Source organism: Ornithorhynchus anatinus, chromosome 21 (genome assembly GCF_004115215.2).
Source record: "Ornithorhynchus anatinus isolate Pmale09 chromosome 21, mOrnAna1.pri.v4, whole genome shotgun sequence".
NCBI lineage: Eukaryota > Metazoa > Chordata > Mammalia > Monotremata > Ornithorhynchidae > Ornithorhynchus > Ornithorhynchus anatinus.
In genome coordinates, this window is record NC_041748.1 from 1003330 (window position 1) to 1064277 (window position 60948).

A 60948-nucleotide genomic window follows, 5' to 3' on the forward strand; every position below is an offset into this window, starting at 1 on the left:
GACGGGGCCTGGTGGACCGGGGGGCCTACGGAGACCAGGGTGGCTGGGGCGACGGAGGCGGGTGGACCCAAAATCTTACACTACGACTAGACTAGGCTACGCGAGACCGTAAGCCCGTTGTGGACGGGGACTGTGTCTATCGGCTCTGTTGTAGCGCTGTATTGGACTCTCCCAAGTGCTCAGTACAGAGCTCCGCGCACGGTAAACACTCAACAAATGCCACCGACGGATTAATTAAGACTCTTCAAGGCGTTCTGCCACGGGGCGGGGGGGTGGGACCTGGGTGAAGGTTACAGACCCAGGAGGGGTGCTGTACCCCAAATTTCAGCCTCCACCCTCAAAGCAAAGGGGCTCCCATCGGAGCAAGTCTCCAACCCACAAAAGGCAACGTTTTTTCCCCGCAGGGGATGTTCTCGGGGTCAAGAGTATCAGAAAGCACGAGAGTTTGGATGAGATCACGAGTGAGCAGTTGATATGAGATGAGGAGAAGGAAGTTTTAGGTGGTGTCTGGGGGTCCGTGAGGGGCTCTGGAAGAAGAGTCAGGGATGGAGAGGGGAGAGTCGGGGTGTTGGATGGTTTGTAGGGGGTCCCTGGGGTGCGTCAGGGGTCTGTGCTGGGTCACTGGGGAGACTCAGAGGCGGAGAGGGGGTAGTCGGGGTGTCGGACGGTCCGTTCCAGGTCACCGAAGGGAGAGTCGGGGGTGGAGAGGGGAAAATCGGAGGTGTCGGATGATCTCCATGCGGGTCGCCGGGGAGAGGCAGGGATGAAGATGGAGAGTTGTGGGTGTTGGATGTCAATGTGGGTCCCGGGAGGAAGAGTCAGGGATGGAGAGAGGGGAAAGTCGGGGGGGGGGGAGAGGGGAGAGCGGGGGTGTTAGTACAGAGCTCTGTACAAAGTAAGCACTCAATAAATACCACTGATCGATTCCCTATGGAACGTAAGCTTGGATTTTTTTTTTTGTATTTGTTTAGCACTTCCTATGTGCCAAGCACTGTTCTAAGCGCTGGAGGGGGACACACAAGGTCATCAGGTTGTCCCACGAGGGGTTCACAGTCTTCACCCCCATTTTCAGATGAAGGAACTGAGGTGCACAGAAGTGAAGTGACTTGCCCAAAGTCACACAGCTGACAAGCGGCGGAGCGGGGATTAGAACCCCCAACCTCTGACTCCTAAGCCCGGGCTCTTGCCACTGAGCCGCGCTGCTGCTGCTTGTTGCGGGCAAGGAGTGCGTCTACCAACGCTCTTATATCGGAATCTCCCAAGTGCTTAGTACAGTGCTTGGCACAAACTAAGCTCTCAATAAATGTCAGTGATTGATTCCCTCTAGACGATAAACTCGTTGTGGGCAAGGAATGTGTCTAGGCCCACTCTGGTACACTGTACCTACCAAGTGGTTAGTACAGTGCTCAGCACGCAGTGAACGCTCAATAAATATGACCGATTAATCGACTGGCAGCCACTCCTCTCTTTTAGAGGCCAATAAGTTGTATTCTCCCCACAGCTCACTCACCCCTCACCCCCTTCAGAGAACAAAAACTTGTCCAACGTTCTCCCTAAACCCGCCCCGTTATATTTTCCCAGGTGACTTACAATTGTCGAGACTTTCAGGGAGAATCCGTGTCCACAAAGATGGATTTTGTTTTTCCATTTGCGGGAACTTCCCTGCCGCCCGATGTCATCGCCGGCCCCTCGTCTGGACGGGAACTGACAGATGCCGTTTTCTGGGTGGTCCAGACACTCGTAATTCTCCCCAAATCCTGGCTCAGACCAAGCACGGTGGGTTTTCGGGATCCGGGATCGGCTGGGACTGGCCCTGGAAGATTAGGATTCAGGGCAGGGTGAGGATAGGAATAACAACAACAACAATGAGAAGGAGAAGCACCGCGGCCTAGCGGAAAGAGCTTGGGTCCGGGAATCAGAGGACCTGGGTGCTAATTCCGGGGCTGCCAACCGCTCGCTGTGTGATCTTGGGCCAGTCGCTTCAGTTCTCTGTGCCTCGGTTTCGTCAAACGTAAAATGAGGATTCGATACCTGTTCTCCCTCCTACTTTAATGTTGGTATTGGTTAAGCACTTAGTATGTGTAGAGCACTGTTCCAAGCGCTGGGGGACATACAGGGTCATCAGGTTGTCCCACATGAGGCTCACAGTCTCAATCCCCATTTTACAGATGAGGTCACGGAGGCCCAGAGAAGTGAAGTGTCTCGCCCACAGTCACACAGCTGACAAGGGGCAGAGCCGGGATTTGAACCCATGACCTCTGACTCCCAAGCCCGGGCTCTTACCACTGAGCCACGCTGCTTCTCTACCGTGAGCCCCACGAAGGGCCAGGACTGTGTGTGACCTGATTAGCTTGTACCTACCCCAGTGCTTAGAACAGTGTTCGACACATAGTAAGCCCTTAATATTGACGCCTGTTTGCTCGTTTTGATGTCTGTCTCTCCCCACCCCCTAGACTGTGAGCCCTCTGTGGGGATCAGGGATCGTCTCTCTCTATTGCCGACTTATTCATTCCAAGCGCTTAGTACAGTGCTCTGCACATAGTGAGGGCTCAATAAATACTATGGAGTGAATGAATATTGCCAAATTGTACTTTCCAAGCGCTCGGTACAGAGCTCTGCCCTCAGTAAGCGCTCACTAAGTACGATTGCATGAATGAATGAATATAAACACCAAACGGACACATTCCCTGCCCACAGGCAGCTTACACCACGAGGCCCACCTAGGTCGGGGACTGTTTTCGACCCTTGAATCTACCCCGGCACTTAGGACGGTGCCTGGCACGTAGTAAACGTTGGAAAAAAATACCATAAAGATACAGATAACCGCGCTCCGCCCACCCCCTCGGAAAACCCAACACAGAGGCGACGTGCGGAAGAGAGGGTGGATGGGAAGGGAGGGCTTAGTCGGAGAAGGCCGCTGGGCAGAGATGGGGTTGGGATAAAACTCTTCCTGACACGGGCCCATGTGCCTCAGTGGTGGTTCTTGCCCCGTGGACGGGTCAGTTGATATTTTTAGCCGTCCTCCGCGTTCCGAGATGACACTGCTGACGGGGATATTCCATCTCTGTGCGGGCAAGGGCTGTTGAAATCTTGTCCCTTCTACCGTGTACCCTTGAAAATCCAGCAGGGTCCCTATCACCTCCCTAAATAGGGCCGTTGGGATATATCCAGGGGCTGTGCCTCCCGGTGCCGTCGTCTCCTCGGGGCGAGAGGGCAGCTTCGACGCCCACCTCGTACCCTGGGTCGCGAGATCCCGACGGCCTTCTCTCCGGCCCCTCTCCGCCGTCCTCAGCACTTTCGTCCGGATCGGTTTTCGGACTCCGCTATTTAAGGGCTTACTCCTCCGCCCACCCACCTCTCCGCCTTCTTGCTCCTCCAGCCTGGAAATCGTTTGGTGACTTCCCTCTTTAGCTCCTTGAAGGCCGGGATCTTGTCTTTTACCTCTTGTGGACTCTCCCGAGGGCTTCGCAAAGTGCTCTGCACACAGAAAGGCGCTCGATCAGTACCGGCGATTGACAGATCGTTAGCTCCACGAGGGCAGTGATCTGGCCGTGGGTTCTAATCCCGGCTCCTCCACGTCTGCTGTGCGATCTCGGGCAAGTCACGTCACTTCTCTGGGCCTCGGTTTCCTCATCTGTAAAATGGGGATCGGGACCGTGAGCCCCAAGTGGGACGGGGGCTGTTTCCGACCCGATTCGCTGTATCCGCCGCAGTGCTGAAAACAGTGCCTGGCACATAGTGAGCATCTAACAAATACGGTAAAAGTTAAATTAAATTAAATCATCTTTTACCTCTATTGGACTCTCCCAAGGGCTCAGCACAGCGGCCTGCACGTGGGAGGCGCTCAAAAATACGACTAGGTGATCAATATCAGAATGGCAGCATGGGCTAGAGGAAAGAGCCCGGGTTCGGGAGTCAGAAGACCTGGGTTCTTATCTCGGTCTGCTGTGTCATCTTGGACAAGTCACCGCACTTCTCTGTGCCTCCGTTTTCTCAACTTTAAAACGAGGATGAAGACTGTGAGCCCCACGTGGGACACGGTCGTGTGTCCAACCTGATTAGCTGGTGTCTACCCCAGTGCGCAGTAAAATGTACTAGACCTTACGCTCGTCTCTAGACTGTAAACTCGCCGTGGGCGGGGATGGTGTCAGTTTATTACAGCGTACTCTCCCAAGCGCTTAATAGAGTGCGCTGCACCCAGTAAGTGCTCAATAAATACGACTGAGCGAATGTCTGAATGGATGAATGCCTGGCACCTAGGAAGCGCTTAACAAATCCTATTAAAAAAACAAAAACCCCCAAATCGATAGATGGATAGACTGTAGATGGATAGACTGTAGGATCCTTGAGGGCAGGAGTCTCGTCTTTGTCTTATTTTTTCTCAACCAGTTGTGCTCTTCTCCCTTCCTACCTCTGCTCCACATCACCCACCCGCCTTGAGCCCGCCATCTCTGCCCACGCGGCTCTGCCGATCGGCTCGGCTCACTCTTCCTCTCCCGCTCCACGTCTCCCGGCCGGAATACAGGACGGCGAAACCTGGGGACTCGCAGGCCCGGCCGGATCGCCTCTCGGTGGGCCGGAGGGGTGGGAGCCGGCAGAGGGGTCAGTGTCGGGGATGTGCCTTGGCAGCAGTGGGCCCGGAGGCGGCCCCCTGCCCAGCTCGGTGCCAACTGCCTGACGGGAAAGCGTCAAGGGACTGGCAGAGCTGAGCTGGGCGCAGATTCTCATCTACGACCCGTTTCCTGCCTTGCGAACGGCTTTGCCGTTCTAGACCGTCAGCTCGTTGAGGGCAGGGAATGTGTCCGTTAGACTGCACTCCCCCAGGCACTCAGTAAAGCGGTCTGCACTTGCTAAGCGCCCGAGAGACACCACTGACCGCCTGCCTGACTGACCTGAGCCCCCCCAGGCACGGAAGAAACCCATCCAGAGGACCCCCCCGCGGGTCAAAAGCCGCCGGAGACGTTCTTTTCCCCAAATCTCCCTTGTCCTTCTACACTTTACCTTTGTTCTCGTCTTTGTGACGAGTCATAATTGCCCCTTCTCTACTTACTCCGAGTAAACCCGGCGGTTTTCAAGGATAGAATCCAGTGCCCTTTCAGAACGGATTTCCGGAATATTAGCGGTGATGGGACACTTCCTTGAAGTCATCGTCATCATCATCATCATCACGGTATTTGTTAAGCGCTCACTATGTGCCGAGCGCTGTTCTAAGCTCTGGGGGAGATACTAGGTATCAGGTCGTCCCGCGTGGGGCTCACAGTCTTCATCCCCATTTTACAGATGGAGTAACTGAGGCCCAGAGAAGCGAAGTGACTTGCCCAAAGGCACACAGCAGACAAGTGGCGGAGCCGGGATTAGAACCCACGACCTCGGACTCCCAAGCCCGGGCTCTGTCCACTGAGCCGCGCTGCTTCTCTACTCTTCTCAACTCCGGTACTATTTTGTGGAGCAAAGGGCTCTTTAAAAAATAGGATTTGGGAAGTGTTTTCTATCTGCCAGGCATCATACTAAGCTCTGAGGCAGATACAACTCGATCAGGTTAGTCCAAATCCCACGTGGGGCTCTCGGGCTTAACCCCTATTTTACAGATGAGGGAACTGAGGCACAGAGAAGTAAAGTGACTCCCCCAAGGTCACACAGCCAAGTGGGGGAGCCGGCATTAGAACCCATGACCTTCTGACTCCCAGGCCCGGGCTCCGTCCACCAGGCCCGGCCGCAGACTGGCTAGTTCAGGGTCTCCTGTCCGAAGTGTCAAACTTCCCGAGTGGAGCTGGTGAGCCGGGGGGGAGCTTACCCTGTCCTCTTCCAGGCGCTTAGTACAGCGCTCCGCACACGGTAAGGGCTCGATAAATACGACTGGCTGACCGACTGGACAGGGAGAAGGGAGGCGAGCAGAGGCCCTGAAGGCCCGGCCACAGTTAGCGTCGACCTCCTGGGCGAATCGCCCCCCTCCTCCGCTCGGGATCCTCCCGCGTGGGCCGGGAGCCAGGCATCCCGGCCTCTGAGCCCGGGTTTTAAATTGCCGGAGAAAAGGCCTCAAGAACTAAAAACGGGTTAGGGGTGGAAAGGAGTCATGTAAGGAGGAAAACAAGTTTTAAAATACCGAGTGACGCGGCCCCATTCGCGGGAGGGATTTAACGGGGCCTCATCCCGACCCTCCGATCCTTCCCGGGGAAGGCTCCTTCTGTGGGCTGAAGGTCATCGCGTGACGAGGTCGGGAACAGCTCCAGAAGACGGGGCTTGTCTTTCATCACAAGGGTAACTGTCTCCTCACAGGGCTTTTGCGCCCGGCACCTCGGACACCGGAACCGGGCCGGGGGAAAGAAGGGCATTTCTCCCGCCGCCTCCCGACTTCGCTCTTGGGGGTGACTCCCCGATTCGCTCATGGTGAGGTGGCGGGCCTCCCCGTGGGGACGTTTCATCCAGAAAGAGTTAGGGATCAGCGGGGACTTGGGGAACCTACGGTTCCGCGTCTCTGTCACCGGCGCAAACCTCCCGTTTCCCAGGATCCCGGCACCCCCTTCGCCCACGGGGAAACCTGGGTGGGGAGGGGGGGCTGGAGGCCGTTCGTTGGGGCTCAGATTGGGAGGACGCCTGCAGACCCGTCCCCTAAAAAGCCTCCTGACACAAAGTTCGCACCCCAGGAGTTGGTTAGAAGGAAGAGAGCCTGCCGCTTCAACAGGAGAATGAAAAGCGGCTTCATCAGGAGAATCGAGGCCCTGCCGGCCCGTGGCCACATAGGCCGGTGACGGAAACCGGAGCAGGCTGCGAGAGCCGACTGGTCAAAGTGGGGGCCTGGGGCAGGCCCCCGGCTGGGGGGGGGCTAGGGAGGGTCCCGCCCCAGAACACCGGTGTGACGAGGCCAGGGTGGACGCGGGAGTCGTTGCGGTTTAGGTCGAGACCGTAAGCTCCTCTCTAGACTGTAAGCTCACTGTGGGCAGGGGACCTGTCCCGGTCATTTTGGACTCTCTCAGGGGCTTAGGACAACGCTCTGCACACAGTAAACGCTCAGTCGATACCACGGATCGATTGATTGATTTAGGGCCGGGTTCCTGCGGGGAAAGGCCTCGGAAAGTCGTCCGAGCCGGCTTCCGGGGGGACCGAGGCCTCTCTCGGTTCGGATGCCCCGGGGTGGCCGGAGGCTGGGTGGGCCTGCGGAAAACGAAAATCTAGTGTGGCTCTTTGGGTCGTCCTTTCCTCCCTCCACTCAACTGGATTTTCTCCCCAGTCTGCAATAAGGAGGCTTAAAGTCGGGCCCCCCACCACAACCTCTCTCTTCCCTCTCTCCACCTCGGTTTTGATTTCCGCAGCCCTTCCCGACTGTCCCGTGTCTGCCTCCTCCAGCCGGCCCCCGCTGGCCCGGGCCCACGGGGCCCATCTCCCGCCCCGGACCGAGTCGGGCCGTGGCTTGACCAACTCCCTCCGGGCTTCGCTTCCTCCCCGGCTCCCCGTCCCGTTCCCACAAGCACATTTATAACGGCGTCGCCCCTCCCCCGTATCACTCACCACCCCCTCCCACCCCCTCTCGGGATAGATCGCTTGTTCCTCGCTATACTGCTCCTCTCGGTCGGCCAGTGCTGGAGACCGTGATCTCCGGGGCCCTCCGTCCAGGGCCCACGGCCTGGGGCCTAAGTAATAATAATAACAACTAATTATGGCATCTGTTAAGCGCTTACTACGTGCCAAGCTCTATACTGGGCGCTGGGGTGGATACAAGCAGATCGGGAGGGACACGATTCCTATCCCGGGTGGGGCGCGCAGCCCCCATTTTACAGATGAGTCAGTCAATCGTATTTATTGAGCGCTTACTAGGCGCCGAGCACTGTACTAAGCGCTTGGGAGAGCACGACGGAACAGTAAGCGGACACATTCCCCGCCCACAGTGAGCTTACAGTCTCGAGGGGAGATACAATTCGATCAGACCAGAGAGAGTCTCTGTCCCACCTGGGGTTCAGGGTCTAAGGGGAAGAGAGAACAGGTATTTAATTCCCATTTTACCCCTAAGGAAACTGAGGCAGAGAGGAGATTAGAGATTTGCTCACGGCAGGCCAGGGGGAAGAGCCAGGATTAAAACCCTCACCTCCTGATTCCTACTCATCCAGTAGTATTTATTGAGCGCTTACTATGTGCAGAGCACTGGACTAAGCGCTTGGAATGGACAATTCGGCAGCGGATAGAGACAATCCCTGCCCAACGACGGGCTCACAGTCTCCTGCGCTCTTTCCACTAGGCCACACTGCCTCTCATGCTTCGTGGACTGTGAGCCCGTCGTTGGGCAGGGATTGTCTCTACCTGCTGCCCAACTGTCCATTCCAAGCGCTTAGTACAGGGCTCTGCACACAGTACGCGCTCAATAAATACGATTGAACGAATGAATAAATCTCAACTGGGTATCATTTCCCCCAGGACCTCGCTCTTCAGTCATTCAGGGGTTTAATAAGTGTGATTAACGCCGATACTATAACTCACCACACGCGCCTACTCGACTATCCCTCGGCCAGTCTGATTTGGGAAGACGATGCGACCGCAGCTCCAGAACTCCAAGAAGCAAATCTGACGCGACTCACCAGCCCTGACATGTTCCGTCTTCGCTGAGAAGCGGCGCGGCTCAGCGGAAAGAGCCCGGGCTTGGGAGTCAGAGGTCGTGGGTTCTAATCCCGGCTCCGCCGCTCGTCGGCTGGGTGACTCTGGGCAAGGCACGTCACTTCCCTGGGCCTCGGTTGCCTCATCTGGAAAATGGGGATTAAAATGACTGTGAGCCCCAGGTGGGAAAAGCTTCTATCTCCCCCAGCGCTTAGAACAGTGCTCGGGACATAGTAAGCGCTCAACGAATGCCATCGTTATTCTTATTTATTATTCTCAAACAATTCAAAGTACCTGGCCAGCCCAACTTTGCCTATTTTTATCACGGGGATTAACCTTCGGGAAAATCATGCTCTCCATCCAAATGAAGGTAACCGAGGCCCAGAGAAGTGAAGCGTCACCCAGCAGACAAGTGGCGGAGCCGGGATGAGAACTCGTGACGTTCTGACTCCCGGGCCCGGGCTCTACCCACTACGCCACGCTGCCTCAACCTCAGAAGTCACAGCCCAAGGTCCTCAGTCCGGGCCCATACCCCAGGGGCTACAATCTGGAGCCTTCACCCCGGACCCCACAGCCCAGGGCCTAAAGCCAGGAGCCCAAAGCCTAGGGCTCGAAGCCCAGGATTCACAAGCCAGGGGTCTCCGTCCAGGTCCCCCGCAGTCAGGGGCTGACGGCCCGGGCCCGGGGCTGAAGCCCACGGCCCCCGGGCCAGAGGCTAGGGAGTCACTCTCAACCTCACCACCTTGTATCTACCCCAGCCCTCAGGACAGTTCCGGCACACCGTAAACTTAACAAATGCCGTTTAAAAAAAAAAAAGGAGGGAGAAGAAGTACTGTATCCCTAATTTCATTTATTCAGGTTGAATCCGCCCACCCCGCCTCCTTCCCTGCTCTGGGTATGCCTACTTTCCCATGCCCCTCCTATCTCATCTGGCCGCTCTCTTACTCCAACCCGGCCCGCACCCTGCGCTCCTCTCATGCCAACCTTCCCGCTGTCCCTCCATCCCGTCTATCTCCCGCCAACCCCTGGCCCACGTCTTCCCTCCGGCCTGGAACCCCCTCCCTCCTCATATCCGACAGATGACGACTCTCCCCTCCCTCGAAGTCTTACCGAAGAGAAGGCCCATCTCCTCCAAGAGGCCTTCCCTGATTAAGCCCTCCTCTCCTCTTCTCCCGCTCCCGCCGCACCCCCCTCGCACTGGGATTAGTTCCCTTTTTCCGTCCCTCCCTCAGCCCCACAGCGCTTACGTCCGTATCTGTCAATTATTTATTTCTGTCTCCCCCTCTAGACGGTAAGCTCGATGTAGGCAGGGAACGTGTCTATACCGACTCCGTTGTATCGTCCTCTCCCAAGCATCACGGTCCAGCGGAGAGAGCCCGGGCCTGGGGGTCGGAAGGACCTGGGTTCAAATCCCAGCTCTGCCAACTGCTTTCGGTGTGGCCTCGGGCAAGTCACTTAACTCCTCTGTGTGTCTGTCTCCGTTTCCTCAACTGTAAAAGGGGGATACCTGTTCCCTCCAACTTAAACTGTGAGCCCCGTGGAGGGCAGGGACTGTGTCGAGACCTGGTTAACTTGACCCTTCCCCAGCAATAATAATGTTGGTATCTGTTAAGCGCTTACTATGTGCAGAGCACTGTTCTAAGCGCTGGGGTAGATGCAGGGTCATCAGGTCGCCCCACGTGAGGCTCACGGTTAATCCTCATTTTACAGATGAGGTAACTGAGGCCCAGCGAAGTGAAGTGACTCGCCCACAGTCCCCCAGCTAAGCGGCGGAGCCGGGATTCGAACCCGTGACCTCTGACTCCCAAGCCCGGGCTCTTTCCGCTGACCCACGCTGCTTCTCTAAGTACTTAGAGTAGCGTTAAGACACAGAGTAAGCACTTTGCAAATCAATCGACCAAACCCGAGCGTTTAGTACAGTGCGCTGCACATAGTAAGTCCTCAATAAATACGAGTGATTGATTTGTCTGAAAGAGGGGAAGCAGATAAATTACAGTGCTTTGAACGACTGATCGGTCTGCAGTGGGGGAAGCGGAATGGTTTAGCCCGGGCTTGTGAGTCAGAGGATGTGCGCTCTAATTCCCGTTCCGCCACTTGTCTGCTGTGTGACCTTGGGCAAGTCACTTTACTTCTCCGGGCCTCGGTTATCTCATCTGTAAAATGGGGATTGAGACTGTGTGCCCCACGTGAGGCAACTTGATTACCCTATATCTACCCCAGGGCTTAAAACAGAGCTTGGTATACGTAGTAAGTGTTTAACAGATACCATAATAACAATAATAATATGACTATTAATAGGGGGATTGACCAGGCCTCCCCCCAGGACTTATTGGGCCAAATCCTACCAGTCGGTCATTCAGTCAGTTGCATTTATTGAGAGCTTACTGTGTAAACAGCATCATATTAAACATATGGGAGAGTACAATGGAACGATAGACAGACACGCTCCCCGCCCACAACGAGCTGACCGTCTAGACGGGGAGACAGACGTGAATAGAAATAAATAAATGACAGATCTGGACGTAAGTGCCGTAGGGCTGGGAAGGGGGATGAATAGAGAGAGCGAATCAGGGCGACACAGAAGGGAGTGGGAGAAGAGGAAAGGGGGGCTTAGTCTGGGAAGGTCTCAGAGGAGACGGGCCTCCGAAAAGACTTGGAAGTGGGGGAGGAGGAGGATTTGAGTGGGGGATTTGAGGAGGGAGGACGTTCCAGGCAAGAGGCGGGACGTGGGCGAGAGGTCGGCGGCGAGGCGGACGAGATGGAGGGACGGGGAGAAGCTCGGCATTAGAGGAGCGAAACGCGGGGGCCGAGTTGGAGTAGGAAAGCAGTGAGGTGAGGTAGGAGGGGGCGAGGGGATTGAGGGCCAGTGGTGAGGTGTCTCTGTTTGATGCGGAGTTAGAGGGGCAACCACCGGGTGTTCTCGAGAAGAGGGGAAATAAGGCCTGAATGTCGCCCTCAGATCTAGCAACCCCTCATCAGCCATAATGCAACAGCCCGTGGAGCCCCTGGCCCCGGCAGCCCTGAGGACAGACAGGCCGGGCAAGAGGTCCGCTCTTCCCATCGAAGGAGAAACGCTCCTCGGCGGATTCCGACGGTATTGGGGAAAAGCTCCCCCGGGGGTGGGAAACGAGCACGGAAACGAAGGCCTCTGGCGGTAACCAGACACTGTCCGTAGCCTGCTAGGGAGGTGAGAATCCGCCAACACGTCGTGGGTCGCTATATCCAGCAGCTGCTGACAAACACCGCTTATCCAAACTTCACCTCGAATACTCACTTCACTGGTTACGGCGCGAGCCCACCCCAAACCCTCGGCACGGACCCCCGCCAGGAGAACTGCATCGTTTAGGGGCTTAGAATCAAGGCGGGGATCTCGGCTCAGTGGGGGATCGAGACCGGGAGCCCCGTGGGGGACGGGGACCGTCCCCGACACGATCGGCTTGGATCTACCCCAGGGTTCAGAGTGAAGTATGGAGCGGGGAGAGACAGGAGGCGGGGAGGGTCAGGGAGGAGGCGGATGCGGTCGTCAAGGGAGGATAGGATAAGTGCGTGGATTGACCTGGGAACATTTCTGGATGGAGAGGAAAGGGTGGATTCGCGTGACGTTCCGAAGGCTAAATGGACAGGATCTGGTGATGGGTTGAATATGTGCGTCGTACGGGAGAGATGATTCGAGGAGATGCCAAGGTTCCAGGCTTGCGAGATAGGGAGATTCGTGGTATTGTCTACAGTGACGGGAAACGGAGGGGGAGGACAGGGTTTGGGTGGTAAGATAAGGAGCTCTCTTTTGGACGTGCTAAACTGGAGATGCCGGTGGGTCATCCAAGCAGAGATGTCCTCCAGGCAGGAGGAAATGTGAGAGGGGTCAGGCCCGGAGAGGTAAATCTGGCAATCGCCTGCCTAGGGACGGTAGTCGAAGCCGTGGGAGCGAATGAGTTCTCCAAGGGAGATGGAGGTGGAGATGGAGAACAGAAGGGGACCCAGATCTGAGCCTCTGAGGGACTCCCGGAGTTAGGGAGTGGGAGGCAGAGGAAGAGGCTGCGAAAGAGACCGAGAAGGAGAGGTCGGAGAGATGAACATTAGGAGAGGACGGTGCAGAGCGGTACTCGGAGTGACGGGATTTACTGAACGCTTACCGAGTTCAGGACTGACACTCGGGAAACACTTGGGAAAGCATCGCAGAAGTAGAAGCCGTTCCCTGGCCACAAGAAGCTCCCGCTCTAACGGGAGAGCGAGACGTCAAATTATTTCCAACTAGGGGAGCGGCAGGATGAACAAGGATTCAATAGGGAGCAGAAAGGATAGGCCAGAATGAAATATGAGAATGAGTAAATGATTGTAAGGGCGAGGGTTAAAATGCGCCTACCAATTCTGTTGTATCGCGCTCTCCCGAGTGCTATTACAGTGCTCTGCACAGAGTCAGCGCTCATTAAATATCCCCCGATGACGACGCCACACAAGGACTGAGGGAAGGCACCCCATCATTGCTGGAAATTGGAGATTTGCGTGAATGACAGTTGAGCCCCGTGAGGGTCTGGTATCTTAACCCAGCCAACAGTACAGTGCTTGGCACATAGTCAGCACTTCACAAAAACCACAGTGCTCTCATCCTCATCGACTAGTCAGTGTATTCTTCCTCCCTCAGCACCCACAGTAGTCAACCTACTTATCGATCGCTGCTATTTGTTAAGCGCTTACCATGTGCCCTGCACTGTTCTAAGCGCTGGCGGAGACACGAGATATTCAGGTCGGACCCGCTCCCTGTCCCCCACGGGGTTTCCCAGTCTAAGTAGGAGGGACAACAGGCAGTGAAGCTCTATTTTCCAGATAACAGCACACACAGAGACATTAAAGGACTTGCCCAAGGTCACGCAGCAGGCACGTGGCGGAGCCGGGATTAGAACCCAGATCCTCCGACTCCCAGGCGCCCGTGCCCTTTCCGCTGGACCACACTGCTCCTATTCCGTGAGGCTCTACAGTTGGTCCTGGAGGGCGGGTCCGGCCATCACCCTCCTCTGACCCCAGGCCCACGGTCCCGTAGATTGACCGGTCTCTGGATCAGGTAATAATAATAATAATAATCGTGCTGTTCGTTAAGCGCTTACTATGTGCCAGGCACTGTGCTAAGTGCTGGGATGGATACAAGCAAATCAGGTCAGACACAGCCCCCGTCTCACGTGGGGCTCACAGTCTCAATCCCCATTTTCAGATGAGGGAACTGAGGCACAGAGAAGTGAAGTGACTTGTCCAAAGTCACACGGCCGACAAGTGGCGGAGCCGGGATTAGAACCCAAGCCCGGGCCCAACACCCACCCAGGTGAGAACGAGGAAGGCGAACGCGATTTCCAGCCCCGGCGTGGCCTCGAGAACTAATGCTTGTAATAAATTCCGTATTTATTCCTATTAATGTCTGTCTCCCCATCTAGCCTCGTCTCAGCTCGTTCTGTTGGATCGGACTCCCCCGAGCGCTTCGCACAGTGCTCTGAACACAGTAAAGGCTCCATACGTACCTCTGATCGACCGACGGATAATGCTCCCAGCTGGATCTGAAGCAGCGTGGCTCAGTGGAAAGAGCCCGGGCTTGGGAGTCAGAGTTCAGGGGTTCGAATCCCGGCTCTGCCACTCGTCAGCTGTGTGACTGTGGGCGAGTCACTTCACTTCTCTGTGCCTCAGTGACCCCATCTGTAAAATGGGGATGAAGACCGTGAGCCCCACGTGGGGCAATCTGATGACCCCGTATCTCCCCCAGCGCTTAGAACAGTGCTCTGCACATAGTAAGCGCTTAACAGATACCAACATTATTATTATTATCTGAGCTTCCCTGGAACGAGTTCCGTCCGGGCGTCAGCCTGCCTAAACGCCGGGAAGCCTCCAGACCGTAAGCTCGGGGCGGGCAGGGAACTTGTCTCTTTATTGTTCCGTGGTCCTCTGCCAAGCGCTCTGCGTAGAGTGCTCTGCACAGAGTAAGTGCTCAAGAGAGACAACGGAATGTAAGGCGAAAGACAAAAAAAAAAATCGGGGCCCTAGATGGAGTTTTTTGGGAAATCTGGGACACTCTGTAGACTTGCGCTCGGGCCTCCCGCTACTCTGGCGTGGAGTGTGGCTGCCCAGTGGGGATCGAGGCCAAGATGCCAGGCCCCGTTTTAAATTTCAGTTGTCATGGGACAACAGGATGTCTAAAGTCACAACTCCGAAAGTTAGTCTGACCTTCCCGACTGGCAGGAGGAAAGTCTCAGGGTGAAGGTTCGAGGCGCACGGAAATAAGCGACGGGTTCTCCCAAATCTGCCACCCGCCCGAGGCCTACCTCCCTCTCTCTCATCCCCCCCGCACGTTATAACTGGGATATTATGTTAAGCACTGGGTTAACGGTGTTAAGCACCGTCCTAAATGCCAGATAAAATAGTAGTAATAAATAATGGTATTTGTTATGCACTTAGCACGTGTCAAATACTGTTCTAGGTGCTGGGGAAGAGAACATAATGAACCAATAATGACAAGAATAATAGTGGCATTTGTTGAGCATTTACTATGAGTTAAGCATTTACTCTTTATTTAGTATGTTAACTGCTTACTATGTAACATAATAATGGTAATAATAACAACAATTGTGGTATTTGTTGAGCGTCTACTATGTGTCAAGCACTGTTCTAAATGCCAGATAAAAATAGTAATCATCGATGACAGTATGTGTTATGCACTTACTGTGTGTCAAGCACTGTTCCAGGTGCTGGGGAAGATAAATTCATAAATAAATAATAATGATAATAGTGGTATTTGTTGAGCACTTACTATGAGTTAAGCATTTACTCTTTAAGTATATACTATGTTAAGCGCTTACTATGTAACATAACAATGGTAATAATAATAAATGTGATATTTGTTAAGCATCTACTCTGTGTCAAGCACTGTTCTAAATGCCAGATAAAATAGTAATAACAGATAATAGTATTTGTTATGAACTTACTGTGTGTCAAGCACTGTTCTAGGTGCTGGAGTAGATAAAATCATAAATCAATAATAATGAGAATAATAATTGTGGTATTTGTTAAGCATCTACTATGTGTCAAGCACTGTTCTAAATGCCAGATAAAATAGTAATAATAGATGATAGTATTTGTTTTGCACTTACTGTGTGTCAAGCACTGTTCTAGGTGCTGGAGTAGATAAAATCATAAATCAATAATAATGATAATAATTGTGGTATTTGTTAAGCGTCTACTATGTGTCAAGCACTGTTCTAAATGCCAGATAAAATAGTAATAATCCATGATAGTATTTGTTATGCACTTACTGTGTGTCAAGCACCGTTCTAGGTGCTGGAGTAGATGAAATCATAAATCAATAATAATGATAATAATAATTGTGGTATTCGTAAAGCGTCTACCGTGTGTCAAGCACTGTTCTAAATGCCAGATAAAATAGTAATAATCGATGATATTATTTGTTATGCACTTACTGTGTGTCAAGCACTCTTCTAGGTGCTGGGGTAGATCAAATAATAAATCAATAATAATACTGGTATTTGTTGAGCATTTACTATGACTTGAGCGTTTACTCTTTAAGTATTTACTATGTTAAGCACTTACTATGTAGCATAATAATAATTGTGGTATTTGCTAAGCATCTACTATGTGTCAAGCACTTTTCTAAATGCCAGATAAAATAGTAATAAGAGATGATAGTATTTGTTATACACTCACTATGTGTCAAGCACCGTTCCAAGTGCTGGGGTAGAATGAAATCATAAAAATAATAATGACAACGATTGTGATATTCGTTGAGCGGGTCCTATGTGCCAAGCACTGTTCTAACTGCCGGGGTAGACAAAAATCATCATCACCGAAACAGTAATAACGGTAATAAAAACAACTGCGATATTTGTTGAGTATTCATTCATTCACTGGTATTCAGTGGCATTCGTTCATTCATTCAGTGGTGTTTATTGAGCGTTTACTGTGTGCAGAGCACTCTACTAAGCGCTTGGAATGTACAATTGAGAAGCAGCGTGGCTCAGTGGAAAGAGCACGGGCTTTGGAGTCAGAGGTCATGGGTTCAAATCCCGGCTCGGCCACTTATCAGCTGTGTGACTTTGGGCAAGTCACTTAACTTCTCGGTGCCTCAGTTACCTCATCTGTAAAATGGGGATTAAGACTGTGAGCCCCACGTGGGACAACCTGATTCCCGTGTCTACCCCAGCGCTTAGAACAGTGCTCGGCACATAGTAAGCGCTTAACAAATACCAACATTATTATTATTATTATTACAATTGGGCAACAGGTAAGCACTGTTGAAGTGCTGGGGTTAAGAAAATCATAAAAGTGATAACGGTACTCGGTAAGCGCTACGTGTGAAGCACTGTACTAAACGCCGGGGGTGATACGAGATAATCAGGTCCCAGATGGAGAACAGTAGGAGGGAGAACAGGGATTGAAACCCCATTGTGCAGATGAGGACACTGAGGCACAGAGAAGTGAAGAGACTTGCCCAAGGTCACGCAGCAGACAACTGGTGGAGCTGGGATGAGAACCACCCACCGTCACTAACTCTTTGCCCAAAGTATGGAAGGGTCACGGTGTGGGGCGGAACATGTCCGTCAACTCTGCTGTACTGGACTCTCCCAAGTGCTTTGGGCACGGCTCTCCCCACAGTAGGCGCTCAATAAATACCACTGAAGACGTGACCCCGCTGACGCCTCGGACGTAACATGTCCAAAACAGAACTTCTCATCTTCCCAACCGAACCCCGTCCTGCCCGACTTTCCCATCACCGCGCTAATAAGGAGAATGTTGGTATCTGTTAAGCGTCCACTATGTGCCGAGCACTGTTCTAAGCGCTGGGGTAGATACAAGGCGATCGGGTCGTCCCACGTGGGGCTCACGGTCTTCGTCTCCCTTTTACAGATGAGGGATCGGAGGCCCAGAGAAGTTAAATGACTCGCCCGAGGTCACCCAGCGGGGTCGGGATTAGAACTCACGACCTCGGACTCCCAAGCCCGGGCTCTTCCCACTGAGCCGTGCAGTGGGGGACAGGTAACCGACGGGTGGTGAGGTTCAGGGCCCCCGTCCCCTTTTTGGGAAAACCCCACGTGGGACACGGACCTTGTCCCACCTCATTAGCTTTTACCTACCCCAGCGCTTAGTACAGTGTCCGGCACACGGTAAGTGCTTAAGGAATACCAAAAAAAAAAAAGCGCAAATTGGAAAAAACTGCAGTCTGGAGGTTATTTATGATTTTTCGACTTCCTCTTTTTTGGCTTCGAGAACGCGTCGGTGGATTCTCTAAACTTCTAGGATCCGGTCGGGTTCTGAAATAAAAATTCGAAGCGGCTGGTGACTTTGGATTATCCAACTGCTTGGGCGTCCAGTAGAATGGTGTTGACGTCTGAGCGCCCAGAAGGGTAGGATAACTATCACCGCACCGGAAACTCAGCTAGATTGAAAGCTCCTCGATAATAATAATGGTGATAACTGAGGTATATGTTAAGCGCTCACTATGTGCCGAGCACTGGGGTTGATGCAAGCTGAGCAGGTCCCACATGGTGTTCATGGGAGGGAGACAGAGCCCTGAATTACCCATTTTACAGACGAGGGAACCGAGGCCCAGAGAAGTGAAGCGGCTTGCCCGAGGTCACACAGCGGACAAGCGGGGGAGCCGGGATTAGAACCCACGTCCTCGGACTCCCAGCCCCGTGCTCTTTCCACTGAGCCGCGCCGCTTCTCTTGGCTTCTCTCTGCCTCAGTTCCCTCATCTGCAGAGGGGGAGGGGGTTTAGTCCCCCTCCCCCCTTTTTTGAGAGCTTACTATGTGCTAGACACCGTACTAAGAGCCGGGGTGGATAGAAGTCAATCAGGCTGGACACAGTCCACGAAAGAGCCCGGGCTTGGGAGTCAGAGGTCATGGGTTCGACTCCCGGCTCTGCCGCTTGTCAGCTGGGTGACCGTGGGCAAGTCACTTCACTTCTCTGTGCCTCGGTTACCTCATCTGGAAAATGGGGATTAACCGTGAGCCTCACGTGGGACGACCTGATTCCCCTGTGTCTCCCCCAGCGCTTAGAACAGTGCTCTGCACATAGTCAGCGCTTAACAAATACCAACATTATTATTAAGAAGCAGGAGACGCAACCCCTGCCCACGAGGAGTTTCCCCTCTAACGGGAGTCGAAGCACGCGGGAGGACAGAAAAATTTCTTCCACTCCTGGAAAGGTTCGGCTTGCCTGATGTTTGATTCTCGCGTTGACGTCTGTCTCCCCTTCTAGACTTGAAGCTCGTTGTGGGCAGGGAATGTGTCTACGGACTCTGTTATATCGTCCTCTCCCAAGCGCTTAGTAATTTGTATTTGTTAAGTGCTTACTAGGCGCCGAGCACTGTTCTAAGCGCTGGAGCAGATACGAGGTCATCAGGTTGTCCCTCGTGGGGCTCACAGTCTTCATTCCCATTTTACAGATGAGGGAACTGAGGCTCAGAGAAGAAGCAGCAGGGCTCACTGGAAAGAGCCCGGGCTTGGGAGTCAGAGGTCATGGGTTCGAATCCCGGCTCCGGCACTGGTCAGCTGTGTGTCACTTCACTTCTCCGTGCCTCAGTTCCCTCATCTGAAAAATGGGGGTGAAGACCGTGAGCCTCACGTGGGACCACCTGATGACCCTGTATCTACCCTAGCGCTTAGAACAGTGCTCTGCACATAGTAATTGCTTAACGAATACCAACATTTTTATCATTATAAAGTGACTTGCCCAAAGTCACACAACTGACCAGTGGCGGAGGTGGGATTAGAACCCACGACCTCGGACTCCCAAGCCCGGGGTCTTGCCACTGAGCCACGCTGCTTCTCAAGTAGAGCTCAATAAATACAATCGGCCGACTGAATCAGGCCCCGCCAATCCCGCCGAGGCGAGGAGAGTTCGTTCTCGGTGGTCACACCGGCTCGTGCTTTTTTTTTTTTTTAAATATGGTATCTGTCGAGCGCTCACTATATGCCGGCCACCGTACTAAGCGCTGAGGTAGATACAGCGTGGCTCAGTGGCAAGAGCCTGGGCTTCGGAGTCAGAGGTCATGAGTTCGACTCCCGGCTCTGCCCCTTGTCAGCTGTGTGACTGTGGGCGAGTCACTTCACTTCTCTGGGCCTCAGTTACCTCATCTGTAAATTGGGGATTAACTGTGCGCCTCACGTGGGACGACCTGATTCCCCTGTATCTACCCCAGCGCTTAGAACAGTGCTCTGCACATACTAAGTGCTCAACAAATATCATTATTATTATTATTATATGGAAAAGGGCCCAATCACCAGTTTGGTCCAAAGCAGAGATTCCTGCTGGTGGAAATAGACAACTGTTTATTGGACTTGCAAGGAGAGCTCCTAGTAGGAGAAGATGCTATCTCTTGGACGTTCATTTCCTACTCTGTTGGAAGCACCGAGGCTCTACTCCACTTCGGGCTTGAAAGTAAATCAACCCATCAATCAGTCACAAAAAATAACGTGGCTTCCAGGATAGAACCCGGGCCTGGGAGTCAGAAGAACCCGGGTTCTAATCCCGGCTTCTCCACTTGTCTGCTGAGGGATGTCGGGCAAGTCGCTTCGCTGCTCGATGTCCTCATCCGTAAAACGGGGATAAAATGCCTCTCTTTTAGATGTCAGCCCCATGGGGGACAGGGACCGTGCCCAATCTGCTCACTTATATCCACCCCAGTGCTCAAGGCAGTGGTAATAATAATGATAATAACGTTGGTATTAAGCGCTTACTACGTGCAGAGCACTGCAGGCTAATCCGGTTGTCCCACCTAAGCCTCACAGTCTTAATTAATCCCCATTTTACCGATGAGGTAGCTGAGGCCCAGAGAAGTGAGATGACTTGCCCGCAGTCACCCAGCTGACAAGAGGCGGAGCCGGGATTCGAACCCCTGACCTCTGACTCCCAAGCCCGGGCTCTTTCCACTGAACCACGCTGCTTTACCCACAGTCAGGTAAACTGGGAGTAGAACCCATTTTTCCACCCCGCCCTCCCTTTTTTTCCATCTTCCTAGTCTACTCTCCTTCGGATAATCCTTTAGGGGCCTCTCACTCCCACATCAGCCCAGTCGCTCAAGAAATTCACATTACGGGCCCAAAATAGTGGTTTTTGGGATCCCAAGAAAATACAGTGTTAGTCGGAGAGGGCACCCCGAATGATGATAGTAGCATTTGTTGAGCACTGACTCCGTGTCAACCACTGTTCTAAGCGTTGGGGTAATAATGTCCAGTTTGAACGTATTGTCCGGTTTCTCCCCCTCGAGAGCCTCAGCTCATTATGGGCCGGGAACGTGACCGCTAATTCTGTTGACTGGTAGTGTTGCGGCGAAGACGTGGGCTTGGGACTCAGAGGTCGTGGGTTCTAATCCCGCCTCCGCCATGTATCGGCTGGGTGACTTTGGGCAAGTCACTTCACTTCTCTGGGCCTCAGTTCCCTCGGCTGTCAAATGGGGATGAAGACTGGGAGCCCCCCGTGGGGCAACCTGACTACCCTGTATCTCCCCCAGCGTTTAGAACAGTGCTTGGCACCTAGTAAGCGCTCAATAAATACCACAACTATTATTACTCTCCCAAGTGCTTAATCCGGTGCTTTTCATCAACAAATCCCACTGATTGACTCGACCTGGTCGAGGAACCATTCTATTATCGTTGTTATTATCATTATGATTATCATCATTAGCTGCTAACACTATTATCATTATCATTAGCTCCACACGTGTTAATGCTATTAGTATTGTTTTTGTCCGTCCCTCTCCCCCAGTTAGACTGTAAGCCCGTCAATGGGCAGGGACTGTCTCTGTTGCAGATTTGTCCATTCCGAGCGCTTAGTACAGTGCTCTGCACATAGTAAGCGCTCAATAAATACTATTGAATGAATGAATGACGTTTCCTGGAAGAATCGGAGGGGGAAAAATGGGTTTTCTGCAAAGGGGAGAATGTCGGGGCCTCTGCCCCCAGTCAATTGTATTTATTGAGCGCTTACTGTGTGCAGAGCACTGTACTAAGCGACTGGGAGAGGACAACAGAACAATAAACGGGCACATTCCCTGCCCCCAGTGAGCTGACAGTCTAGAGGGGGAGACAGGAATAGAAAGAATTCAATGACAGATGTGGACATAAGTGCTGGGGGGTCGGGAGAGGGGGATGAATAAAAGGTGCAAGTCGGGGTGACACAGAAGGGAGTGGAAGAGTTGGAAGCCCCACTCAGAAATTCATTCAATAGTAATAATGTTGGTATTTGTTAAGCGCTTACTATGTGCAGAGCACTGTTCTAAGCGCTGGGGTAGACACAGGGGAATCAGGTCGTCCCACGTGGGGCTCACAGTCTTAATCCCCATTTTCCAGATGAGGGAACCGAGGCCCAGAGAAGTGAAGTGACTCGCCCACGGTCACCCAGCTGACAAGTGGCAGAGCCGGAATTCGAACTCATGACCCCTGACTCCAAAGCCCGGGCTTTTTCCACTGAGCCACGCTGCTATAGTATTTCTTGAGCGCTTACTATGTGCAGAGCACTGTACTAAGCGCTTGGAATGAACAAGTCGGCAACAGATAGAGACGGACCCTGCCGTTTGACGGGCTTACGGTCTAATCGGGGAGAGGGACAGTCGAGAACAATGGCAATAAAACAAGAACGATGGCAATAAAACGGGAATAAAACAGGAATGAAACAGGAACGGCCCCCCTCAGGGGAATATCCGGAGAGTCACGGGAATCCGAGTGAAAACGACCCCAAAATCCACCTGTTCAGCCCCAGAGGACTCCGGGCTGCCTGTCTCCTTGACCTCAACTGTTTCTTATTTCCTCAGTGATATTTGTTAAGCCTCCACTAGAACCACAGGAGTCGCCTAGACTACGCCTCTTTTTTTTTTTTTTAACGGTATTGGTTAAGCGCTTACCATGTGCCAGACACTGTTCTAAGCCCTCGGTCAGATACAAGGTAATCACGTTGGACGCAGTCTCCGTCCCACTTGGAGCGCACAGTCTTTCATCCCCATTTTACAGGTGAGGGAACTGAGCCAGAGAGAAATGAGAGATGAGAGAAATGAGAAGCGGCGTGGCTTAGTGGAAAGAGTGTGGGCTCAGGAGTTAAGAGGTCGTGGGTTCTAATCCACACTCTGCCACTTGTCAGCTGTGTGACCTCGGGCAAGTCACTTAACTTCCCTGTGCCTCAGTTACCTCGTCTGTAAAACGGGGATGAAGACGGTGAGCCCCCCGGGGGACCACCTGATTACCTTGTATCTACCCCAGCGCTGAGAACGCTGCTCGGCACATAGTAAGCGCTTAACAAATACAAACATTATTAAATGATTCACCCGGGGTCCCGCAGCAGACGAGTGGCGGAGCCGGAATCACAACCCGAGTCCTTCTGACTCCCAGGCCCGTGCTCTATTCTCTAGGCCGTGCCGCTCCTCCGATAAATCAGTTAGCTCGTCGATCAGTGGTATTTGCTGAGCCGCTCCGTGTCCCGAGCAACGTTCCAAGTGTTTGGGAGAGTAGGCTGAGGACTACTCGCGATCCTCACCTTCAGAGATCTCGCGGGTAAATTGGGAGGAAATGGCACAGAATAAGCTACTGATAATAAAAATAATAATTCCGTATGTCAAGCATTTCACTAAGTGCTGGAGCAGACATTGAAACGATCAGGTCCCGCAGAGGGCTAAGTCTAAGTAGGAGAGAAGAGGGACTGAATCCCCATTTTTCAGATGAGAGAACTGAGGCCCAGAGAAGTGAAGTGACCCGTCCGAGGTCACACGGCTACATTAGAACCCGGCTCCCGCTGCCTCCCAGGCCCCGGCTTTAGCTCTAGGCCTCGTTGCTTCTCCTCCCCAAGGCCAACCCCGTCCAGCGTCGTTAAAGTGGTCAAAACGGTCTGGAGGAATGAGAGCGAAGAGGACAGTGCGCTTGGCCGAAAGGAACCATCGGCGGCCTTGGCTGGGGTTGTTGTTTTATGCCGTCGCGTCCGACCCATCTCTCCCAAAACGCCCCGCTTCCACCCGCAACCGTTCGGGTAGTGGATCCACAGACTTTTCTCGGGAAAAATCCGGGAGTGGTTGACCGTCGCCTCCTTCCGCGCGACGAACTCGAATCTCCGCCCTCGACTCTCTCCCGGGCCGCTGCTGCCCGGCCCGGGGGAGTTTGGACTGGTAGCCTAAAACCCGCTAGCCACTGCCCGAGCTAGGAATGGACTGGACGGGCCTCTCCCTCCCGTAGTCATGACTGGAAACTCTCCAGGCGCCACCCTGGGAGGTTGGCCAGGGTAGACGTCGCTAAACGTCTAAACGTTAGAGAGGCAGCGTGGCTCAGTGGAAAGAGCCCGGGCTTGGGAGTCAGAGGTCATGGGTTCGAATCCCAGCTCCGCCGCTTGTCAGCTGGGTGACTGTGGGCGAGTCACTTCACTTCTCTGGGCCTCAGTTCCCTCATCTGGAAAACGGGGATTAAGACCGTGTGCCTCAAGTGGGACCTTGTATCTACCCCAGCTCTTAGAACGGTGCTCTGCACGTAGTAAGCGCTTAACAGATACCAACGTTATTATTATTATTATTATTATTAAACTGTCGAGGCCAATCCAAAGAGAGATGGGGTCGAGGAGGGAGTGGATGGCGGGAAAGCCAACGGCCCGGTCTGCCCGCTTTGCTCCACTAACGCCAACCTTCCCGGTATCCCTCGATCTCGTCCGTCGAGCGGCCGACCCCTCGCCCACGCGTCGCCTCTGGCCTGGAAGGTTGCTGTCCCACCACAACCCAGCCCGCACACTCCGCTCCTCTAACGGAAACTCTCTCGGTATCCCTCCACCTCGTCCATCTGGCCGCCGGCCTCTCACCCACATCATTCATTCATTCGATAGTATTTACTGAGCGCTTACTGTGTGCAGAGCACTGGACTAAGCGCTTGGAATGGACAAATCGGTAACAGATCGGTAACGTCCTGCCTCCGGCCTGGAACGCCTCCCTCCTCAGACGCCACCGACCACGACTCTCCTCCCCTTCAAAGCCTTATCGAAGCCACATCTCCTCCGAGAGGCCTTTCCCGAATAAGCCCTCATTTCCTCTTTTCCTACTCCCTTCTGCGTCGCCCTGATTTGCTCCTTTCCTTCACCCCTCACCCCCATCCCCACAGCATTTACGTCCATATCTGCGACTGATTCATTTACGTTCACGTCCGCCTCCCCCTCTAGACCGTCAGCTCCTTGGGGACGGGGAACGCGCCTGTTATAATGTTATATTATTAGACTGTAAGCCCGTCAAAGGGCAGGGACCGTCTCTATCTGTTGCCGACTTGTTCATTCCAAGCGCTTAGTACAGTGCTCTGCACGTAGTAAGCGCTCAATAAATACTATTGAATGAATAGTATGCTTTCCCAAGTTTTTAGCACGGCGCTGTGCCCAAAGTAAGCGCTCTGGAACATGTGATTGATCAACTGATTGATTGGATGGCCAGGTGAGACCACGGACCCAAATGTTGGCTTTTTCAGCGTGGGGCGGTCTTGGGTAGGTTCCAAGGTGGGGGAAAATAATAATGATAACAATGATGATAATGGTGTTTGTTAAGCACTTACTCTGTGACCAGCACTGTTCGAAAGGCTGGGCTCGATACAGAATCATCAGTTTCCACACGGGGCTCACGTGTAGAGGGAGAAGGAGCGTGGTCTAGAGGAGAGAACCTGGTCCCGGAAGTCCGAAGACCTGGGTTCTAATCCCAGGCTCTGCCAGATGCTTGTTATGTGACCTTGGTCAAGTCATTTCACCCGCTGGGCCCCAATTCTCCTTTCTATTTAGACTGTGAGCCCCATGCGGGACAGGGACCGGTCCAACCTAATTCACTTATTTCTACCCCAGCGGTTAGAACAGTGTTAAGCGGTTAGAACAGTGTTTGACACATAGTAAGCACTTAACAAATACCCTTTTTTTTTTTAAAAAAAAGGCTAGGAGACGACAGCAGACAGGGAGAAGTCGTTTAATCCACTTTGGGTTTCGATCCTGTCCCCTTTTTTTCCTCTAAACTCCCAACTATTTGTTCAACCTTCACTTGCTACTCCGAAGAGCTTTCCAATCCGCCCGTCTGCGGTATTTACTGGGCGCCTACTAGGTGCAGAACACTGTACTAAGCGCGCGGGTGAGTACGCCGCAACAGAGTGAGCGGACACGTCTCCTCTCCCGCCGTGTCCCGTGCGTTATTTAGAGTTGTATGATGTCCGCGAGGGAAAAAAAAATACTCCAGGACAATCCCGTGGGCCACGATCCCAAGTTTGCTGGTGCTTTGGGAATCTGGTTTGAACAGAGCTGCTCATCCGCCCTGATGGGTTTTGGAACCGACCGCGGGAACTCCCATCTTGAGAACAGAAGAGCAATCCGCAGCGCGGTGGAATGGCATCTCCTGTGTCCCCGTGCCCAGTGAATAGCAGGTATTCTGGCTCCGACTCTCCCGCTTTATCCACCGAGCTACGTTTCCCCTTTCGGACCACCCGCATCTTCTCAAATTCTTCGGCGGAGATTTATACACATGCTTAATAAGACAAATATTTCTAATTATATCTCAACGTGCTCAATGTGTATGGGAATTATGCTTGGCCTCTAGATTGCCAAAACGAGTTTTGCCAAAAAATGCTTTGCCTTAAGAAAGCAGAGGCAGCTGCATTGTTTCCATATCAATCCCTATAAAAACGCTCCTGGCATGAGGCTGATTCGTCCGGCTTTAAAAAGCTCCAAGGTGAGCGGGAGTGAGGACCGGACTGCAGAGCAAGAAAGGGGAGGAAGGGAAGGGGGTCCTTCGCGCTTCACCTCCCGGTTGCCTCTCCTCAGGTCTGGTCCGGGAAGATTTGCGACCCCGGGCCGCTGGGCTCCGCGGGTCGACCCTCCCTCTACCCCCCAGCAGAAAGTTGTACTGTTTTCGGAGTTGGGGTGAGGAAATAAGAGAGACTTTCTCTTTTTCTTTTACAGTTCTGACCTGCCTCAGGACTCCATCTCCTTCACCTGGTCACCCGAGAGGTAAGATCTTAATTTACTGATCCCTTCATGAGCCCCGGAGGGTTAGACACTCTGCCAGGATAGGCTTTGTGCTTCTTAGCTGTCGACAAGAAAGTGCTTTCTCAGTAGCCGACGCCTTCCAACAGGATGTCGGGCAAGTTACTGGAGAGCCAGATCTTTCTCTCTCTAGTATTTGGTGCCTTCGTGAAACTGGATCTTCTGGGAGAGCGGATCTTTCAAGACGGCCGCCTCTAACAGAATATTATTCTCCACCGTCAGAGAGAACCTATCTCACGGCAAGCAAACCGGATTCGATTCATTAAAGAGAGTCCGACCGACTCTCTTAGGATTTAGTGCGGACTCGTCTTTCACCCCCTACTTCTTTGACCCCGCAGGGCCTGTCTACTGCTTACAGAAGCAGCATGGCCTAGTGGATAGCGCACAAGCCTGGGAGCCAGGTCACGGGTTCCAATCCCCACCCCCCCCCCCCCCCCAGTCTGCTGTGCGACCTTGGGCGAGTCACTTAACTTTTCTGGGCCTCAGCTCCCTCATCTGTAAAACTGGGATCGAGACTGAGCGTTGACAGGGACCGCGTCCGACCCGATGATCTCGTTATCTACCCGGCACTCAGAACGGCAGCCTGGCGCGTCGTAAGCGCTTAATAAATACCGCAGTTATCCTTATCGGATCAAGAGGGTCAAAGGGAATTATTTTTTAACGTATGATATTCTGGGCGGGCGTTCAACGGATTCCAAGTGTTGGAGAAGCCGAAGTATTTGTCCGGCGCTGAGCGGTTGGAGAGAATACGCAGGTGGGAATTAGACCCGGTCGCTGGCTCTCGAGGGAGGGGTGTGGGCTAGTAAGGGTGTAAGTGAAAGGACTGGAGGCAAACTCATCAGACGTGACGAAATATTATAGACCAACACAGGCAAACTTACAAAATAAAAACACAATCAGTGGGGTCTCGTGGCTAGTGAAGAGGAATTTCACCTTCCTCGAGGCTCAGGTTGCTTTTTTTTTTAATGACATTTGTTCGGTGCTTACTAAGTGCTAGGCATTGTACTAAGCTCTGGGGTAGCTCAACGGCTTGGACACGGTCCCCGTCCCACAGGGTTCCCAGTCTTAATCCCCATTTTACAGATGAGGGAACCGAGGCGTGGACAAGCGAAGTGACTTGCCCGAGGTCACGCAGCGGATAAGGGGCATTTAGAACCCAGGTCCTCTGACTTTCAGGCTCGGGCTCTTTCCACGGGGCCACACTGCTTCTCAAGGACTACCCGAGAACCGCGACCGAAGGTCGGAGAACAGACGGACTTGAGGATTTTCAGGCGATTCCATTTCAGATTTCAAATGCTTAGTACGGCGCTCTGGCCTCGGTCGGCGCTCCCCAGCTGCGACTGATCGAAAGACCGGGCGGACCACCCGTCTTAAAGCGTGTCGTTCAATCAGCCCACCGCGGCGCCCGGGAGAGTACGATCGACTTAGTAGACCTGACTCCTGTCCCCAAAGAGCTCACAGTCTAGCAGGGGAGACAGACGCTAAGGGGCGGGGAGAGGATGAGGGATTGATCCGGGAGGGCCTCCTGGAGGAGATGTGATTTCCGAAAGACTTAGGAGATGGGGAGAGCGGGGGTCTGTCGGGGGTCAAGTGAGAGGGGCTTCCAGAGGGGAGGGGATGAGAAGAGGTCAGGGCACGTTCAATAGTTTGGCTCGAGGGGCATATGGGGGTTCAATCCCTGTTCTCCCTCTTATTTAGCCTGGAAGCCCCTTAGGGACGAGGGACAACGCCCTATCTGATTATCTTGTATCTGCCCCCAGTGCTTGGCACATAGTAAGCACTTCAATACCCCTGTCAGCGTGTTTCCTCTCTCCACCACCAATCTTTCAAGCAGCCTGGCCTCGTGCAGATTGCCCGGAGCCCGGGAGTCAGGAGACGTGGGGCTAATCTTGGCTCCCTCATGCACCGACTGTGTGACCTCGGGCACGTTACTCTCCTTCTCTGAGCCTCAGTCCTCTCATCTGCAAAATGGGGATTAAGACCGGGAGCCCCACGGGGGACGCCGACTGGGTCCAACCTGATTAGCCCGGAAGTACCCCAGGGCTTAGTAGAGTGCCTGGGACAGAGTAAGCGCTTAACAAATACCATAAAAGCAAACAGATAAAAAAGAGGCCCGGCAGAGAGCCATCAATCGGTCAATGGACCTGATTACCTGGGTTCGAATGTCGGCTCTGCCACTCGTCTGCAATGTGATCTGGGTCAAACGGCTTCACTTCTCTGGGCCTCCATTACCGCGTCTGTAAAATGGGGAGTAAGACGGTAAGCCCCATGTGGGACAGGGCCTGGATCCAACCCGATGAGTTCGACCCCAGTGCTGAGTACAGCGCCTGGAACATAGTAAGCGCTGAGCTGACACCATTAAAAAAAAGACCATTTATACCGCTGATATCCATGCCTTCTAGGGAAGGTTTCAGTAAGGGCAAAATTTATGTGAACACCTGAAGGCCCCTCTGTATCTTCATTCATTCAATCGGATTTATTGAGCGCTTACTGTGTGCAGAGCACTGTACTAACAACAGCACTAGGGAGAGTTCGATACCACAATAAACAGACCCATTCCCTGCCCTCCACGAGCTTACAGTCTAGAGGAGGGGAGAGACAGACCTCAGTGCACATAAATAAATTACAGATATGGACCTAAGTCGTGTGGGGCTGGGAGCGGGGAAGAACAAACATGTTCTAACTAGGAAAACCATTCAAGCAATCAGTGGTATTTATTGAGCACTCACTGTGTCCAGAGCACTGTACTGAATGGTCCGGAGAGTACGATACAGTAGGGTTGGGAAGCAGCGGGGCCCCTGGAAAGAGACTGGGTCTGGAAGTCGGAGGCTCGGGGTTCTAATCCCGGATCCGCCGCTCGCCTGCCGTGTGACCACGGGCGAGTCACTCATCCTCTCTGTGCCCAGGTTGGCCGAAACGACAATCCCACTGGCCGCGGCGAATGCCACTCGCGGCCGTTCGGCCGGGTGAGGTTTAGACCTGGAACTCAACTTGCAATGGAGCCATCATTGGCATGGGTTTTCCTCCCTCCAGATCCCAGAGCGGCGGCGCCGTCGATAAACCGCAGCCATGAGCTCGGATCAGGAGATGGCCGTCTTCGGGGAGGCCGCCCCCTTCCTCCGCAAGTCGGAGAAGGAGCGGATCGAGGCCCAGAACAAGCCCTTCGACGCCAAGACGTCCGTGTTCGCGGTGGAGCCGAAGGAATCCTTCGTGAAGAGCACCATTCAGAGCCGCGAGGGCGGGAAGGTCACGGTCAAGACCGAAGGAGGCGCGGTGAGAAACGGTGGGGTGCGAACGCTCCCTCACTGGTGCCAGCCGAATCTCGTTCGGACACCCAACAAGGGAATAAAGTTTTACTTTATAAGGGGCGTTTTGAGGAGGATGTTTGCGAGGACGGTGTCCTGAGAGGGGCCGGTTCCGATAAAGCCAACCCGCGAATGACCCAAGTGCGGTCCGGCGGATAGAGCCTCGGCCTGGGAGTCGGAGGATGTGGGTTCCAAACCCGGCTCGGCCGCAGGTCCGCTGTGTGACCTCGGGCAAGTTGCTTCACTTCTCTGGGCCTCAGTTACCTCATCTTTAAAACAGTGATTAAGAATTTGAGCCCCATGTGGGACAGGGACTGTGTCCAAGCTGATTACCTCGTACCTGCCCAGGGCTCAGAAAAGTGCTTGGCGCACAGTAGGTGCTTAACAATAACCGCGATGATGCTGACGATAATTATTACTATTATTGAATGGCAGCCCCCGATGCTGACCGGGTTCCCAGAATGCACCGCACCAACCGGTCCCACGTTTTACTTTCTAGACCCTGACGGTGAGAGACGACCAGGTCTTCCCCATGAACCCGCCCAAATTCGACAAGATCGAGGACATGGCCATGATGACCCACCTCCACGAGCCCGCCGTGCTCTATAACCTCAAGGAGCGCTACGCCGCCTGGATGATCTACGTGAGTCCGGCCGGGAGCCCCCTCCGACTCGGGGACGCGGGACCCCCCGGCCGGTCGGGGAGGGGAGGCGGGGGAGAGGGGAGAACCCAGGCCGTCCCTTCCCCTCTCCCCCGCAGACCTACTCGGGCCTCTTCTGCGTCACCGTCAACCCCTACAAGTGGCTGCCGGTGTACAACCCGGAGGTGGTGGCGGCCTACCGGGGCAAGAAGCGGCAGGAGGCCCCGCCCCACATCTTCTCCATCTCCGACAACGCCTACCAGTTCATGCTCACCGGTCAGTGACGCCGTCGCTTCGGTCCTAGCCTCTCCGCTGCAGGACTCGAGCGGTTCCGTAGCGTAGCGGTTATCACGTCTCCTTTACCCGCGGAAGGTCCCGGCTTCGAGCCCTGGTGGGACAACGCAGTCATTCGATCGTATTTAGTAAGCGCTTACCGCGTGCAGAGCACTGTACTGAACTCTTGGAAAGTCCACTTTGGCAACTGATAGAGACCATCCCTACCCAACAACGGGCTCGCAGTCTAGAAGGGGGAGGCGGACAACGAAACAAAACAAGTAGGCAGGCATCAATGCCATCGAAAAGAAATTCATTATTTGAGAAGCAGCGGGGCTTAGTGGATAGAACCCGGGCCTGAGAGTCAGAAGGACCCGGGTCCTAATCCCGGCTCCGCCACTTGTCTGCTGCGTGGCCTTGGGCCAGTCACTTCGCTTCTCCGTACCTCAGTTCCCTCATCTGTAAAATGGGAATTAAGACCGGGAACCCCACGAGGGACATAAACCGTGTCCGGCCTGATTAACTTGTATCCACCCCGGCGATTGTTACAGTGCCTGGCACACAGTAAGAATTTAACAAAAAGCCAGATAAAAAAAAAGCCTGGAGAAACTATTTCAGACAACTCCGGGAACCTTGGGAAGCCAAGACGCTTGACGGTGAGTCACGCGTGAATTCAAAATGCCAAAGGCTGAATCACTGTTGGATTCAGTGGGGATGGCATCAGTTCTGAATACTCGGGGAGGGTATGTCATAAACAGGAGACAGAACGGTCCTCCAAACTCGGGTCACTGGCATCATAATGAGATTCCCCGAGAACAGTCTGAGGAGACTAATAATTATTATAATAACTGTGGTATTTATTAAGCGCTTACTACGTGCCATGAACTGTTCTAAGCCCTGGGGTGAATACAAGCTCATCGAGTTGGACGCAGTCCCTGCCCCACAGAGGGCTCACGGTCTTAAATCGCATTTTACAGACGAGGGAACCGAGGCCCGGAGAAGTGACTCGCCCACGGTCACCCAGCAGACAAGTGGAGGAGTTGGGATTAGAACCCAGGTCCTCCTGACTCCCAGGGCTCTATCCACTGGGCCGTGCCACTTTCTCGGTGCCCATGTGAAGTCCTTTTTTATAACCACCTAAGCTATTAAGTACTTACCGCCAGCTGAAGTACATCCATCCATACCCTTATATACTCCAGTACTTCCTCCTATCGGGAAAATATAATAATAATAATACCGTTGGTATTCGTTAAGCGCTTACTATGTGCAGAGCACTGTTCTAAGCGCTGGGGTAGACACAGGGGAATCAGGTTGTCCCACGTGGGGCTCACGGTCTTAATCCCCATTTTAAAGATGAGGTAACTGAGGCACAGAGAAGTGAAGTGACTTGCCCAAGGTCACACAGCAGACAAGTGGCAGAGCTGGGATTCGAACTCATGGCCTCTGACTCCAAAGCCCGTGGAGCGTATATTTGAGCGTAGGTCCCTTCTGCTGGATTTTAAGTTGCTCATGCCTACTAATTTTAAAATATTCTCCCAAGGGTCAACAACGGGAATCTGCCCACAGTAGAAAACCCGATCTGTCCAACCCGATTGACTTATTATTAGGCACTTAATAAACACTAGGGATTGAGCTCAATCAACTTTATTTACTGAGCGTTTGCTGTGTGCAGAGCCCACAGCATTTACATTAACGTCCGTCGCTCCCTCCAGACCGTCAGCTCGTTGTAGACGGGGAATGCGGCTGTTTATTGTTCTCTTGTGCTCTCCCAAGCGCTTAGTACAGGGCTCTGCACACAGCAAGTGCTCAATAAATTCGATGGAATGAGTGAAAGTACTTGGGAGGCAGTAAGTGCTTAATAAATACGGCAGTAATTAACTATATTGTTATGGCATTTGTGAAGCGCTTACTATGCGCGAAACACTGTATTAAGAAGTGGGGTAGGCATGAGATAATCAGGTTGGACACGAACCCTGCCCCACACGGGTCAAAGACACGTAAATGTCCGTGGGCCTGGGGTCAGTGGTTTCATTCCTGTTTTACTCTCCTTGATGCTTGAGGGAGCGTGACAGAAACGAAACACCTTTTTCCTGCCCTAGAGGGAATTTCGCTCTGATGTTACTCGTTAAGCGCTTACTACGTGCCAAGCACCGTTCTAAACGCCGGGGTAGATGTAAGTTAATCAGGTTGGACACGGTCCCTGTCCCATACGGGGCTCACACTCTGAATGCCCATTTTACAGATGAGGCTCAGAGAAGAGAAGTGACTTGCTCAAGGTCACGTCGCAATCACGAGGCAGAGCTGGGATTAGTCTTCCTGACTCCCAGGCCCGTGCTCTAGCCAATAAACCACACTTTATGGGGTGGGCAGATGGACGAACGATATTTACAAAGAATGGAAGTACGAGGAAGAACGAGGATCTGATGGTGACGGAATGTGGGACTCGGTGCCGAGCAGTTTACTGAGCACCGAGGTCGGCGCGAGATTATCAGATTGGAAATGGTCTTTGAGCCACACGGGGCTCAGAGTCTAAGTAGGAGGCGAAACAGGTACCGAATCCCCATTTTACACATGAGGAAACTGAGGCACAGAGAATCTAAGTGGCTTGACCAAGGTCCCTCAGGAGGCGACCGGCAGAGCCGGGACTAGAACACAGGTTGTTAAACTTCCAGGCCCGGTCTCTTTCCACTAGGCCATGTGGCTACTCAATCTCTCTCTCTATTAAATATCCATTATCTATTATAAAGGATACAATGGAAAATGTACAAATATATCAGGGTGGAACCACCAAATAATTAAATTTACAAATTAAAATGCACCTAGGCACCTAAGTGAGAAGCAGTATGGCCTAGGGGAAAGAGCCTGGGCCTTGGGAGTCAGAGAACCTGGAATCTAATCCCAGTTCCACCGCTAGCCTGCTGTGTGACCTGGGGCAAGTCATTTCACCTCTCTGTGCCTCAGTCACCTCATCTGTAAAATGGGAATTCAATACCGGTTCTCCCTCCAGTTTAGACGGCGAGCCCCGTTACGGGTCAGGGACCCCGTTCGACCTGATAAAGTTGTATCCGCCCCGGCGCTTGGCAAAAAGTAAGCGCTTAACGAATACCAGAGAAAAGAGAAAAAGGTGCTGCAGATGGGAATGAAATATGCGAACGCTGGGTTGATATGATTGAGATGATGTGAATCATCAGCTCTCGGTCTCTACGTTGTGTTACCTCTGTCGACGAACATGAAATGCATTTTAAGCCAATGTGAAAAACCGACGGTCCAGATCTCTCATTTTTCCCTTGCAGACCGTGAGAATCAGTCTATCCTGATCACGTATGTAAACTGCACGTTCTGATTCACGCTGGTTTTGCGCGGTCGCATATGGGGATCTGACTTCCTGCTTCGCTACTCTCGCAACGTGACTAAAATCCACCCTTTCCTCTCCACCCAAACTGCTGCCATGTTCATCTAGGCACTTCTCCTATCTCGCCTTGATTACCGCACCAGCCTCCTCGCTGAGCTCCCTGCCTCCCTTCTCTCCCCACTCCGGTCCCCGCTCCGCTCTGCCGCCCGCATCATTTTTCTACAAAAACATTCAGTCCGCGTCTCCCCACTGCTCAAGACCCTCCGGGGGTTGCCCACCCCCCCCCCACGTCGAACAGAAACTCCTCACCGTCGGCTTTAAAGCACTCAATCGGCTGGCCCCCTCTAACCTGAATTCACTGATCTCCTACCACAACCCAAACTAAACCCTCCCCTCCTCTAGAACCAGCCTGCCTCGATCTCAACTCTTTCGCCGCCGACCCCGTTCCCCCGTCTGGCCTGGAAGTCCTTCCCCCTCCGTAGATGCCAGACCACCCCTCTCCCCACCTTCAAAGCCTCTTTAAGATCTCACCTCCTCCTGGAGGCCTCCCTGATTAAACCCTTTTTCCCCCAGCTTCCTCTCCCGTCTGTGTTGTCTATGCCCTTTGGGAATTTGATATTTTCTCCCCTTTTGCCCCACAAGGCTCGCATCCATATCTATTATTTATATTATCGTCTGTCTCCTCCTCTAGATTGTTAGATGGTTGTGGGCAGGCAACCCTGTTGCCCTGGACTTTCCCAATCTATCGATCAGTGGCATTTTTTGAGTGCTCCCTTTGTGCAGAGCACTGTATTAAGTGCTTGGGGAGAGAGCAACGCGACAGAATCGGTAGACGCATTCCCTGCCCACACGAACTACCGTTTAGTACAGTGCCCTGCACACAGTAAGTGCTCGGTGAAATACCACTGACTGATTGATTCTCTCTGGGTTTGGCAGCGGAGAATCCGGGGCCGGGAAGACCGTGAACACCAAACGGGTCATCCAGTACTTCGCGACAATTGCGGTCACTGGGGAGAAGAAGAAGGAGGAGCCGGGAAAGATGCAGGTGGGGGCTGGTTCCCGGGGCCGGGAGCGAAGCCCGTCCTCCCGGGGGCGTCCGAAGCGCTCGATTTGACCCTCCCCGTCTGCCTCTTTCCAGGGCACCCTCGAGGACCAGATCATCAGCGCCAACCCGCTGCTGGAGGCCTTTGGCAACGCCAAGACCGTGAGGAACGACAACTCCTCGCGTTTCGTAAGTCCCGGGGACGCGGGGGCCCCTCAGTCCCGCCCCCGAGTGCGACGGCACCGTCGTCTCGGGGAAAGGACCCCGGCTCGGTCGCTGGCCTAGTTCCCTCTCCCACCGACGCTTTTCCCAGCCTCCGCGTCTGAACAAACGATCGTCGTTTCCCTTCTCAGGGCAAATTCATCAGGATCCACTTTGGCACCACGGGGAAACTGGCTTCGGCCGATATTGAAACGTGTAAGTCGATCGATCGATGGTACTTATCGACTCTGAGCCCGTTGTTGGGTGGGGGTTTTCTCGCTCTGTTACAGAATTGTACTTTCCAAGCGCTTAGAACAGTGCTCTGCACACGGTAAGCGCTCAATAAATACAATCAAATGAATGAATGAGTGTCGCACTGTGTGCAGAACGTTGTATTAAGCACTTGGGAGAGGTCAATACAATCTAGTTGGGAGACACATTGCCTCCCCACAACGAGCTGACAGTCTAAAGGGGGGAGACAGACAACAGAATAAATTACGGAGAGGGGAAATGGCAGAGGACAGAAGTGCTTTGAGGCTCGGGTGCGCGTAATAATAATAACTGAGGTATTTGTTAAGCATTTACTATGTGCCGTGCACTGTTCTAAGCGCTGGGGTAGATTCAAGCTAATCAGGTTGGACGTAGTCCCTGTCCCACATGGGGCTCACACTCTTAATCCCCATTTTCCAGATGAGGGAACTGAGGCCCAGGAAAGCCAAGTGACTTGTCTAAGGTCACCCAGCGGACGGGTGGAGGAATCGGGATTTGAACCCCGGTCCTTGTGACTCCCAGGCCCATGCTCTATCCACTAGGCCGTGCTGCTTAAGCATATCAAGTGCTTAAGGGGGGTGGTTCACAGTACATAGACGACGCAGACGGGAGGGAGGTGAGGTGGTAATCAGGGAAGACCTCTCGGAGGCGATGGGCTTTTAGGATAGCTAATCTGGGGGAATTTTTTTTTTTATGGTATTTGTGAAGTGCTTACTATGTACCGGCCACAGAGAAGCAGCATGGTTCAGTGGAAAGAACCCGGGTTTGGGAGTCAGAGGTCATGGGTTCGAATCCCGGCTCTGCCACTTGTCAGCTGTGTGACTGGGGGCAAGTCACTTCACTTCTCTGTGCCTCACCTCCCTCATCTGGAAAATGGGGATTAACTGTGAGCCTCATGTAGGACAACCGAATTGCCCTGGATCTCCTCCAGCGCTTAGAACAGTGCTCTGCACATACCAACAATTAACAAATTAACAAATACCAACATTATTATTATTATTACTAAACACTGGGGCAGACACAAGCTAATCAGGTTGGAAACAGTCCCTGTCTCACGTGGGGCTCACACTCTTAATCCCCATTTTACGGATGAGGTAGATGAGAAGTGACTTTCCCAGCAGAAAAGTGGCAGATCTAGAACCCAGGTCCTCCTGACGCCCGGGTCCGGGCTCTATCCACAAGGCCACGCGGCTCGGGAATTCCACTAGGGAATTGGAACACCGGTTCTCTCTGGGCTGCCTGGTTCGGGCCACTGACTGGATTTTCCTTCCCATTTCTGCTCTGATTGTCCCTCTAGTCCGTCATCTCATTGTGGGCGGGGAATGTGTCTCTTATAATGGTAAAATCGCACTCTCCCAAGCGTTTAGTACAGTGCTGTGCACGCAGTAAACGCTCGATAAGTACTATCGACTGACCGGCTGATTGACTAGAGGTCTATATAAGAGAGGGACTGCGTCCGATCCGATGATTTCGACCCCTCCCCTTAGTACGGTACGCCAATCGGTCGATCAGTCGGTACTTCAAGAGGAGCGGCGTGGCCTGGTGGATAGACGACGGGCCCGCAAGTCAAAAGGACCCGGGTTCTAATCCCGTCTCTGGTCCTTGTCTGCTGAGTGACTTTGGGCAAGTCACTTTCCTACTCTGTGCCTCAGTGACCTCATCTGTCAAATGGGGATGAAGACTGTGAGCCCTATGTGGATCAGGGACTGTTTCCAGCCCTAACCTGTATCTCTCCCGGCACTTAGTATAGTACCTGGCACATAGTGAGAGCTTAAATACCATAAAAAAAAAATCAATCGATCGATCGGTCCTTGGAACATAGTAAGTCCTCCATAAACACCGCCCTGATTTAATTTTTGATCAAATCTTAATCTGCCTTTCCAGATCTGCTGGAGAAGTCGAGAGTGACCTTCCAGCTGAAGGCTGAACGTAGCTACCACATCTTTTATCAGATCACGTCCAACAAGAAGCCGGAACTCATCGGTAAAGGAATCTCTCGACCTAAGCGTGAGGCGGCACCGTAATTCCAAGGGTCTCTAAACGCTGCCATCTGTGCTCTGCTTTAAATCCTCAGAGATGCTTCTGATCACCACCAACCCCTACGACTATCCCTTTGTCAGCCAAGGGGAGATCTCGGTCGCCAGCATCGATGACCAAGAGGAGCTGATGGCCACCGACGTGAGTAAAACTCGAATCACAGAGCGAAAGTGCGGCTTCCTCTCACGGGGACGTAACCTTTATATTAATGTCTGTCTCCCCCTCTAGACTGTCAGCTCGTTGTGGGCGGGGCCTACTCTTATATTGTCCTCTTCCAAGTGCTTTGCCCACAGTAAGCGCTCGATAAATACGATTGAGTGAACGAACCTGACTTGTGCCACCCTGACTTCACCGGCAGAGCGCCATCGATATCCTGGGCTTCACCTCTGAGGAAAAGGGAGCCATTTACAAGCTGACCGGAGCCGTGATGCATTACGGGAACATGAAGTTCAAGCAAAAGCAGCGGGAGGAGCAGGCCGAGCCGGACGGCACCGAAGGTATCGGCCAACTCCGCCCGGGAGCCAAAATCCCGGATTTCCCTCATGGTTTCCCAAGTGGCTGGGGTCAGTGGGAAGCCTGTCCTGAGGCAAGAGGATTTGGCGGCAGCCGATGACCAGTGGGGTGGGGGCGACAGGCGTTACTTCCCCCTAGACTGACAGCCGGGCACATAGTAAGCGCTTAACAAATACCAACATTATTATCCTCGACCTCAGCCGCTTAGTTCAGTGCGCGGCACATAGTAAGCACTTAATTAGTACCATAATTCCAAATTACCATTTGGAAAAGTAGGATTCTTTTTACTCACGGTTCTTCCGGTCCCTCTCACCTTCCTCGACAGTGGCCGACAAGGCGGCGTATCTCCAAGGTCTGAATTCCGCCGACCTGCTCAAGGCGCTGTGCTACCCGAGGGTGAAAGTCGGCAACGAGTACGTCACCAAAGGCCAGACGGTCGAGCAGGTAAAGCCGACCTCCCGATGACTTTAACCCCCTCCACCCGTCGGGACTGGGTCTTCCTTCCGTCACGCCGGGGATCTGTCCCTCTGCCCCGTCAGGTGACCAACTCGGTGGGTGCCCTGGCCAAGGCCATCTACGATAAGATGTTCCTGTGGATGGTGACCCGCATCAACCAGCAGCTGGACACCAAGCAGCCCAGGCAGTACTTCATCGGCGTCCTGGACATCGCCGGCTTCGAGATCTTCGACGTGAGCCGGCGGACGGCGGGAGGGATCGAGGGGGAGCGGTGGTTTGAGGGATAGTTTAGACGCAAAGCAGCATGGCAGAGCGGATAGAGCCCGGGCCTGGGAGTCAGAAGGTCACGGGTTCTCCTCCCGCTCCGCCACTTGTCTGCTGTGTGACCCTGGGCAAGTGACTTCTCGGGGCCTCGTTTACCGCATCTGTAAAATGGGGGTTGAGACTCTGAGCCCCACATGGGTCAGGGACCGCGTCCAACCCGATCTACCTGTTATCCACCCCAGCGGCTATTACAGGACATAGTAAGCGCTTAAGAGATACCATAATGATTCTTCTGATTATCGCTGAAAAATTGTCTCATGGTCACGAGAGGAGATGACCATGGGGGGTGGTTAGGGAAGACCATCGTTCTTCCGACCGCTGCTTCCTAAAGGGGTGTTTTGAAGTGAAAAATGAGTCCTTCGGTGGATTCGGTTGCCGTCGAATCATAGGTAAAGCAGATGAATATCACGAGACTGTAAACTCGCTATAAGCAGGGAACGTGCCTGCCGATTCCGTTGAATGGGACTCTCCCAAGTACTCGGTACGGTGTTCTGCGCTTAGTAAGCGCTCAGTAAATACCACCGATCGATTGATTGCCTGCACTTGGGTCCAGGAGCGGACCACCCTGCCCAGCCCCGTTTGGGGAGTGGTGGTCCTGTTTCCCGGCTCACGCCGACAACCCTCCCTCACCCCCCTACCCGTGTCTGACAGTACAACAGCCTGGAGCAGCTGTGCATCAACTTCACCAACGAGAAGCTGCAGCAGTTCTTCAACCACCACATGTTCGTGCTGGAGCAGGAGGAGTACAAGAAGGAAGGCATCGAGTGGGAGTTCATCGACTTCGGCATGGACCTGGCCGCCTGCATCGAGCTCATCGAGAAGGTCGGTCCGGCCGGCCGGCCCCCCGGCGCGGGCCCGCTCCCCCGCGCCCCCCGCCCCGCCGACCGTCTCTCTTCCCCCCGCAGCCGATGGGCATCTTCTCCATCCTGGAGGAGGAGTGCATGTTCCCCAAGGCCACGGACACCTCCTTCAAGAACAAGCTCTACGACCAGCACCTGGGCAAGTCCGCCAACTTCCAGAAGCCCAAGCCGACCAAGGGCAAGGCCGAGGCCCACTTCTCCCTGATCCACTACGCCGGCACCGTGGACTACAACATCACCGGCTGGCTGGAGAAGAACAAGGACCCCCTGAACGAGACCGTGGTGGGCCTCTACCAGAAATCTTCCCTGAAGACCCTGGCCTACCTCTTCTCCGGAGCGGCCGCGGCTGCCGAAGCCGGTAATCGATCCCTGAGGTTTTAACACTTTCCCTCGGGCTCCAAATCGGGAGTTGCCCCATCAGCACAGAGGTTCACAGTTCACGTCCCGTCCCCAGACACCAAGCGCACTTAGGGAAAATCCAGTCTATGGGGGAAGTTCATCCATTATGAGATACCCAGTCCCCGAGATCCATCACTGAGCCCCGCCAGTGGGATTCTAGACTATCACCTCTTTCCGGGCCGCGAATGTATCTGTTGTATTGTTCTACTGGACTCTCCCAAGCGCTTAGCACAGTGCTCTGCACACGGTAAGCATTCAAAAAATACCATCGATCGATTGATTTGCCTTATCAACTTTTCTGAGTCCCGTCTCCCCACGTTTCCCCCATCTCAGAAGATATTCGGAGACTGATTCTCCACCTGCAAAGCAGAGCACCGAGCTGGAAAGTATCCAGTTCTGGAAAGGGCCACGGCAATAGGTTTAAATTCAGCAAGTGTTGGGCCACAATCCATCGCTAAGATGCCCCACCCAGTAGTCTAATGGATAGGGCCTGGGGGTCAGAAGGAACTGAGTTCTGATCCCGGCTCAATTACCTGTCAGCTGAGTGACCTTGGGCAAATCATTTCACTTCCCTGGGCCTCAGTCACCTCATCTGTTAAATGAAGATTAAGACTGTGAGCCCCACAGGGGACGGGGATTGGGTCCAACCCGATTAGCTTGTATCTTCCCTACTGCTGAAGTACGACATCCGGCTCAAAGTAAGCGCTTATCGAATACCAGAAGGAAAAACAAAAGAGACGAGGGGAAGAACTGGCAGGGTTACTAAATGACACTTTAAAAGATCCTTTTAAATTGGACATTTTCTTTTCCCCACAGAGGCCAGCGGCGGACCGGCTAAGAAAGGGGCTAAGAAGAAGGGTTCCTCTTTCCAGACCGTGTCAGCTCTCTTCCGGGTACGGTACCGTTCCCGCTCCAAATTCCCGGTCAGACGTGGGCTAGATTACGAGCTCCTTGTGGGTGGGGATCGTATCTACTAACCCTGTTGTACTGTACTCTTTTTAAAGTGCTCCGTGCAGCGCTCTGCACACAGTGAGCGCTCCACAAATACCACCGATGACGATAGGGAATTACTGAGTCACTCCAGGCCATTTCGGGGAGGGCCCCGCTTTGAACAAAAGCCGTCCTTTGGGGTGGAGGAATTTAAACGTCTAGCGGGGCGCCGGATCGAGAGGCTGATTGGCGTGATGCTTTCAGAGGAACGGAGCTCAAACCTCCCAGTTCTTTTAGCCACGAAAATGGCAGCTGGCCTGGGTTGCCTCCATCGCAGTGAATCAACGGAGGCCTAATGAAATTCATTAGAATGAATTCATTCATTCGTTCAGAAGCAGCCTGGCCTAGTGCCTGCCTGGGAGCCAGAAGGTAATGGGTTCTAATTCTGGCTCTGCCACTTGTCTGCTGTGTGGCCTTGGGCAAGCCACTTCACTTCTCTGTGCCTCGGTTAACTCCTCTGGAAAATGGGGATTAAGACAAGGACTACGTCCAGCTCTATTTGCTTATATCCACCCTAGCACTTAGTACAGTCCCTGGCACATAGTAAACGCTCGACAACTACCGTAATTATTAGTTATTATTATTCATTCAGTTGTCTTTTTTGAGCACTTACTGTGTGCAAAGCACTGTACCCAGCCCTTGGGAGAGTAAAATATAACAATAAATGGACACATTCCAGTCCACAGAGAACTTACAGTAGAGGGGAAGACAGACATTAATATAAGTAAATAAAGAAATGACAGATATGGCCATAAGCGGTGTGGGGCTGAGAGAAGTGGATGAATGAAGTCAGGGCGATGCAGAAGGGAGAGGGAGAAGAGGAAAGGAGGGCGCAGTCAGCGAAGGATTCTTAGAGGAGATGGGTCTTCGATAAGGCTTTGAATAGGGGAAGAGGGAATGAAAATGAGCAGTTGGATCAGGAAAAATTGGATTTGTTCGGCCTCTGCTTCCGAGCTGGTTTTGTCGGGAATCGGGTGGGGTGCAGGGGGTTTGCGTGTATCTGTGCAGGCGGGCGCTTAAGACGTACTTAAACTAATGATAAGGGTTGGGGGTGGTAGGTGGAGATGTGAGAGGCAGTGGAGGAAGGAGATAGAATTGGGAAAGGCAGGAGGAAACAACAGCGCCCTATGGGACACCGACGTACTGAAAAGTTTGTTCGACGCCGAGCGCGTGTCCGATTTCTGCCTGGATCGTCGGGAGAGGCAACGTGCCCGTCGAATTGCTGTCCCTGATAACGACTTTTCTGTAACTGCCACTGAGTAGGCAACTTCCGCTGGGGTTTTTTAGGAGAATCTGAACAAGCTGATGACCAACCTGAGAAGCACTCACCCCCACTTTGTACGCTGCATCATCCCCAACGAGACGAAAACGCCCGGTAAGGAGGGGAAGCGGAGGGCCCGGCCGGCCCGGCGGGCTCCGGGGTCTCGGCCCCGCGCCCCGGGACGGGGGGCTCACCTGCGGGGTGTCCGTCCGCAGGGGCCATGGAACACGAGCTCGTTCTTCACCAGCTGCGCTGTAACGGGGTGCTCGAAGGCATCCGCATCTGCCGGAAGGGATTCCCCAGCAGGATCCTCTACGCCGACTTCAAGCAGCGGTAAGGCTCTCCCTGTTAACTTCCTCTCGTGAAGATCTGCAATAATAATGATTACGGTTCTTGTTAAGCCCGTACCATGTGCCAAGGACTGGGGTGGATACAAGTTCAACGGGTTGCCCACGTGGGGCTCACAGTCAAGAATCAGCACGGCCTAGTGGACGGAGCCCGGGCCTGGGAGTCTGAAGGACCCGGGTTCTCATCCTGGCTCTGCCACTTATCTGCTGGGTGACCTAACTTCTCTGTGCCTCAGTTCCCTCATCTGGAAAATGGGGATGAAGACAGCGAGCCCCACGTCGGACAGGGACTGTGTCCAACCCGATTTGCTTGTACCCATCCCAGGGCTTAGTACAGTGCATCACACAGAGTAAGCACTTAACAAATACCACAGTTATCATCATTATTATTATCCCAGCCACATCAGCGTGTAACTGAGATAAGCCATCCCCTCGAGGATCTCGAGACTCTCCCGGTTGCCATTTGTCGGCATTCTTCGGCTGCTAAAAGCATAAGACCGATTTTTACTGTCCCGAGTGCTTAGTACAGTGCTCTGCACATACACATGCACGTACACAGGAGGAAAGTAACCTTTGCAGCCCTTCTAGACCGTAAATTCGCCATGTGCAGGGAACATTTCTGCCAACCCTATTCTACCATCTTCTCCCAAGTGCTTTATCCAGGGGCCCTCAATAAGTACGACTCATAGACTGATTGATTCTGCTTCCTCGGCCAGATACAAGGTCTTGAACGCGAGCGCCATTCCAGAGGGGCAGTTCATCGACAGCAAGAAGGCCTCGGAGAAACTCCTCGGGTCCATCGACGTCGACCACACGCAGTATAAATTCGGCCACACCAAGGTATCGGTCCGACTCGGTCCTCCCGGTCCCCCTGGCCCTTACGGCCGGGCTCCCGGCAGGAGGCAGGAGGTGATCGTGTGCCACGTTTCCCCTTGCCCAGGTGTTCTTCAAAGCCGGACTCCTGGGTCTCCTGGAGGAGATGCGAGACGAGAAGCTGGCCCAGCTGATGACGCGCACCCAGGCCAGGTGTCGCGGCTTCCTCATGAGGGTGGAATACCAGAAGATGGTGGAGAGGAGGTAGGGATGAGGCCACGATCATCCCTTGCGCACAATTCACGGGGATCCACCAGGCAACGCTTCGTTCCCGGCCAGCTCCTTTCCGTCTCATCCCCCCGCGCCGCCCCCTTTGGAGGAATCCGGACCCTATACGCTAATTCCGCCCCAGGGAGAGAGTCCATCTTCCTGTCCAGTACGGCGTCCTCTCCTTCATCGGAAATGCTCTTGACTTGTAGGGAGTCCGTCTTCTGCATCCAGTACAACGTCCGCGCCTTCATGAACGTCAAACACTGGCCCTGGATGAAGCTCTTCTTCAAGATCAAGCCGCTGCTCAAGAGCGCCGAGACGGAGAAGGAGATGGCCACCATGAAGGAGGAGTTCGAGAAGACCAAAGAGGAGCTCGCCAAGTCGGAGGCCAAAAGGAAGGAGCTGGAGGAGAAGATGGTGTCGCTCCTGAAAGAGAAAAATGACCTCCAGCTCCAAGTGCAATCGGTGAGTGAGAAGCCAAACCTCCCTGAACTGTGGGCTGAAGGCAACGGTCAACTTTTATGTATCTTTTCTGACGAATCATTGTACGTCTTCTCTGGCCAACCGTTGTGTGTCTTCTCTGGCCATCCGTCGCCTGTCTTCTCTGACCATCCATGACTGTCTTCTCTGGCCATCCGTTCGTTGCCTGTCTTTTCCGGCCATCCATTGCCTGTTTTCTCTGGCCATCCGCTGTGTGTCTTCTCTGCCCATCTGTTGCCTGTCTCCTCTGGTCACCCGTTGTGTGTCTTCTCTGGCCATCCATTGTGTCTTCCCTGGCTAGCCATTGTGTGTCTTCTCTGGTCAGCCACTGTGTGTCTTCTCTGGGGAAATGGACTTCCCGGCGTGAAGTATAAAGACCGAGAATCAATCATTCAATTGTATTTACGGAGCATTTACTAGGTGTGCAAAGGAAACTAAGTCCAAAAGCACGGAGGGGTGGCCCTGGGGAGTTCAGCCGCTGACTCCCACCACCCGATGGGTGGCTTCTCGGTGGGAATGTTCACTCTCCCTTTCCCTTAGTGCCACCTCTGACAACGGGGAGATGCAGGGAGATAGGTATCGGATGCTTCCCCGAACCCCATCCTAGTGAGAGAGCATCTCCAATGGGGCAGGACCCGGTCCATCTTGCTGCCTTACTACAAAATCCCCCCTCTTGAGGCAAATCCTTTGGCTGATGAATACGCTAGGTAATAGACCCACCTTCAGCCTCAGATTTTCTCTCTGGAAATATTCCTGCTCAGTCGGGTGTCACGGAAACAGAACAAAAATTTCCCACGATACACCCACGGCACAGAGAGAAAATGACATTTCCTAAAAGATTTGGGGCTGGGCAGTGGGGTGTGTGTCTGGGGGTGTTGGGGGCTTAGTCGTCACCTAGGACTAGGTTAGCCTGCCTTAGGGGTGGCTGACAACAAACCTCCTATGGCCCTGAGATCCCCAATAAGCCCTTGCAAGGCGCTCAGGAAGCTCCAGGAACGATGTGGGCTCTACTTTCTCCACCTCTCCCTCGCTCTCCCGACAAAGAGGCGTACATCGTTTCCTGCTTCGTTTTTCTCTTTGGTTTGTCACTCCAGGAAGCAGAGGCCTTGGCCGACGCGGAGGAGAGATGCGACCAGCTGATCAAGACGAAAATCCAGCTGGAGGCCAAAATCAAAGAGGTGACGGAGAGGGCGGAGGACGAGGAGGAGATCAACGCCGAGCTGACGGCCAAGAAGAGGAAGCTGGAGGACGAGTGCTCCGAGCTGAAGAAAGACATCGACGACCTGGAGCTGACGCTGGCCAAGGTGGAGAAGGAGAAGCACGCCACCGAGAACAAGGTAAGGGAAGGAAGGGGCCGGGTCGGTCGTCCCCGGGCGCCCCCGCCGCCGTCACCGCGGGCCACGGGACGACGCGTCTTCCCTCGCCCCAGGTGAAGAACCTGACGGAGGAGATGGCCGCCCTGGACGAGACCATCGCGAAGCTGACCAAAGAGAAGAAAGCTCTCCAGGAGGCCCACCAGCAGACCCTGGATGACCTCCAGGCCGAGGAAGACAAAGTCAACACGCTCACCAAGGCCAAGACCAAGCTGGAACAGCAAGTGGACGACGTAAGCCGGGCAATCTAGGGAAAGTCCATTTCTTCCTTGAATTGAAAGTCCAGAAACAGGAAGTTACTCGATCCGGGGCTCATTCTGCTGCCTCGTCCATGTATTTGATTTCTATTGATCGTTTTATACCATTACGATTGAAACATTCATTGAACAGTGTTTCAGATTTAGACATTAGTAAGGTACCACTGCGTGGTAATATTTAATATCACTGAAAAATGTTGGCATCCTAACAGGTACCGCGGTAGGACGGGATATGAGAAATTAAAAGAGAAGTGGGGTGGCCTAGTGGGAATTTCCCAGGCCTGGGAGTCAGAAGACCTGGTTTCTCATCCTGGCTCTGCCAATTGCTTGTGGTGTGACCTTGGGCAAGTCACTTCACTTCTCTGTGCCTCAGTTTCTTCGACTGTTAAATGGGGATTACCCAACTCTATCCACTTAGACGGTGAGCAGCCCCATGTGGGGCAGGGTCCGTGCCCAACCTGATTATCTTGTACCGCCCCGGCGCTTAGAATGGTGCATGATGCATAGTGAGTGCTTTACCCCAAAAAATGAAAAGAAACCAGATGTATCGTGAATTCAGCTCGAAGGGTCTCTGGAGCAAGAGAAGAAACTTCGCATGGATCTGGAACGGGCCAAGAGGAAGCTCGAGGGAGACCTGAAGCTGGCCCAGGAATCCATAATGGATGTAGAAAATGAGAAGCAGCAGATTGACGAAAAACTCAAAAAGTAAGTATGTAGAAGAGGATTTCTTTGGGAGATCCTTTTCATCTGGGGGTGGCTCACTCGTTGCTCTTCCAACAGGAAGGAGTTTGAGATCAGCAATCTGCAGAGCAAAATTGAGGATGAACAGGCCCTGGGCATTCAGCTGCAGAAGAAGATCAAAGAGCTACAGGTCGGCCATCTCATCCTAGTAGCCAACGGGAGAAATAATTCTAATTCTGCTGTCATTCGTTAAGCCCTTAGCGTGTTCCTAGCACCCTGGGGTAGGTTCCAGGTTAACAGATCAAACCCAATCCTTGTCCCACAATGGGCTCCTAATCTGTCTGATGCCATTTCACAGATGAGGAAACTTGAGGCTGGTCCAGAGAGGTTAAGTGACTGAGTGGCCGAGTGGGGACTTGAACTTGGGTTCCCAAGCTCCCGGTCCCGCGGTCTTCCCGTCGGGTCGCGCTGGGGAGGGGCTGACCGGAGCGCGTTTTCCCCGTGTGCCGCCCCCAGGCCCGCATCGAGGAGCTGGAGGAGGAGATCGAGGCCGAGCGGGCGTCTCGGGCCAAAGCGGAGAAGCAGAGGTCCGAACTGTCCCGGGAGCTGGAGGAGATCAGCGAGCGGCTGGAGGAGGCCGGCGGGGCCACCTCCGCCCAGATCGAGATGAACAAGAAGCGCGAGGCCGAGTTCCAGAAGATGCGGCGGGACCTGGAGGAGGCCACCCTGCAGCACGAGGCCACGGCGGCCGCCCTGCGCAAGAAGCACGCCGACAGCGTGGCCGAGCTCGGGGAGCAGATCGACAACCTGCAGCGGGTCAAGCAGAAGCTGGAGAAGGAGAAGAGCGAGATGAAGATGGAGATCGACGACCTGGCCAGCAACATGGAGACCGTCTCCAAGGCCAAGGTCCTGTGGGTTGCGTGGAGGTTCTCCTGGTTGCGGTCGTTGTCTTTGCAGCTGAAGGAGCAGTAATAATAATAAAAATAATTCCGGTATTTGTGAAGCGCTTACTATGGGCCGTGCACTGTTCTAAGCGGTGGGGTCGATCCCACGGGGAGCTGACATTTTTTAATCCCCCTTCTTACCGATGAGGTAACTGAGGCCCAGAGAAGTGAAGGGACTTACCCCAAGTCACACGGCTGACAAGTAGCGGAGGCGGGATTAGAACCCACGGCCTTTGACTCCGGGCTCTTGTAGCACAGCGGTGACGGTCGTTCGCTGCGCTGCACACAGTAAGCGCTCAATAAATACGATCGAAGGAATGAATAAATGGTAGCCTACTGGTAGCCGCAGTGATAATAGCAGCAATAAGAGTAATCTCTACAATCAATCACTGGTATTTACTGGGCGCTTACTGGGTGCAGAGCCCTGTCTCTGTGTGACTTTGGGCAAGTCGCTTAACATCTCTGTGCCTCAGTTCCCTCGTCCGTAAAATGGGGATGAAGACTGTGAGCCCTACTTGGGACAACCCGATTCCCTTGTATCTCCCCCAGTGCTCAGAACAGTGCTTGGCACGTAGCAAGCGCTTAACAAATACCAACATTATTATTATCATTAAGAGCTCGGGAGCGTCCGACACGAGAGTCGGAAGACGCAATCCCACGGGGAGACGCCAGCCTGCAGGGGAAGAGACTCCTCCATCCTTCAAGCCCCAGCGCTTTTACCTAATCGGGGGGTCGTCCCGCCCGGATAATTTGGCAGGCCGTCTGATTCCTCCGTCCCGGTCTCCTTCCCACCCGTAGGGCAACCTTGAGAAGATGTGCCGCACTCTAGAAGACCAAGTCAGCGAGCTGAAAACCAAAGAGGAAGAGCAGCAGCGTCTGATCAACGACCTGTCTGCTCAGAGAGGGCGTTTACAGACAGAGGCCGGTGAGCCCCTTGGCGGCCAGTGGGACCGTTGGCCCAACTGGTCTTGTGGGGTCCCAGGGATAGGCTGGCGGCGCCCCCCGGCCCGGTTCTCGTCTCTCCTTCTTAGCCCAAGTGCTGCCGGGACGCTCCTTCCCGGCCGCTTTCGCACCGGCCCGGCTGCGGCGGTCACTTCCGGTCGGCGCCGGCCACCGCCTCGGCACCGCCCGAATGGGGTGCCGGAGATCCGAGGGAGGACGGGGGTCAGCCCCCGGGGAACCCCTCCCTTTCCCGGAACGGCCGGAGCCTCCCTGCCGGATGCGACAGTCGACCAGAAGTAGGGTGCTCACTCCAGGCCGCACCAAGTCCCTGCTCCCTAATCCCGGAAGGCAACTCAGCCTGGGAATAGCCTAGTTTCTATTTTCTATTTTATTTTATGGTATCTGTTAAGCGCTTACACGCGCCGGGCACTTTACTGAGCCCCGGGGTAGATCCGAGCTACTCGGGTCGGACGCCGTCCGTGCCCCCCAGGGGCTCACAGTCTCCACGCCCATTTCAAAGATGAGGTGACCGAGGCCCCGAGAAGTAAAGCGACTCGCCCGAGGTCACACAGAGCAGACAGGTGGCGGAGCGGGCTCTATAACGCAGGTCGTTGTGATTTCCAGGCCCGGGCCCTTTCCACTAGGCCCCGCTGCTTCTGGATTTTCACCGTTCAGTCGCCCCAGGCGGTCCCGAGGCCTCCTCTCTAAGGTGGATTCGGGAAGCCCGCTTGGAAAGTCTCCTGCGGCTTAATACCGAGGATGAGCGTTTGAAACTTCATCCCCGGGCCGATTGGTTCAAAAACAACTACGACTAGACTCTGGCATCCCAGGGTTAATGGCCTCGCGCTATTTTGCCTCCCAAAGGGGAATATTCGCGCCAGCTTGATGAGAAAGAAGCTCTGGTGTCCCAGCTGTCGCGAGGCAAGCAAGCCTTCACCCAGCAGATTGAGGAACTCAAGAGGCAGCTCGAAGAAGAGACCAAGGTAACCGTTTCGGAGCCGCGTGGCTCGGGGAAAGAGCCCGGGCGGGGCAGTCAGAGGTCGTGGGTTCTAATCCCGGCTCCGCCGCTTGTCAGTTGTGTGACTTTGGGCAAGTTACTTCACCTCTCTGAGCCTCAGTTACCTAAACTGCAAAATGGGGATGAAGACTGTGAGCCCCACGCGGGACAACCTCATTACCTTATAACCACCCCGGGGCTTAGAACAGTGCTTGGCACATAGTAAGCGCTTAAGAGAGACCAGTATTATTATTTTTTTCCCCCTGGGCCTCACTTATCTCAACTGGAAAATGGGGATTAAGACCGTGAGGCCTAGGTGGGGCAGGGACTGCGTCCCACCCAATTACTCTGTATCTGCTCCAGCGCTTAGTAGAGACCCTGGCACCTAATAAGCGCTTAAGAGATACCACGGTTATCATTATTATTATAACGATGATTCCTCTCCACGCATTTGGATCTGTGACCTCTGGGCATTTAGTATGTGCTCCACCCCCGCACTCAGCCCCACAGCCCTCGTGTAGAAATCTATAAATCATATACTATAAATGATTTATTTTTATTAACTTCTGTCTCCCCCTCTAGACTGTAGGCTTGGTGTGGGCAGGGAATGTGTCCACCAACTCCGTTGGCCTGACTTCTCCCATGTTTGCTCCGCACACACAGAGCGCTCAATAAGTACCGCTGACGGTCATTAAGTACCATTAAATACCATTGATTGTCTCCCCCTTTAGATTGTGAGCTCAATGTGTGAACTTGGGCAAGTCGCCTCACGTCTCTGTGCCTCAGTTACCTCATCTGGAAGATGGAGACTGAGACTGGGAGCCCCATGTGGGACAGGGGCTGAGTCCAATCCGATGATCTTGCATCTACCCCAGCATTTAGTACAGTGCTTGGCACGTAGTAAGCGCTTAACAAGTACCAAAATTGTTATTATTGACTGATCATCACCGGACCCCAACGTCGAGTGTTTCTCCCCCTCCGCGTGCCTCCCTTCTTCTCTCTCCTGGGGCGTCCTAGCTGTTTCCCCTGCAAGTATGGGAAGGTTGGCGGGGTCACGCTCTGATCCCGTCGGCCGGACCTCGCGTTCAAGGGCAGCATGGACGTCGACCTAGACGATCGCTAGGTATGATAAAATAAAGACCCCTGGCTCGTCCCCTCTCCCCCAGGCCAAGAACGCCCTGGCCCACGCCCTCCAGTCCTCCCGCCACGACTGCGACCTGCTGCGGGAGCAGTACGAGGAGGAGCAGGAATCCAAGGCCGAGCTGCAGAGGGCCATGTCCAAGGCCAACAGCGAGGTCGCCCAGTGGAGGACCAAGTACGAGACCGACGCCATCCAGCGCACGGAGGAGCTGGAGGAGGCCAAGTAGGTGCCCCGGATTCAGATGCAGGATGGTATTTACTGAGCGCTCACTGTGCACTTACTGCTTGGGAGCAGCACGGCCTAATGGATGGAACCCCGGCCGGGAAGTCGCAAGGACCTGGGTCCTCATCCCGGCTCGGCCACTTGTCCGCTGGGTGACCTGGAGCAGGTCACTTCACTTCTCCGGGCCTCCACTTCCTCAACTGGAAAATGGGAATTAAGACTATGAGCCCCAGGTGGGATATGGACTGTGGACCTTGTAATAATAATAATAATGTTGGTATTTGTTAAGTGCTTACTACGTGCAGAGCACTGTTCTAAGCACTGGGGTAGATACAAGATAATCAGGTTGTCCCACGTGAGGCTCACAGTTAATCCCCATTTTACAGATGAGGTAACTGAGGCACAGAGAAGTTAAGTGACTCGCCCAAAGTCACAGAGCTGACAAGTGGCAGAGCCGGGAGTCGAACTCATGACCTCTGACTCCGAAGCCCAGGCTCTTTCCACTGAGCCACGCTGCTTCCCACAGGGCTCAGAACAGTGCCTGGAACATAATAAGTGCTTAATAAATTCCATAAGAAATAGAGAGTCCGCGACACAACTGAGTTTCACAGATTCAAATCCCTGCCCCCAAAGAGCTTACGGTCTTCAGGGGGAGACAGACAGAGAAAATAAAGGATAGATAGGGGAAAGAGAGCAGAAAAGATACGTGCTCTGTACACAGGAAGTGCTCAATAAACTCCACTGATCGATTGACTGTGGGCCTGGGGGGAGGATGAATTTTAAAGGCTTAAGGAGTACAGACCAAGAACATAGGCAGCGCAGAAGAGAGGGCGGAAACAGCGTTCGTGTTCGTATTAGCATGAGGATGAGGCTGTTTTCTAAATGAAATCTAAATCTGGCCACTTGGACAGCTAGTTGGAAGACACCATTTGATTATTATATAATAATAATAATAAAAATGATATTTGTTGAATGCTTACTATGTGCCAGGCACTGTATTAAGCGCTGGGGTGGATAGAAGCAAATCGGGTTGGACACAGTTTCTGTCCCACGTGGGGGGAAGGTCTCTGCCTTACGCGATATGTAGCGGGTAGATGGGGAAGTTTTGTTTTGTTGTCCGTCTCCCCCCTTCTAGACTGTGAGCCCAGTGGGTAGGGATCGTCTCTATCTCTTGCCAAATTGTACTTTCCAAGAGTTTAGTACAGTGTCCTGCACACAATAAGCGCTCCATAAATACGATTGAATTAATTGAGAGGGTTTTTCTCCATTTGACGTTTTGGAAGAATGCTACTTATGCAACACCAGAGAGCTGCGGGTCCTCAGAGCATTCTGCCCGTCTGCCGGAAGAACCACGAACAGGTCGGCCGTCGGAAAGGTTGACATCCATTCGATTCCGCCCTGAGCCACTTACCCCCTCCCCCGTTCCCCGCGGGGCTTTCCAGGAAGAAGCTGGCTCAGCGGCTGCAGGACGCCGAGGAGCACGTCGAAGCCGTGAATGCCAAATGCGCGTCCCTGGAGAAGACCAAGCAGCGGCTGCAGAACGAGGTGGAGGATCTCATGATCGACGTGGAGAGGACCAACGCCGCCTGCGCCGCCCTAGATAAGAAGCAGAGGAACTTCGACAAGGTACCTCCGGACGGACGGCTCCGTTTCCCGGCCATCTCACCGGCCGGCTCCCTCCGGGGCCCGGGCTGACCGTCTCCCCTTCTCCAGATCCTGGCAGAATGGAAGCAGAAATACGAGGAGACCCAGGCCGAGCTGGAGGCGTCTCAGAAAGAGTCCCGCTCGCTGAGCACGGAGCTGTTCAAGATGAAGAACGCCTACGAGGAGTCTCTGGACCACTTGGAGACGCTGAAACGCGAGAACAAGAACCTGCAGCGTGAGTCCCTGGGGGTCTCTGTCTCTCTCCGTCTCTCTATCCAGGGGGCGGGGAGGGGTCCGAACCTATCCCTGTCCTTTTTCCAACAGAGGAGATCTCCGACCTCACCGAGCAGATCGCCGAGGGAGGGAAACATATCCACGAGCTGGAGAAAGTCAAGAAGCAGATTGAGCAGGAGAAGTGTGAGCTGCAGGCCGCCCTGGAGGAAGCCGAGGTGGGCATGGAAGGGTTTCACTCCAAAAAGATGGAAAAAATATTTGGGGGCACCTGGGGGTTTCGATTTCCTACTGCCCTAGTCTCGAGAGCGCCTCTTCTCTGTTCTCTTTCCCATCTTCTCTCTTTCATTTTTCTCTCCTTTCCTTCCCCCTCCAACTAACTAAGCGATCGATATTGTCCTCGGCCAGGGCTCATCCTTACTGATCTAATTCAGGGCCGAAATGACAGCAGACCCTGTTTTCTAGTGGACCAGAGCACTACATCAACGGGATGAAGGAAAAGTCCCCACCAGATTTTTTAAAAGAGCCAAGAAAACCAACCTTGGGAGATCTCTACTATTAAAGTTCAAAATATCATCTGCTATTGAAGTTCAAAATGTCATTTGCCATCTCCTATTTAAGTTCTAAACGGCACACGCCACTAACCTGGCCACTTCCTCTCCCACAGGCATCTCTGGAACACGAAGAGGGCAAGATCCTCCGCATCCAACTGGAGCTGAACCAGGTCAAGTCCGAGATCGACCGGAAGATAGCGGAGAAAGACGAGGAGATCGACCAGCTGAAGAGGAATCACCTCAGGGTGGTGGAGACCATGCAGACCGCCCTGGACGCCGAGATCCGGAGCCGGAACGACGCCATCCGCATCAAGAAGAAGATGGAGGGCGACCTCAACGAGATGGAGATCCAGCTGAACCACGCCAACCGCATGGCGGCCGAGGCCCTGAGGAACTACCGGAACACCCAGGGCATCCTCAAGGTAAACCGGGCCTCCCCTCTCGGTGGGCAGGCGAGGAGCGGCGTGGCCTAGCGTGAACAGCAGGGCCCCGGCAGTCAGAAGACCCAGGTTCTAATCCCGGCTCTGCCGCCGGGCTGCTGCGGGACCTTGGGTGGGTCGCTTCACTTCTCTGGGCCTCCGTTTCCAGATTCATTGCCTGTTCTCCCTCCTTGAGAGGAAGGTGCTCTTTCCGACCTGATTATCTGGTATCTACGTCGGCGTTTAGAAGTGTCTGACACACACCGATCAATCGATCGATCCTATCTATTGAGTGCTTACTGGGTGCGCTGCATTGTACTAAGCCCTTGGGAGAGTATCATCTATCAATCAGTGGTATTTACTGAGCGCTATCGACGTGCTGAGTACTGTAGTCAGTGCTTGGGAGAGTAGACACGGCCCCTGCTCCCAACGAGCTCACAGTCTAGAGGGGAAGAAGGGCATTAGCATAAATAAATAAATTACGGATACGAACCTAAGTACCGTGGGGCTGAAGAAGGGGTGCACAGGGGTGATGCAGAAAGAAGTGGGAGAAGAGGAATTGAGGGTTGAGTCAGGGAAAGTCGCTTAGAGGAGTTGGGCCTTCACTGAGAGAGTAATTCATGGATAGGGAGGTCATTCCGGGCCAGGGACACGATTGAATGAATGATGCGGGTGAGAGGTGGATGGCAAGATAGATGAGATCGTGGGACTGTGAATAGGTTGGCGTCAGAGGAGTGAAGTGTTAGGCCTGGGCTGTAGGAGGACAGCAGCGAGGTGAGATAGGAGGGCGGCAAGCTGATCGAGTGCTTCAAATTAAGCGCTTAAATATTCTAATAATGAGGATAACGGGATCAGAGGTCCGAGAGCGGAATGGCTAAAAGAATCCTCGTCTCTCCCCGGCCAGGACACGCAGCTGCACCTGGACGACGCCCTCCGCGGGCAGGAGGACCTGAAGGAGCAGCTGGCGATGGTGGAGCGCCGGGCCAACCTGATGCAGGCCGAGGTGGAGGAGCTCCGGGCGGCCCTGGAGCAGACCGAGAGGAGCCGGAAGATCGCCGAGCAGGAGCTGCTGGACGCCAGCGAGCGCGTGCAGCTGCTGCACACCCAGGTGAGAGGCCGGGGCTGAGGACTCACTCGTCACGATGAGGCTCCGTGGTGACGCGGCAGTGGAGGAAGAGGAGGAAATCATAGTCGAGGCTCCTGCTGCCAGCCGCCATATCGTTCGTCTAGCTGGGAAAAGCGGGGGGTTTCGGGCCTCTGTGGCAGCTAGATTTTCTTCCTTATTAGATAGAGAAATGGTAATAAGGGGGCATCGTCTGAGGGAGAAGCTACGGTCCTGCGGGTGCCGTCCAAGGCTCCCGAGGATTGAGCTGTGCCCCTTCAGTGCCCATAGAGCAGAATAATAAATAATAATAATGTTCTTTGTGCCCACCTCTATCCTGCCTGATTCTCTGTTGCTACTCCGGCAGCTCCCTCCACTTGTCCGTCTGTTTGTTTTATGGCCTCTGTTAAGCACTTACTATTTGTCAGACACTGTACTGAGTGCTGGGGTAGGTTCAAATTAATCAAGTTGGACACAATCCCTCTCCAACATAGGGCTCACAGTCTTTCACAGATGAGGTAACTGAGGTCCAGGGAAATGAAGTGACTTGTCCAAGGTCACACGGCAGACAAGTGGCGGAGCAGGGATTAGAACCCATGACCTTCTGACTCCCAGGCCCATGCTCGATCCATTAGGCCATGGTGCTTCCCAAAGTAAGCACCTACTTCCTTCCAATGTACCCTTTGAAGCACCGACCGGGCAGCTGACAAGCGGTGAGGATGCCGAGGGCGGGACGTCGGCCCTCCGCCAAGCGTGGCTGCCAGGTCGCCCTGCCAAATGCTGCTGGCCTCCCCTTTTCCTCCATCCCCCAGTTCTGCCCTCAGATGCCTCGAGAGATAAGGTGGCCCTCTCGTCCTCGGCCGGGACCGAATCCTTCTTAGAGAGACAGTTTTTAGGAAACCTAAGACAATTCTGTTTCCGGAGAGGGTCCTCCGGGGAACAGAAACCAAACTGCAAAGGTCTGAAGTCTGAGGGCTTCGACACCCGACGCTAAGCGTGAGGATGGTTCTATTCCAGTGAGCCTAAAGACTCTCAACTTTCAACTGAGAGGAGCAGCGCGGCTTAGTGGAAAGAGCCCGGTCTTGGGAGTCAGAGGACGTGGGTTCTAATCCCGGCTCCCCCAGCTGTCTTATTATTAGTATTGTTGTCTGCTCTGTGGCCTCGGGCAAGCCGCTAACCTTCTCTGTGCCTCGGTTAACTCATTTGTAAAATGGGGTTGAAGACTCTGAGGCCCACAGGGGACAACCTGATTATCTTGTATCTACGCCAGTGGCTCATAGTAGACATTTAACAAATACCATAATTGTTCTTATTAATTAATCCATAATGGGTCTTACGAGGCTACCCTCCACGGCCTTCTAACTTTAAAGTCTCAACCGAAAACTGCTGCTCGGGGGCACTTAAATGTGGGACTGGTTTACGCAATAAGGATGGACAGGATGCGTATTTTCTATTCCTTTTGAACAGAACACCAGCCTGATCAACACCAAGAAGAAGCTGGAAACGGACATCTCCCAGATCCAGGGCGAGATGGAGGATATGGTCCAGGAGGCTCGCAACGCCGAAGAGAAGGCCAAGAAGGCCATCACTGACGTAAGCCAAGGGGCATCCCTCCCTCCGGGGGCGATTCCCTGGCCCCTCCGGGGTCCCTGAGCCTTTGGGTCTGGCCGTCCTTAGGCCGCCATGATGGCCGAGGAGCTGAAGAAGGAGCAGGACACCAGCGCCCACCTGGAGCGGATGAAGAAGAACATGGAGCAGACGGTGAAGGACCTGCAGCTTCGCCTGGACGAGGCCGAGCAGTTGGCCCTCAAAGGGGGCAAGAAGCAGATCCAGAAGCTGGAGGCCAGGGTGCGTATTCCGCCTCTAGTGCCTCTCCCCACCGGCCGGTCCGTTGGGACGTGGCCGCGGGCTCGAACTCGGCCCCTTCTCGTTCCAGGTCCGCGAGCTGGAAGGCGAGGTGGACAGCGAACAGAAACGCAACGTGGAGACCGTGAAGGGTCTGCGCAAACACGAGAGGAGGGTGAAGGAGCTCACCTACCAGGTACGCCGATCCCGCCGCTCGCTCGTGCCCGCGCGGGAGGGCGGCGATGGGCCCCGCGGGCCGGACGGCTCAGTGACCTTCTCTTCCAGACGGAGGAAGACCGCAAGAACATCCTCAGGCTCCAGGACCTGGTGGACAAACTGCAGGCCAAAGTGAAAGCCTACAAGCGGCAAGCGGAGGAGGCTGTGAGTATCTCCCTGACTGGAAGGGCAGCCGTCCAGGGCGGTGGGCCTGACAGAGGATGAGGAACTCCTCACCCTGTCTGGGCATTAACCCCCCCGGCAAAGCCGGTCGGGGCACGGGAAGACCCCCGTAAAACCCCGGAATGCCTCTCCCAGCACCGATGTTCTGCCTTCTGAAGGCAACTGGTACTCAATCATCCCGTCGGCCACTTCACCGACTTCTTCTCCTCATCCCCCTCCCCTCTCCCTCCCCTCCGGCCTCACCCCGCTCCTAATCCAATCGTTCTCTCCCTCTGAGGCGGCCATATCCCTCCGTAACACTGGCTTACTGTTTACTCCCCGGCCGCTCTCTCCTGCTGAGTAGACCACATCTCTCCATAGCTCCCAGCCGTTCTCTTCCCAACTCTCCTTCAAGACGCATCCGAAGTGTTTCACCCTCCTGGTGTTGAGCCTGGTTGAATAGGAAAATACCAGAAGGGCTGGATACATTTCCTCTCAGGGGAATGTCCTGTGGAGAAATCCCAGCTGTCCTAATAATGATAATGATGGTATTTGTTAAGCGCTTACTATGTGCCAAGCACTGTCGTTAGGGGAATCTTTCCAGGGAAGTCACTGCTTCGTATTATTATTATGGTATTTGCTAGGCACTTACTATTATTATTATCACGGCATAAGAATGGCAAGCTCTCTGCTGAAAGAAGCATTCGAAAGTATTTGCCGCGCACCTGCGGAGTGGTCCGCAATGGGCTCAGCACTTGGGAGGATACAACGGCAGAAATTCACACATTTCTATCTTCAAAGAGTTTCAAACTGAATGGGGGAAGGCAGACCCGCGCGGCATTGAGTGAAAGCAGGAAGGAACACGAGCACAACCGCATGAAAGAGCAGAACAAACAACTTTTTCAAAAAAAAAAAAAAAATGGTATTTTTTAAGCCCTTACTATGTGCCAGGACGTGTAAGAAGGGTTGGGGTAGATATAAGCTGATCAGAAGGGACAGGGTCCGTGTCCCACTTGGAACTCACAGGCTTAATCCCCATTTTGCTGACTACCTTATCACTCCCCCAGCTCTTAGAACAGTGTTTGGCACATAGTAAGCGCTCGACAAATACCACAATAATAATAGGAAACAGTGGCTTCCATGGAAAGATTCCCCTAATGACAGCTGGGATTTCCCCACATTACATTCCCCGAAGAGGAACTGAGGCTCAGAGAAGCGAAGTGACTTACTCAAGGTCACACAGCAGACGTGAGGAGGAGCTGCCCATCACCGGGCAGGGACTGTATCTGTTGCCGAATTGTACATTCCAAGCGCTTAGTACAGTGCTCTGCACATAGTAAGCGCTCAATAAATACCATTGAATGAATGAGTGAACTCAGGGCCTTCCGACCCCCAGGCCCAGGCTCTCTCAGCTAGGCCACGCTTCTTCCCAGCTTTAACTAAACGTTCAAGCTAAAAGTTCAGTGTTCAAGCGATCGCTCCGGTTTCCGGGCGTTTCCCAGAGTCCACCCTTCCCCATTCCAAAGTGCGGGAATTCTCGGAAACTCGTGGGTTCTCACGAGTCCATTCCTTTTTCCAGGAGGAGCAGTCCAACACGAACCTCTCCAAGTTCCGCAAGATCCAGCACGAGCTGGAGGAGGCGGAGGAGCGGGCGGACATCGCCGAGTCCCAGGTCAACAAGCTGCGGGTCAAGAGCCGGGAGGTGCACACCAAGATCGTCAGCGAAGAATGAGCCCCCGTCCCGCAGCCGGACGGCACCGGGAGGGAGGAAGACGCAAAATGTGAAATTCCTCCCCGCGTTGCTCTGTAGCTGCTGCCTGTCTGTCTTTCATGTCTGGGAAATAGAAACTGTAGATGTCTTTGCAAAGAAAACCACAGCCTGGTCGTTCTTTTCACTAATTCCTCGTCCTTACGTAAAATCAAAGGTAGTGTGGCCTAGTGGAGAGAGCCCCGGCCTGTAAGTCACAAGGATCCGGCTTCTAATACCGGATCCGCCCCTCGCCAGCGGTGTGCACTTAGCCAAGTCATTTCACCACTCGGTGCCTTAGTTCCCTCATCTGTAAAATGGGGATTAATAATAATGGTGGTATTTGTTAAGGGCTTACTATGTGCCAGGCACTGTTCTAAGCACTGCGGGGGGATACAAGGTGATCAGGTCATCCCACGTGGGGCTCACAGTCTTCATGCCCATTGGACAGATGAGGTCAGTGAGGCCCAGAGAAGTGCCCAAAGTCACACAGCCGACAAGCGGCGGAGCCGGGATTAGAACCCATGACCTCTGATTCCCAAGCCCGGGCTCTTTCCACGGAGCCACGCTCCTTTTCGGATTAAGACCGGGAGCTCCACGTGGGAAGTGCCCGACTTGATTAGCTTGTCTAGACCCCAGCGTTTAATACAGTGCCCCGCAGACAGCTCTTAACAAATACCGTGGGGAAATAAAAAGGAGTCCTCCTTATAATCAACTAATTATGAGTTCGAGAAAACAACGAATCAGGAAACGGTGTGGCCTAGTGGGAAGAGTCTGGGTTCGAATCCCAGCTCCGCCACTCGTCTGCTGTGTGACCTCGGGCAAGTCGCTTCACTTCCGCTGGGCCGACTCAGTTCCCTAATCTGCAAAATGGGGATTAAGACTGTAAATCCTTTGTGGAACAGGTCCTCTGTCCAACTTGATTAACTTGTGTCTACCCCACAGCTTACAACAGCATCTGGCATACAGTAAGCGCTTAACAAATACCACTAAACCCCACCCCCCCCCCAAAACCCTTAAAAAACACCCCATAAAGCCCCCCCCCCCCCAAAAAAAATAAAAACCAAAACATTTCTCTACTAGGCAAAAGAGAGGATTTGCTTTAGGGTGTAATAATAATAATGTTGATATTTGTTAAGCGCTTACTATGCGCAGAGCACTGTTCTAAGCACTGGGGTAGATACAGGGTCATCAGGTTGTCCCACAGTCAATCCCCATTTTCCAGATGAGGGAACTGAGGCACAGAGAAGTGACTCGCCCACAGTCACACAGCTGACAAGTGGCGGAGCCGGGATTCGAACCCATGACCTCTGACTCCCAAGCCCGGACTCTTTCCACTGAGCCACGCTGCTTCTATTAACAGGGTCAGACAAAGTCCCTGTTGAACACACAACTCACATTTCTATTGAGGAGGGAGAACCGCAATTTTACAGATGAGGAAATGAAGGCCCAGAGAAGCGAAGTGACTTGTCCATCATCACCCAGCAGCCAATCAATCAATCAATGGTATTTATGCTTGGGTGAAGCAGCATGGCATCGTGGAAAGAGCCCGGGCTTGGGAGTCAGGGGTCGTGAGTTCTAATGCCGCCTCCGCCGCTTATCAACTGTGTGACCGTGGGCAAGTCGCTTGACTTCTCTGGGCCTCAGTGACCTCATCTATAAAATGGTGATGAAGACAGTGAGCCCCACGTGGGACAACCTGATCACCTTATATCTACCCCAGCGCTTAAACAGTGCTCGGCACATAGTAAGGGCTTAACAAATACTATAATTATTATTATAATTATTATTATCGAGTGCTTGCTATATGCAGAATGCTATACTAAGTGCTTGGGAGAGTACAACAGAATCAGCAGCAGAGAAGCAGCGTGACTTAGTGGATTGGGTACGGGCCTGGGAGCCAGTAGGTCCTGGGTTCCAGTCCCGGCTCTGCCACGTGGCTGCCGCGTGACCCTGGGCAGGTCACTTCACTTCTCGGGGCCTCAGTGACCTCATCTGTAAAAGGGGGATTAAGACCGTGAGCCCCACGTGGGACA

At 53.5% G+C, this 60948-nt stretch overlaps 1 protein-coding gene and 1 long non-coding RNA gene across 4 annotated transcripts in view; one reads left to right on the forward strand and one right to left on the reverse strand.

The window, feature by feature from the left end:
- The window catches only part of LOC114806054, an 11815-nt gene extending 8214 nt beyond the window's left edge, over positions 1-3601 (reverse strand). The window contains exons 1-2 of the long non-coding RNA XR_003754170.1: positions 3356-3601; positions 1591-1813 (exon numbers count right to left, since the gene is read on the reverse strand). This is a non-coding gene — a long non-coding RNA (uncharacterized LOC114806054). The remainder of the gene's footprint in view (positions 1-1590; positions 1814-3355) is intronic.
- A 26070-nt stretch (positions 3602-29671) lies between these two features.
- LOC100076245 (myosin-2) lies at positions 29672-59037 on the forward strand. 3 transcript variants are annotated; one of them, XM_029048794.2, is made up of 38 exons: positions 29672-29875; positions 30407-30550; positions 30667-30823; positions 34114-34141; positions 35109-35217; positions 35311-35403; positions 35568-35631; positions 37570-37668; positions 37760-37863; positions 38081-38219; positions 38561-38679; positions 38775-38924; positions 39667-39837; positions 39921-40233; positions 41091-41167; positions 42552-42639; positions 42741-42858; positions 43589-43712; positions 43813-43949; positions 44165-44420; positions 45530-45772; positions 45865-46041; positions 46625-46770; positions 46846-46936; positions 47263-47652; positions 48489-48615; positions 49497-49615; positions 50796-50992; positions 52435-52618; positions 52706-52871; positions 52961-53085; positions 53535-53843; positions 54745-54948; positions 56410-56535; positions 56620-56790; positions 56879-56983; positions 57073-57168; positions 58745-59037. In XM_029048794.2, exons 1-38 carry the CDS (start codon positions 29672-29674, stop codon positions 58895-58897), a joined length of 5823 nt encoding a protein of 1940 aa, XP_028904627.1. In that variant the 3' UTR covers positions 58898-59037. The 3 variants fall into 3 exon arrangements, with proteins under 3 accessions (XP_028904627.1, XP_039770980.1, XP_039770981.1); XM_039915046.1 differs by having other exon boundaries at positions 39921-40223; positions 41093-41167; XM_039915047.1 differs by having other exon boundaries at positions 39921-40220; positions 41093-41167.
- Positions 59038-60948: the final 1911 nt, after the last annotated feature.

Coding starts and splice junctions, on each gene's coding strand:
- LOC100076245 (XM_029048794.2), top strand. CDS start 29,672: ATGAGCTCGGATCAGGAGATGGCCGTCTTCGGGGAGGCCGCCCCCTTC. Junction 37,669..37,759: donor CAAGAAGCCGGAACTCATCG/GTAAAGGAATCT, acceptor TTAAATCCTCAG/AGATGCTTCTGATCACCACC. Junction 52,872..52,960: donor CGAGAACAAGAACCTGCAGC/GTGAGTCCCTGG, acceptor TTTTTCCAACAG/AGGAGATCTCCGACCTCACC.